The 72,089-nt window shown below is 32.6% G+C and overlaps 1 long non-coding RNA gene across 2 annotated transcripts; it reads right to left on the reverse strand.

Moving 5' to 3' along the window:
• Window positions 1-27,906: 27,906 nt before the first annotated feature.
• Window positions 27,907-52,186, reverse strand: LOC143052742 (uncharacterized). 2 transcript variants are annotated; one of them, XR_012971221.1, is made up of 6 exons: window positions 51,919-52,186; window positions 36,309-36,508; window positions 35,036-35,195; window positions 34,438-34,481; window positions 33,178-33,396; window positions 27,907-28,188 (listed from the first exon to the last, which is right to left on the reverse strand). It is a non-coding gene; the product is annotated as an uncharacterized LOC143052742 (long non-coding RNA). The 2 variants fall into 2 exon arrangements; XR_012971222.1 differs by lacking the exon at window positions 51,919-52,186 and adding an exon at window positions 37,004-37,094.
• Window positions 52,187-72,089: the final 19,903 nt, after the last annotated feature.

Genomic DNA, 72,089 nt, shown 5'->3' on the forward strand with positions numbered 1-72,089 from the left:
CATTACCTATATGTATCTTATTTACAGTAAAAAAAAACTCTTCTCTAAATGCTTATACATATAACACATAGCAATATCAACACAATTAAATTATTAAACAATTAATCATCAACATATAAATTGTTTTCCTTCTGGTCCTGCAGTTGTTTTTCAAAATCTTCTTCTTGGATCAGTTTGAGTAACTGCATTCTTGGTTTGGATGGATGTTACTGTGTCTGTTGTAATTTCGACTCTTCTTGTACATCAAAGACGATCCCGGGATAGTTGATGGCAAGATCTTCTGTACCCTGATTACACAATGTTACGTTATAAGGCACGGTGTTTTCCTGTAGAAATGTATTACCTTCATTATCTGGAATGTCAGCTGCTAGTTTCGCATGGAGTTTATATTTCTTTACATGGGTCTCCAAACGGTTACATTTTAGTAAAAAAATAATTAATATATAGTTACCATTGCTAATGTTTAAATGTCTCCAGACTCGTACGAGGTAATTCTCAAACTCAATTTTGGGGTAGATTGATAAAGATGATCTTATGTTGTACTGTTATACCACTGTCCCAGGTTAGGGGAGGGTTGGGATCCCGCTAACATGTTTAACCCCGCCACATTATTTATGTATGTGCCTAGCCAAAGTCAGGAGCCTGTAAATTCAGTGGTTTTCGTTTGTTTATGTGTTACATATTTGTTTTTCGTTCATTTTTAGCTCACCTGGCCTAAAAGGCCAAGTGAGCTTTTCTCATCACTTGGCGTCCTGCGTCGTCCGTCGTCGTTAACTTTTACAAAAATCTTCTCCTCTGAAACTACTGGGCCAAATTAAACCAAACTTGGCCACAATCATCATTGGGGTATCTAGTTTAAAAAATGTGTCCGGTGACCCGGCCAACCATCCAAGATGGCCGCAATGGCTAAAAATAGAACATAAGGGTAAAATGCAGTTTTTGGCTTATAACTCAAAAACCAAAGCATTTAGAGCAAATCTGACCTGGGTAAAATTGTTTATCAGGTCAACATTTATCTGCTCTGAAAGATTTAGATGAATCGGACAACCCGTTGTTGGGTTGCTGACCCTGAATTGTTAGTTTTAAGGAAATTTTGCTGTTTTTGGTTATAATCTAGAATAATATTATAGAAAGAGATAAACAGTGAACAGCAATAATGTTCAGCAAAGTAAGATTTACAAATAAGTCAACACGACCGATTGGTCAGTTGACCCCTTTAGGAGTTATTGCCCTTTATAGTAAATTTTTTACATTTTTCATAATTTTGCACTGTAATTACTGGGCCAAGTTCATTATAGATAGAGATAATTGTAGCAACAAGAATGTTCGGTAAAGTAAGATCTATAAACACATCACCATCATCAAAACACAATTTTGTTATGAATTTATCTGTGTCCATTGTTTAATATCCACATAGACCAAGGTGAGCGACACAGGCTCTTCAGAGCCTCTAGTTCGTAAATCTTAGTAATCTGTTACAAAAATCTTCTCTTCTGAAACTACTGGGCCAAATTAATCCAAAATTGGCCACAATCATCTTTGGGGTATCTTGTTTAAAAAAATTGTCCGGTGACTTGGCCATCTAACCAAGATGGCCACCATGGCTAAACATAGAAAATAGGGGTAAAATGCAGTTTTTGGCTTATAACTCAAAAACCAAGGCGTTAAGAGCAAATCTGACATGGGGTCAAATTGTTTATCAGGTCGAGATCTATCTGCCCTGAAATTTTCAGATGAATCATACAACCCGTTGTTGGGTTGCTGCACCTGAATTGGTAATTTTAAGGAAATTTTGCTGTTTTTGGTTATTATCTTGAATATTATTATAGATAGAGATAAACTGTCAACAGCAATAATGTTCAGCAAAGTAAGATTCACAAATAAGTCAACATAACCGAAATGGTCAATTGACCCCCTAAGGAGTTATTGTTATTGTTTCACATTCTTGGCAGTTGTTTCTATTGCCTCAACATAACATTACCACTTTATACAAAAAGTAAGAAGATTTCTAAGAAACAAGCGGATAAGGGACTTATGTGGTATGGGTTTTTTCATTATTGAAGGTCATACGATGACCTATAGTTGTTAACATCTATGTCATAATGTTTCTGACGGAGAGTTGTCTGATTATTTTAAGTGCTTTAGATATGGATTATACATGTAAAATTGAAAGACAACAATAATAATTACCTTCACATGCAGATCAACATAAGACGGCATCTCATGTGTTTAACTCTACATGATACACAGGAACCTTATATAAAGAAAAAGTAAATAATTCGATAACGTATATGAAGAAAATAGTTATCAAAGTGCTTTAGATATTGATCATACATGTAAAATAGAAAGAAAACAATAATAATTACCTTCACATGCAGATCAACAGACGACGGCATCTCATGACTTTAACTCTACACGATACACAGGAACCTTAGATGAAGAAAAAGTAAATAATTTGATAACGTACATAAAGTAAATAGTTATCAAAAGTACCAGGATAATTATTTAGTACGCCAGACGCGCGTAAAATTATATAAATGTCAATAAATAGAGAATAACAAATAATTAAAGTGCATATATTAACTTTTTAATTAACATGTGGTTTTTTTTCCATTTGATTATGGCGAACATCTAGAAATTGACACATAGGGTCGGTTGAAAACAAATGTGATATTTTCAGCTTCCCAAATAAAGGCAACAGTAGTATACCGCTGTTCAAAACTCATAAATCCATGGACAAAAAACAAAATCGGGATAACAAACTAAAACCGAGGGAAACGCATTAAATATAAGAGGAGAACAACGACATAACACTAAAATGTAACACATATAGACAAAATCCCACGAGAAAAACAAATATAACATATATATATATATAACATCAAAACCAAATACATGAATATGGGATAGACAAGTACCGTGACACGTCTTATCGCAATGTGAATTTACACTCAAAAATAAGAGAAAACAAACGACACAACGTTATAATGTAATACACACAGAAACGAACTATAATATAACAATGACCATATTCCTGACTTGGTACAGGGCATTTTTAAAGGAAAAAATGGTGGGTTGAACCTGGTTTTGTGGCATGCCAAACCTCGCACTTTTATGGCCATGTGAAATATAACATCAAAATGACAACACAGGACTACAATATAAATAAATTGGAGAACACAATAGACAAAGAATCACACGAACAACAGCCAACAAAAGGCAACAAGTTCAAAATTTTAATACGCCAGAAGTGTATTTTGTCCACACAAGACCTATGTGTGACGCACAGATACAAAAGTTTGAAAGCCGAAACGACCTTTTGATTTTTAAACAGAGTTCCAAAATAGTTATCAAAGGTAACAGGATTATAATTAATACGTCAGACGCGCGTTTCGTCTACATAAAACTCATTATTGACGCCCATATCCAGCTAGTTATAAAGACAAACAAGTACAAAGTTGAAGAGCATTGAGGGTCAAAAACTCCAAAAAGTAGTGCCAAATATGGCTACGGTAATTATTGCCTGGGAAAATAAAATCTTAAAAGTGAAGTTGAAATCATCACTTCGTAAATTTTACGGACGCTATCACGAGTTAACCAACTCGTTATGAAATATCCGTTTAATAGTTGGTTTCGGATATGTTCCATATGTCGTAAGGCAGCAACCATTTGATTTTCGGGGGGGGGGGGGGGGCTATGGTTTTTTTTGGAAAAAAAAGTTTGTTTCCAGTTTTTGGAGAAAAAAATAATTTGTTTTTGATTTTGAGAAAAAAAAATGGTTGTTTCACCCTCAGCTGCCACTATATGTTATGCTAAAATTGAAAGGAAAAAATTGTTTTCGACTTGTCCAGAAAAAAAAACATAGCCTCCCCCCCTCCAGAAAATCAAATGGTTGCTGCTTAACTACAATGCCGTTCCCTTTTCACGAATGTGACCGACCGAATTATCATGATTTTCTTATCAAGAGGGTTGCTGCTCACAAGGAAGACATTAAACCAAGAATTCCAAATGGTGAAGTTGACATCACCCCTGCGTAACATCACAATTTGGTTGACCGGTTTACAAATGATATCGGATATTTTACTTACGTCGTAACTACAATCCCCTTCCCTTTTATGCATATGACCTACTGAATTAGACTATTTAGCGGATTTGTTATAACACGAGCAACACGACGGGGGCCACATGTGGAGCAGGATCTGCTTACCCTTCCGGGGCAGCTGAGATCACCCCTTGTTAATGATGGGGTTCTTCTTGCTTGTTCTTTAGTTTTTAATTTGCCATGTGTTCGAATGTCTGTCTGTTTGTCCTTTTCATTTTTAGCCAGGCGTTGCCAGTTTTTTTTTTTTTCGATTTATGAGTTTGACTGTCCCTTTGATATCTTTCGTCCCTCTTTTATGAATCACATCAACACACCAAAACTACTGATTATCATATTCCTGACTAAGGACAGCTGCAAACAATTGCAGCGAGAATAAACGTTTAAATCTGAAGGGTAATGGCTTACACTGTAGTCACATTTTTAAAATTATTTAAAAAAAAAAAAATGATTTACCTTTTTTCGTTTTGGTAGACAAAAAAGTGAAAATGTGTATCGCAATGTGAACTGGTGTAGGGTGTAATTTACACCCAGGTTATTATGATTTTTCTTGCTTTATTAAAAGTATTGTATTTATTTATTTTTCTGTTATCCGTCAGATAAAATTTGCAAATGCCAAAGTAGGAAAAACCTTCCAGTTAGCACTTTTAATAGTGAGAATACCGTGAGTGGATCTTATATTTGTGTGGCAGATTTGAAAACAACTGTTACGAAAATATGTCCAGACGTGTCCCTATATACAAAAAAAAAAAAGACCAAATGGCAGTTCAGATAAAAGCAACAGCAACAATAAAGGGAGAACAAATATCAGTAGACCTCGATAACAGCAATGTGGAATATGACACGAGAATTTTAATCCTGTCATCTTAAGGTTCCTTTGATAACAATTAAAGAACATTTTAGGTATAGAATTTATATGTATAAAATTTAATTATATGTTTTATACAGGATTATGTTATTATTTAAGAACATTTTTAGGTATAGAATTTATATGTATAAAATTTAATTATATGTTTTATACAGGATTATGTTATTATTTTAACAAACATTTTTTTTGTACCATGTTGTTTTTACAATTACCAAGTGCTGTTTTTCTTTTCTTGGAATATTCGGCTTTGAGCATTCCTAATAAAGGTAAATAACAAAAAGTGCTTTGGACAAATGAAATTTCTATAGTGTTCTTACCATTTTGTGTTTTGAAAATAACTGATTTTGAATCTACAACAACCAAGTCTGATTTCCACTATTTTGCCTGCATTGGTGGATCCATGTAAGGTTAATTTATAGTTAATAACTTTGAAATGCACAGTAATAAGTGTTTTTTTGGTTTTATTTGTTTTTAACTCAAGACTTTTAAAATGCACGAAGTGACCAAAGACATACATGTAAAACTGGCCTACATCAATACAACATTATAACTTACATGTGGGTACATCTGAAATTGTTCAAAAATTTGTGCCACAAAGAGAAGTTAACATTGTTGAAACGAAATGATAATGCTTAATTCTAGAGTGATCATTATCTTGCATCTATATAATCTGCTTCACGATTTTGTTAATTACATATTTAGGTGTGACCAATAACTTATTTTTATGTACAATTTTATTTTGAACATATTTAAAGAATGTCCATATCAAAGTATGTCACTGTTCAATTTTTTGATGCCACTTAAAATACTTAATTACGTATAATGAAATTATAAAAAAACTAAATCAGACTGATTTATATAACAACGGAATATTTGGGAGATTGATTCTCATTATCATTGTATAATATTAAAAAGAAAATGTTGATGGCACTTTATTTTTGTAGGAAAATCTATATACGACTCTATATTGGACTAAAAGCATTGTAGTTGGGAAATTTACATTATGGTTTACAGCATGCTCTGAAACCAACATTCCAGTCATGTTTGACATAAGAGAAGAATGAACATGAATTGCTTTTTTGAGAACTGGATAGTTGTTTTGGTATTAACAATGTATTGGCACTTGCAAGTATCGCTGTCATGGATATTATATAGCCCCACCCTCTCTTCATTGTTCATTGACTTAGAAACTTAAACAAAGTTAACAAGTAAATGGTTGTTTTGGTTTGTTTTAAGGGAACAACTTATATTAGGTCAATGATAATTTGTATGCAGTTGTTTTAGCATTGGCACATCTCATTTACAGGGAGATTGTTTAGCCATGTACTACAGTCATGGTTTATTGGCTTTGTTTTTTTTACCTTACGCATGTTTTATGTAAATGTATTGCTGTTTTAATAACAACATTTATATAATCAAAATTACAAAAAAAGGGAGACATCTCTCTGTGATAAGTTTTTTTTTTTATAAATATTTTAGGACTGTAAATCAGACTCATAAAGTTAAACTACGGAGTCCAGAAAGTTTGTCAACCCAAGATACACAGATGCTGAGAAATATTGAGATGAGGGTTTGTATATTTTACTAATTATTAACAGATGTTCAATTTTAATTCTTCACATTGATGTATTGTTAAGAATTCTAAATGCCTCAAAAGTGTAATTTGATTTCCAATGAACTCATCATAAATACCAAGATTAAAATTTTATATTTACACTAGACGGGCTTTTCGTGTACATACGATTCATCAACTGATATGTAAACTATAGTTAATACATCTGAATTTGAAACATTAAAATCAAGTTTATCAGCAATAAAAATATCGCGTAGGTCCTTAATTTTAATATTTGGTATTTTATTTCAATCTGGTAAATATGCTGTTTTCAACTTAAGCAAAACGAGAGAATTCTATATAAAGTAAAATAAAACAGCAGAAACTTTTATGTACATAGTACAATTCAGAACTGTATTCAACCTATTGGTTACATAAATAGGCTTACGTTTGTCTTTTTTTATGATATTCATTCGATACAGTACAGTTCACTAAAAAAATAATATTGATACGGATAAACACGGAAGTTTATCTTGATTCGATAAGAAATTATATATTAAATCTGAAATACGTTACATATCAGATAAAACTAAAAATGCCTGATACAATATTCCCAGACGTAGACATATATTTGAGCTGATGTGTATTCTAACATGACATTCTTCAACAAATACTCTGAGTACATATCCTCAATAAAAATGTCCGATTTATTTTGAATCAAACTGCAAACGTAATACATCCTACAAATTACGTTGAACCAAATCAAATCTAATAAATGAAGGCGGTGATTATTTTCTTTACCATAACACATGAATATAACCCAAAAGACGTCAAGACATTTGACAAAATCCGATGAGAACTACAAATACAACATCAAAACTAAATAAATGAATTTTGGAGAGAAAAGTACCGTAACACGTCTTATAGCAATGCGAATTCACACTCAACAAAACAAGTCACAATCGGGAACAAGTCACAATTGGTAATTAAAAGATTAGACGACGTAATGACAAACCACAATCTTACACGTGGTAAAAATGTCCTTAGCTAGTTTGGTCTAAGACTCATCGTATGGATCAACCAATTCGTGATGGTGCCCGTAAAATTTACGGAGTGTCTATTTAATTTGTCCTCCTCACAATTTTGTTGGAGCAGTTTTTGCTTAAGGATAAAATTGAGAAAGGAAATGGTGAATATGTCAAAGCGACAACCACCCGACCATAGAGCAAACAACAGCCGAAGGCAACCAATGGGTCTTCAATGTAGCGAGATATATACACGGGTCGTAATCACAGGGTTGACACTACTAAATTCAATCATTGTCACATTGTTCCCGATTGTAGTATTTTAATCATTATGACTTTTTAAGTTGACAATACGAATAATATAATTCTGGACTTAAAATGAGGCGTATAGGTACAGCATGTACAGTTTTCAATTTGTAAGCCGGAATGACGTAAAACAGCGAATCAAAGATTTCAACTTTAATTATAACTCATTAAGAACAATGCTGTTGATTAAAAAATACTCCTTTCCAGGGACTTTTGTTTTCCAAATAAAATTAATAATACTAATAATTGATAAGTTCCAGGTCGACGGGTTCAAACAGAAAGATGTTGAAAGCAGAGAAAACTGTGCATCTTATAATCGGCATGACTTTATCCGATGACAATACCAATACTTAAATAAGGCTTACGCATAGTTATATTCTTTAATTCAGCCACAGACCCGCGATATCACGGGTGTGTTCTAGTAAAACTAAAGACTAATCAACACGAGCCCCACTTACAACTTGGGTGATATCAGGTGCTCTGGAAAGGTAAGCAGATCCTGCTCCACATGTGGAACCAATCAACGCTCATGTTTTTACAAACCCGGTAAAATGTCTATACGTAGGTCATATTCCTGAATAGAAAAAGGGATTGTAGTTACGACATAAGAAGCATATCATCTCTAAAAAGGTTATTCCAACGATCAACCAACTTGTGATGGCGTCTAATAAAAAGTAGGTTCAATCTTCATTTCTCAATTTTAGATTCTCACTGAATACATTTGTAACTTATCATTTGACGTGATCAACAACTGTTCATACATTTATCTATGTAGCATGTAATATCTCAGATAATCATACGAATTTAAACTGAAAGTTATAATATTTAAAACCTATTTTGCACTGTATTTGATTATATTGCATTAAATATACATTTAATAGGAAAGTTAATTTTTTTTATTTGAGGATTTGTGACCAGTTCAGAGAAGGAATGAGGGAGAGTAGAGTGCTAAAAACAAAATGGTTTAGATTATGAATGAACAGGAGAAATGGCTGAGCTAAATCCTTTATCATGACAAAAGGGCTCGGGGGCTTAAATCAAACATTTCCATTAACTTCTAATCATCTAATGGTTATAACTTTCTATGAATTATCTAGTGTTATGGAACGGGATAAATGGCTGAGTAAGGCCAATCTGGAAAATGTAACTGTTTTTTTTTTTTTTATTTGGTTAGGTCCTAAAACCTTTCATGAAAATGCCAATAGGGCTTATTTTATATCACATCATAGCAGGCTAGGCCCCTAGTTAGTAAATGTTCTTCTTATTCCCTAACAGTGTCTTTTTTATTAATTTTTTTCTCACTGTTTTTAGGGTTGGTATAAAAAAAGCATATTTATTATGTTATACTTGATACATTAATTGTCTTGATTGTAAAAATAAAATATTTATTTAATTCAATATTAGGCATTAACGTGTATTTCACAGGAAGAAGAAATTGAAGTTACCGAGAAAAATGTAATATGATGCATGGCCATGGATTTTGCAATAGAAATAGTACAAACCAGCTACTACCATTCATACTCACTAAGACACTAGATCTTGATGGGAGTGACGACGATAAAAAGGTTGGTATGAAAAATAAAAATGAATATATATTATGTCATATTTAAAACATTAATTGTCTTGTTTGTAAAAATAAAATATTTATTTAATTCAATATTAGGCATTAACATATATTTCACAGGAAGAAGAAATTGAAGCTACAGAGAAAAATGTAATATGCTGCATGGCCATGGATTTTGCAATAGAAATAGCACAAACCAGCTACTACCATTCATACTCACTAAGACACTAGATCTTGATGGGAGTGACGACGATAAAAAGGTTGGTATGAAAAATAAAAATGCATCTATATTAAATAAATATTTTATTTTTACAAACAAGACAATTAATGTTTTAAGTATGACATAATATAGATGCATTTTTATTTTTCATACCAACCTTTTTATCGTCGTCACTCCCATCAAGATCTAGTGTCTTAGTGAGTATCATACTTAAAACATTAATTGTCTTGTTTGTAAAAATAAAATATTTATTTAATTCAATATTAGGCATTAACATATATTTCACAGGAAGAAGAAATTGAAGCTACAGGCAACAATGCAAAATGCTGCTATGGATTTGGCTATAAAAATGGTACAAACCAGCTACTACCATACATAGTGTAGTACCTCAGGGTCATCGGTGGTGCTCCACTGATGGGGAGGCAGATCCGGAAGACGAGAGAGCTTCGTTTCGGATCTGCCGGCAGTCGAAACCTAGAAGCAGAAGCCAAAGCCAGCACGCTGATCTAGCCGATTTCAATCCTAATAACCATTGTGTTACTTGCAAGATAGCCACGGTAAGTTTTGAGAAAGCTTACATTGGCGCTGCGAGCATTCGTTTTCGAACAAATTCACTCGGGGAGTCGAATTATACATCGAAATTGCAATTTTCAAGGGGCCAAAACAGCACCTTTCTGCAGTTTTCTGTGACCCGAAGACTTGGCCCCGTGTGCCTTTGAGGCTGGAACCGGGGTGGGTCGGGGCAGTGGGGATCCACCCGAAGAGTGCTGGGCAGTTTGAGGATGCCACTCAGCACCGGTTCCACCAACTGGTGTCCCACCGGAGTGTGTCCGCCCTTGGAGAGGTGGGAGTGGATTTCACTGTGGAGGAAAAACTGCACGCCCGTCAGATATCGACCTTGCGATGGGTACTCCAGTCCTGCCGTTTTGACCAGCCTGTGGTCCTGTACATTCGGGGTGGCAGACTGGATAGGGCCCCGACCCACCCCGGTTCCAGCCTCAAAGGCACACGGGGCCAAGTCTTCGGGTCACAGAAAACTGCAACCCCTCCAGCCAGCTTGGAGTCTGCGCTAAGTATAGATATATCGAGAATTTTATCACGGTGTTGTTTACAAAGCGAAAGAAGCACGTCATATTAGAATTAAGAAATAATTCATGGAAGCCATAATTCTAGCCGATGACAATCCTAATACCCATTGTGTTACTTGCAAGATAGCCACGGTAAGTTTTGAGAAAGCTTACAATACTATGTCATTCCTGCACACCAAGAAAATGAATCTTCATGGGAGTGACGATGATAAAAGGTTCCCCTCCGTTTCAAGAAAAGTTGAACCTTGATTTCAAAAGGAAATGCACTGCAGATTCATTGTCAAAAATTCTTAATTGTTATTTTTAAGTTGTTTAGATAAGAGGGGCCAAAACAGCACCTTTCTGCAGTTTTCTGTGACCCGAAGACTTGGCCCCGTGTGCCTTTGAGGCTGGAACCGGGGTGGGTCGGGGCAGTGGGGATCCACCCGAAGAGTGCTGGGCAGTTTGAGGATGCCACTCAGCACCGGTTCCACCAACTGGTGTCCCACCGGAGTGTGTCCGCCCTTGGAGAAAATGAAATTAGCATCTACCTTTTACGAAAGTATGTATTTTAAATTATACTGGTTTTTTAAAATTTAGAATGATATGCCCTTTCAATAATGGCGACGCCAATAAGGTGAAAGTGACGTCCTAAATACTGGTTAGCAACATCAAAGTGTATAGTAACAAGATATCAACCGGCTCAATAAAATGGGTGCAAAAATAAAAGACTAAACGAACAACTACACTTAAAGAAGGAAACATACTTTGGAAGACAAAAAAGGATTCTGGATGAAAATCATTAAATAAAACACGCCGTATTGATGCAGACTGCTAGTTTGTTAAACATGTTTAAAAGGATTGCTTACAATAATGATGCTTGTGCTTCATGCAAGCTCTTTCTTCCGATTTTCATTCTTCTGATTCTACTAGTCTTTCACGACCAGATAAGTCAATTTATGATGAAGTAATAAACAGAGACTATATGGGCTTACTGTAAACCATCTGAACTCTTGATACTTCCAACAAAGTTGAGACAAAAAAAAAACAAGTGAGCTAGCAAAGAGTACTGATGAAAATCAAATTATTTCGGGTACTAGTGTAAACCACCAAAACCTACAGTGCAAGTTGTTGAGAGAAACCGTATCATTTAAACACTTTTTTGTTCTGTTATGATCGAAATGATTCAAAAGATTGAAGGGACACACCCCTAGACCAGACCAAGTCCTGATGTTTAAACGAAGCCCTTGTCATTCCAGTTATCAAGGTAAAATGTGGAGCAAGTGATATTGTTTTTCTTTCTGTCGTTTGGATATATTACCACCATCTCGGAATATTTTCAATATAAGGTTAGCAAGAGCTGTGAAAAAATGTTTTCATTAGATGAAAAGTCAATGGTTGAAATTCAGCTAAATGTAAAAAATGTCAAAAACATACGCGGTCACGACAAATTTATTGATACTGAAAAGGATATTTCATATACCAATAGGCCACAAGCTGGTACAGGTACAAACTGTCACCTATGATGGAGCGTATTATACAGACGTATTTTGGAGATTGGCTACTTATGTTCGTTCAAGTGTGCGTTTGAATTTAGTCCTGGTATCTATGATGAGTTTATTTGGAAAAGGTGGGAATTAAGAAAAATATTCCTTTTGATGATAATTTTTGCAAAAAAGCGATGGCAGCATAAGAAAATATTGTTTCGTGTTTCAGTGTTGGCCATATAAAGGAGTAGGTCCGGTATGGACCGATTTTGGCCCCAAATTTCCGGTTCATCTGATTAAAAACTTTTGAACAATTTTATAAACACTTAAGTGTCAACTTCAGTCGGTTCAATTTGTTTACGTGAAAGATTTGAACTGACTTAGTCATTAAAGACGCTAAAACTCAAGCTAAAATATGAAAAATCTGTCAAAATATTTCATAAAATGTTACTTTTCAGATATTGTTTTGTCAAATATGAAAGTGGCCGCATCCGTGTTCACTCTCAACTTTTAAAAACGTTATGTATAATCCCAAAATACAACTTACATTTAAAATTAAAGAATGAACAAAAATGCGGCCGCATCCATTGTAAGACGGAAACCGTCGTAAATTCAAGGAGGGACGAAAGATACCAGAGGGACAGTCAAACTCATAAATCGAAAATAAACTGACAACGCCATGGGTAAAAATGAAAAAGACAAACAATAGTACACATGCCACAACATATAAAACTAAAGAATAAATAACACAAACCCCACCAAAAACTAAGGGTGATCTCGTCCCTCTTTTAATTAGTTTAAACATATTTATTTATAGTGGATTAATTCTGGATTGGGAAATAAAGGCAACAGTGTTCAAACTCATAAATCCATAGACAAAACAAAATCGGGGTAACAAACTAAAACTGGGGGAAATGCATAAATATAAGAGGAGAACAACAACACAACACTACAATGTAACTAACACACACAGAAACGGACCAAGCATCAGACAAAATCCCACGAGAATAACAAATATAACATCAAAACCAAATACATGAATTTGGGATAGACAAGTACCGTGACACGTCTTATCGCAATGTCAATTTACACTCAAAAATAGGAGAAAAGAAACGACGCAACGTTAAATTGTAACACACACAGAAACGAACTATAACACAACAATGGACATATTCCTGACTTGGTACAGGACATTTTTAAAGGAAAAAATGGTGGGTTGAACCTGGTTTTGTGGCATGCCAAACCTCGCACTTTAATGGCAATGTTAAATATAACATAGAAATGACAACATAATATTACAGGACTACAATACAAATAAATAGGAAAACGTATTAGACAAAGAAACACATGATTAATGAAGAACAAAAAGCATCAGGTTTAAAATTTAATACGCCAAAAACGCGCCTCCTCCACACAAGACTCACCAGTGACGCCCAGATATAAAAGATCGAAAGCGAAAAAAAGTACAAAGTTGTACAGCACTGAAGATCAAAAGGTTGTGTCAAATACGGCTAAGTTTTTATGCTTGGGATAAGAACATCCTTATTATTTAGAACAATTAATGCTATTGCAAACAGTAAATTTTATCAAATGAATATAACAGATATACATAATGAAACTGAAGTATTAACTCATTACATAAATCAAACACGAATAAATAATGAATTACCAACACAGAATAGACACACCCGACTCAGTCCAGGCCTCAACGCCGTAGAATATAAAAATGACGTCACATACGATGGTGGAAAGGCATTAAAAATTACGTCACATACGATGGTGGAAAGGCATTAAAATTACGTCACATTTGAATATATGAAATTTCTGAAAACAACTTATTGCAACTTATATTAATCACTTTCTACTTTGCTGGGGTTTTTAAATTCAGTAATTATGTGATTTAACTTTCTCCCATTCTAAAGGAAATGTATTATCCTTCTTTTTTTTTTTAATTGTCTCAAAGGTAAAAAAAGTAAATGCCCGGAGTAAATCCCACGTTATTTTAAGTGCATCATCACCCTCAATGGTTAACAGGCGTAAATGACGTCATGGAACGAACAATAGTTTCTTTTGATGACGTAAAGTTTGATTTGTGAAATAGGAAATCTTCGAGAAATGCACCAGTTTCATATAGGTAATGCAAATAAACTGGAAGCTTGAAGTTCGTCAATGTATCAAATTCTCAACAGTAACTGTACATGTAATTATAATATGAAACAACAAACGAAAGTCGCCAAAATCCAAGGAAAATTCAAAACGAAGTCCGTTCATCAAATGGTAACTGCTGGGTTTGCTGTAGTGTTTTATGCATTTCTTTTAGTTCTTTTTCCATCTCTAAGTTTTTCAAGATATTTTTTAAAAGAACAAAAAAACACAAACACGTTTTGATATGTCTGAGCTAGATTCAAAAACAGGAACAAAAAAGATATTATATATTTTCATTAAACCATTCAAAATGTAATGAATGTTCAATAGACTTTTTGTATTACAATGTATAAATATTAAATCTATAAGAATACAATAATAGCATATTATATGATAATAAAAATCGTTACGAATTCATTTTATTTAGAAAACATCTACAATTGCTACTTTCCCTGTTAAAGTATGTACGTAATTGCTTCTTCTTAGTAATCCAATGCAGAAGAAAGGCCTCTAGATCCACCTGCTGCGGGGTAAAATTGACTTTCTATTTAGCCTGCTCACTGCCCCTGTAAATTCCTTGTTCAGGGGCGAACACTCTGTAAAACATCACGCGGTACATTGTTAAACTTTTGTAAATTTTGAATACATTTACAGAATGATTTTCCTGCGTTTTCAATTATGTGTCCTGGTAATTTGTTCTAGTTCAATTATTTCTTCATGTAACGATTTTGAAATATTGCACAATACTCCTTTTCAGAACACAAAGTTTCAAAACCGTTTTGCACATTGTACATTTCACAATTACTTTCCTTCTAGTCGATTGTCTACTTTCTGCAATTTTACAATTAATCTTGTGTTCCCCTTCTTTGTATTAAAATGTATCTCTCATTGGCAATCATTCCTGCAACATAAATATAATATTCTCATAGTTGTCTTTTTTTTTTTTTTTTGTTTGTTTGCTGTCTTATTGAAATATACCACTGACAAGTTATTTTGTTGGTATGCTGTCTTCATTCCATTCTTATGTATTTGTAATATCCATTCGACACAATGTTTGACGTGGTTCGGTACTTATAAATCTCTTTATTGTGCTATGATGGCATTAATTTATGTATTCTTGTCTTTCGTTTTGCTAATGTGATTTTTAATATGCTCTTTTGTTTTTCCTTTATGTCACATTGGTTTATTTTTCGTAATGTGACTGCTGTATCCCTATTTTTGACATTATTACCCTCTTTGTCTGTTTTTTTTTATAACACGAATCGTCAATATAAAGGTATTTGTACGATTGTCATACAAGTGTGAGGTTTAGCTAGCTACTAAACCTAGTTTTACTCCCCATTTTCTACACAACAAACCAAGTCAGAAATATGAAAGTTGTTATCTAATCGTTTGATGTATATGTGCCTTTGATTTTGTCATTTTCTTTGGGACATTCCGTCTACAACTTTTCATTGTTATTTTTTACACTTTAATATTTTAGTGTGCAGATTGATAGTGTTAATTATGTAGACCATTAATAAACAATGTCCACAGCTGTCGTTAAACGATTTCATGTTTGTTGAGTTTTTATTGTACCCGTAAAATGTTCGTCCTATTCTGATTGGATCGTTCTGTATGGAATGATTTTGATTTTGGCTGCATCGTTGTTAATATGTACAGCTGTATTGAGTTAAAATGATTAAGATGTACAAAGAAATAAGTGATAAGCTGTATTGAGTAAAAAATGTTTTAAAATGTACAAAGAAATAAGTGGTAATAGGTAATATCTGCGACAATTTCGAGTGTATATGTTGCTTCATTCAATGGCATACAGAGACCCAGGTCTGGTCTCCAAATTGAGAAACGAAATGAATCATTGACAGTTCTCTTGCACAATAATAGATACAAACTATTGAAAAACAAAGCTTGTTTTTACGGGCATACGATCCAGTAGAGAACTTTTGTTATTTTTCTCTTAAAATTTTGATATATGGTCAATTTCAATGTGTTCTTTTCAAATATGCAAAGAAAAAAGTACCTTCATGATTTACTTTTTGAGATTATTTGGTTCGAAATTTGCATATTTGGAAGAAAATCCCTTAAATTTCATAAATAAGGATTTTTAAAGAAAGTAACAATACTTTTGAACGAAAAGTCATAACTAAAGTGGGTTTTTGTACAATGTTCCCTTGATCCATGGCATCAACATGCTGAAACAAGTTTAAGGTTAAATCAAATAATCAATTTTCTGAATTAGATTGCTATATCCGAAATAGAGAAATTGACCATATTTTAGCGTCTTTCGGAAGTGCAGAAAAAAATTTGATCGTTGATTTTTTCCTGAAATTTTGGCGGAGTGTTCTTGAAACAGTACTTGATTGGTTACAAAAGAAAAAATAATGGGGTCTTTTTGGTTTTTTTCAATAAAAGCCATATACCTTTATTTTTTTACGACTGACAATACGGCGTTAAATTACGTATGTATTAATCGCAAGCACGTCGTGTAATCATTCCCGCCGTACACGATTACGCTGTCAAGTATATGCAGGTGTTTTTCAAAGCGTTGATACTTATCATAAAAATTTATAAGTTGAAAATTGGACAGGAACCTTTCCTTATAATTTTTTTTATATAAAACAAGATTCTAGCAGATTACTTTGTCAGATGTACGACATCATTGTTATATGTTTATTTGTGTGTGTCAGTAAGCCTCAATGTTGACTTGAAAATAAATTTGGTATTGTCCAAACCAGTAGTAAAACCCTTGCTCAAGTGGATCATCAGTTTTGTTATGCGAGACTTACAAGTAAACAGCCACGGCTGGCCATATGAGGAGTGGAAGAAACGGTAGAATCAATATTGCGAGGGTACAGAAGGAGACCTGTTACTATGATTGATTTCTGTACCTCTCCAAAATACCCTCATTTTCAAACAACAGTCTAATTAAGGCGGGTCTGTTTTGCTACTTTTGGCGTAGGGATAATAAATATTATTATGAGGAATTTTAAATTAATATTATTTAAAGATGATGTGTCAATCTCGAATGCTTCACTAAACATAGAAAATGATTTTTTTTAATTGTATCGCTTAAAGACGGAATTATTTCACTTTTCTTAATCTACTTTGATTTTTTTTGACAATGCTAGTCTTGAGACAATGTTATTATTATTTGGTGTTGAAAGAACCCTCCCCACCCCCCTCCCTCTTAAAACATTTTGAATGGTATGGTGAAAAAAGTAACATTACTAAAACACTGAACCCGGAGTAAAATCAAATTGGGAAGTCCCTAAGCAATTGACAAAACACATCAAAAACGAATGGACAACAACTGTCTTATTCCTGACTTTGTACAGACATTTTCAAATGTAAAAAATGGTGGATTTAACCTGGTTTTAAAGCGCAAAACCTCTCACTTTGTATAACAGTCTCATGCAATTCCGTTATATTTACAATGATGCATCATCTATTAAACATAATAAATAAAATGACATAATAAATAAAATAGTCAAAATATGGGTACAGCAGTCATCATATATGTTACAATTATAAAAGGAACAATATAACAACACAAAAGCGTTTATAAAGTTAAAAACACATTAATTGCGTCGCATGTCTGACGCCAAACAAATTAAACGTCACATATTGCTGTCGTTCAATGTTTATACAAACAATTTTAAAATTTCACATGGTCAATGTTAACATACAAGGTTAAATAAATCAAAGGTATGTATTTGGTTTTGATGTTATATTGGCATTCTCATAGGATTTTGTCTAATGCTTTGTCCGTTTCTGCGTGTGTTACATTTTAATGTTGTGTCGTTGTACTCCTCTTATATTTAATGCGTTTCCCTCAGTTTTAGTTTGTTACCCCTATTTTGTTTTTTGTCCATGAATTTGAGTTTTGAACAGCAGTACACTACTGTTGCCTTTATTTAAGAACTAATTTGAGAAATAGCCCGAGATTTAAAATAATCTAAAAGTTCTATAGAATTTATAAGAATCCACAAATGGTTCATTCCACTACTCGATTTATATAATTTTGACGTTTATGGTTCAACGTATTTTCTAATTTCTTATAGAAATATAACATTCTGTCAGGATCTTTTAAAGTACGGACTTATGTTATAAAAACAAAAGTGCATATACAAAACACACAAGCAAAATTGACAGATAATACACATTGACGGGATGTATAAGTACCGAGCCACGTTAAATGGATATCGCAGAAAGCAATCCAACAGTAAAAGTAATATTAATAATAGAACGAAAACAAATGAAAAAACAATTAAACACGTAGTTAAGATGATAAACAACGTCAGTACGCAGAATCTATACACCAACATCATGTATAATTTGTGAAGATGATACGGAATATTTATCAACAAGGTCTTGGTACCTTCCGATGAACTTTTTGAGGAAAATAAAAACACTTCTTTCCAGCAAATAAAATATCTACTTCGTATTGTACTGTATCGATGAATTAAACTATAGTTATTAAAAAACTTTTACAGTATGATTGCTCCTGTGTTTATAATATACCCTTCTGGAATGGTGTTCTTCAACTCTTTCTTCGTGTAACGAAATTAAATTATCGCACAATTTTCTTTTGCAGTCAAAGCTTTTCTTTTATTACACAAAATACCAACCATTGTTCACACTGTACAATTCATTTAGCCTAGAGTTTTTTTCTAGATATTAAAATGTATTACTTTGAATATACCATAGCATTCCTAAAATTATGATATTAACCTTTGTCATTTGTTCGATGTTTTGTTGTAATATTTAACTGACACGTTCTGTCATTGGTATTCTTCTTTCATTCACACTTTTTGGCTAACTATCCATTTGATGTGGCTCGATACTTATAAATCCCGTCATCATGGTCATTGTTATATAGTGCTATGGTAATAATTTTTTGTATTCTTGTCTTTTGATTTTGGTAATGTGCTTTGTCAATACGCCCTTTTGTTTTTCTTTGTAATTGTAAATGTAATAATTTAACGTTATAACACATTGTTGACTATTTTATCAATATTTATCCACGGGGGGGGGGGGGGGGGGGGGATATTTTCTTGTTAGGGGTGTGCCATTTTTGCCTCAAAAAACGTACCCATTGTAATATAACATTCACTGAAATTCAGTACCTATAGTTATATAAATATTTAAGAAAGAATGACCTATACTTATATACAATATTTAAAATCTGAGCCATGCTTATATAAGCACTAACTCACCGGGGTTCATTTGGGAACTTATTTGAAAGCACTTTGTTTGAAAGGTGAACTTTCAAATGAATTGATTTAATTTAATATAATAATTGACCATTAATAATGTATGATTCTCAATAGCATATTTATATATGATATGTAGATCATACCCCGAATCAATATATAGTTATCAAACGTAAATGCATTTTAATATAGGATGTCATTAAAAAGGAGGGTCATTTTTATATAAAATCTCGCAAAATTATGACCCATATTTTTGGCACATCCCCGTATACCCAATAATAGGAAGTTGACCCCCCGTGTATTTATCTATATTTTATGTCGGTTTGTTATGTTCTAACATCGTCCATATAACGATTTATCTTTGATACATATGACGTGACTCCCGTTATTGTTCTATCGTTCTACGGTTAATTGTATTCTTGTCCTTTCCGTATGCTTATACAAAATTGAGAATAGAAATGGGGAATGTGTCAAAGAGACAACAACCCGACCATAGAAAAATATGATTGGTTTATACGCCATTTAGTGCATTAATGTTACAAATTTTATAGTAACGTTGAGATTATATTACATTGTTGACTGATGTACCCCCTTTTTGACAAATTTATTACCTATTATGTTTATAAGCTGTGTTAAAAAATCTTTGTCTATATAATGGAATTTGATGCAACAGTCATATAAGTGAGATGTTTAGCTAGATTTGAAACCAGGTGTAATTCACTATGTTCTACATACGAAATTGCCTGCACATATGACAGCTATTATCCATTCGTTTGAGCTTTGTAGCAATAAAACATCAATGTTCACATCTATCATAAAGCCAGTTTCTGTTTATAGTAAGTTTTATTATACAAGTAAAATGTTCGTATTTGATTCGATCCTACTATTCGTCTTTCTGTTTAACAGTCTTTTTAATTGTGAGCAGTTGCAATATTTCGAGACGAGCTTCTTTTGCCTCTACAATTTTCCGTCTGGAGGAAATGAATTGATGTTTTTTTTCAATATTCATTAGTTTTTTTGCTAGCCAAAACCCATTATTCTCTGAAAACAAATTATAATATGGAAATTTGGGAGGATTGTAAATCTGATTTAAGTAATGATGGCCAGTTGAGGTCGGTGAAAGTGAGATTATCAAATGGAAATATAATTGGTCGTCAACTTAATTTGTTGTATCCATTAGAAATATATGAAGTTTCAAACGATGATCCAAAATCACAAGACTGCAATTATTCCGAAAAATTGAGAAATGCCTAAAAGACCTTTCCGGACGTCGGCAAAAATTGCAAAAAAAAATATTCAAGAGTTAGATATACGATCGATGTATGTGTTGTGTTGATAATATTTGTATATGTATAAAATTGTATTTAGAAACAATTCAAATGAAAAGAGTGAGCCCAAATGCTATGCTGTGTTCACCGTACAATTTAAATTGAGCTGAAATTCAATTGCAGCTTAGTTTTGCACGAGTTTCTCATTCAGTGTCTATGTGGTTGTATAAAAACAAATCTATTTAATATAAATCTGCATTCGCATAGTTACCGTAGCCATGATGAATACTTGCTTAATTTGCTACAAGGAATATGAAAACGAGAATCTCGTATGCCATATCAAAGAACACCATGCTGGCCTAGAGTCTTATGACTGCACAGAAGATAACAGTAGTTCAACATTTATCAGAAGAGTTAACTTGTTAAATTATTTAATTACCATTCATGGCGTAGAACAGGAGTTGGCCAGATATAAATTGTAATCTGCAGAAAGAATGACAAATAGCATCAATAAACAATATTATGATGATGTTAGCGAGAATAATATCAGTCTAGGTCTGATTAACGATTAAGAATTAATAGACAGTTTGGATAATATCAATGAAGATGAAATATATTCCTGTATAGCTATAGATGAGCTTGAAGAAGGTTAAAATCAATTAAAGACGTTAATTCGTGTGGTACGAGTGATGCGGACAGCAACTCAATTGTTATGATAACATTTCCTTTTGCTGCAAGTCGGATGATCAGCCTACTAGTGACATAAACAATAATACAAATGAGATAATTATAGTCAGTGATAACGAATAAAATGATATAAACGATGAGAGATCCCTGATGACCATCGGCAACTCAACTATTCAGCAGGCCTTGATTCTTACTTTCAAATAACTCTTACAGCTATTGATGGACAAAAATATGTCAGACTGCAATATGGAACAGAACATTTATGAACATTTAATTCAGTTCAATTAAAAATTGCACTCCGTTTATTACTTCTTTTGATATAATGTATTTAAAGATACGTTAATAGTTTAACTTAACTTCTCCTTCGTTTAAAACTCTTTCCTTTGTTTAATATGATCCCGTCATTGTCAAAAGCCCTTCTGTCATTGTTTTATATTTGCTATTTAAGGTGGTACCTAACACTTCAGGGAGATAACTCTGTAAAGTCAGCTAAACGTTTTAATTACGTTGTGTTGTAAAGGGAATATTAAGCTTCTCAATGATCAAAATTGGTGTTTGTCAAACTGCTATAAAACCAGTGTGATTTTTCTGACAAAACGGTTGGTTCATAATTTTTGAAATTTTTATATTTTTGTTAGAGGGTCAAAGTAAATACATTGTCAACATTTTATGAAAATTAAACGAACCAAATTAATTTTAGTTTAAGTGTTGGGTACCACCTTAAGAGCTTAATCAAAAGGAATAATGTTATTGTATATGTATCGATGTTACTGATTGAATAAATAAGCAATAAAGTACTGTGAGTTTTTTAAACTACCAAAATGTCCAATTGCTTGAATTGGTGGATCAATTAAACGATCAGCTGATGCAAAAAATGTATGGTGTAAAATTCATGGGAGAACTGAAAAATGCAACGATAAAATTGTATGATTTAATGATCGAAACTGCAGAAGAAGACATTCATATTTTGAAAACATTTTCAAGAACTATAAAACTGTACCAGTTTTTCACATTCGTATAAGAGCTCAAATAAAGAGACATAAGATGTCTCGATGTAGATTGCAAATACAAGTATCACGTAAATGACAACTTTGGGTTTTTTTCACGAGTAAAGAAAACAATGCTGATTACCATGATACAGTTTAAGATTTTCCAGTGATATTCACTCAAGAAAACATTAACAAACTTGACCAAAAAAGAAGCGATCAAGCTGATCAGAAACATCTGCGTAGGAACAGCTCAACATTTGGAGATGTACAATTGGTATTTCCGAAATCTACCAGAGACATTGGTAATAGATGGGCAATCAATAGATCTTTTTCACAATGATATGTTAAATGAAAACAGTTAATATTTTGAAATACGACTTTCTTCAGACGTAAAGCAACATAAGGACAATCAGAATCGAAATGATCAAAGTTTTAAGTTGTATTTGACGATGATGATTTAACGAAAAATATAAACAGTTTTAAAATGATAATATCATAGCTACTCAGATGCAACAATAATGCCTTTAATTGACTTGTATACTGATGATGTACCAATTGAAACAAACTACTTCCCCGTCAGTGTTAATGCAAATGGGGACTGCTTACCAGCATGCGCGAGTATCTCTCTTTATGGGACGGATGTGCAGCCAGAAGAAGTAAGATAGAGAATTGTTAGAGTTCATGCAGCTTAAGATTTACATTTCAATAAGGCATATTAAATAATTTGTCGTGAAAAACCCTGCGAAAACATTTTTAAAAGATATGCGTTTTATTCTGACGAGTATGAAGATGGCATCATTTATTTAAGAAACTTATGAACAGGAAATCAAAATCGTTCTTTTAGCATGTTTGCATTGTAAAGTGTGCTAACAAGATTATCTTTTCTGTATATCCTTATTGGGAAAGCCTTGTTGCTCGCAAGAATCTTCACAGGAGAATGAGTCCGGAAATATAGTATAGATCTAGCATATACTTTTATATTATGTTGAAAACCACTAGAAAAGATATGCACATTGGACCCTAATAGTAATCAAAGGTACCATGATTATAATTTGAATGCAAGACGCTGAAATTCGTAGCGGTTATCGGTAAAAATAATCTAAACTATCAATCGCGTTCGTTCGAGATTTAGTCTGTACATAATCTGTACGATAATTTACGTTTGAAGTTGGATTCATAACAAACTGCACATATATATATTATAGTTAATTGCTATTAATAAGAATTGCAATATGCATTGTGTTTAAATGCAATATCAGTATTTAGTTCTATTTTAATCTTTAATCAATCCTAATTCTATCTTACTTTTGAGATATAGTTTTTAATATGTGACGTAATTTTTCTGCTGTTTCAGAAATTTCATATATTCAAATGTGACGTAATTTTTAATGCCTTTTTCACCATCGTATGTTACGTAATTTTTAATGCCTTTTCACCATCGTATGTGACGTCATTTTCACAATTTACTGCGTTGAGGCCTGGACTGAGTCGGGTGTGTCTATTCTATGTTGGTCATTCATTATGTATTCGTGTTTGTTTTATATAATGAGTTAATACTTCAGTTTCATTATGTATATCTGTTATATTCATTTGATAAAATTTACTGTTTGCAGTAGCATTAATTGTTCTAAATAATAAGGATGTTCTTATCCCAAGCATAAAAACTTAGTCGTATTTGACACAACCTTTTTTCAACTTTTGATCTTCAGTGCTGTACAACTTTGTACTTTTTTTTCGCTTTCGATCTTTTATATCTGGGCGTCACTGGTGAGTCTTGTGTGGACGAGGCGCGTTTTTTGCGTATTAAATTTTAAACCTGATGCTTTTTGTTATTCATTAATCATGTATTTCTTTGTCTAATACGTTTTCCTATTTATTTGTATTGCAGTCCTGTAATATTATGTTGTCATTTCTATGTTATATTTAACATTGCAATTAATAAAATTAACGGTACCAATTTTCTTGCACCAGATGCGCATTTCGACAATACATGTCTCTTCAGTGATGCTCGTGGCCAAAATATTTGAAATCCAAAGCTTATATAAAAGATGAAGAGCTATAATCCAAAAGGTCCAAAAAGTATAGCCAAATCCGTGAAAGGAATCAGAGCTTTGCATGAGGGAGATACATTCCTAAATTTATAATAATTTCTATCATTTTGTAACAGTAAAATTTAATAACACAAAAAATCCGTATTTTCATGCCAGTACCGAGGAACTGGCTACTGGGGTGGTGATACCCTCGGGTTAAAGTGCGAGGTTTGGCATGCCACAAAACCAGGTTCAACCCACCATTTTTTTCCTTTAAAAATGTTCTGTACCAAGTCAGAAATATGGCCATTGTTATATTATAGTTCGTTTCTGTGTGAGTTACAATTTAACGTTGCGTCGTTTGTTTTCTCTTATTTTTGAGTGTAAATTGACATTGCGATAAGACGTGTCACGGTACTTGTCTATCCCAAATTCATGTATTTGCGCAGGGACATTAAGGGCGTTTACAGAAATTTTGCTTATTTTTCACATAAAATATACTTCTAGCCTCCACTGTAAAAATATCCAGTTGTTTAACCAAATGATTGATAAAAGCATGTACGATGGTTAAATTAAATATTCTGGAACACATTCCAGACTTTTATTTATAGAAAATATAAATACTCTCAAGTCACGTGACTTAAAACTGAAAGTAGGGCATTTTTTCAGAAAAACCAAAAGGGCAGGTGCAAGATGAATTCGGATCGACTAAACCTTTGGTGTCTTGTCTTTGGAATAAAATACCGGACTGAAAAAGTGCTGTGCCTAGTTTTTAAATTTAGGCTTTGTACATATAAATTTACGGAATGTGCCACATTTTTGTGGATTTATCATTTTTTTGCACTTCTGCTAGAAACCATTCCCCAGCTGAAGCAGTATACCACTAGGCACAGCACTTTTCTGAAAATTCAAAATATTTTCTTTCTGCCAATACCTAAATCAAGTAATTTGGTTTGGCTCTTGCACCTGCCCTTTTCAAATTATTTAATGCATCTGTACGTTCTCGTTTCAGATTGACATAAATGGTGGAAGGATTAAACGCTCACATGACCCAGCTTTAGCAGGATCGATAAACGGACAAACTACGTAAAATTCCCGTACCATAAAGTGCGGGGAAAACAAATGGAACTTAGCGGGAAAAGTTTCAACAGCGCGAAAATACAAGATCTCTCATACACGATGCTTTGAATTTAAAGTCTAATTAATATTTTTTGTAATAAGAGTGTCAGGATTAATTAAAAATACAACTTTTTGTAACCACATTATAAAAAAATAAAATGTTTTCAATCTATATGGGTTATTCCATTTTCAAGGAGGTGTCGAGTCTATTTTTAGAATAAAATCATTATAAAAATGACTATTATTCTACGTCTTTTTATCATTTTGTGAAGAATATGAACTAAAAAGTCTTAAAAATGGCCATCACCAGGTTTTTCTTTTGTCATGCATACACCAGTTGGAGTAATGAATGGTTAGTAACCCCCCACAGTTTGGTCCATCCCATCATTATTTTGAAGAAGAAATAGGGTGTAGGTTGTTTAAATGTAATCAATGCAAAATGTTAATTTAAAACACCACCAATTATTCCATACAAGTTGGTTGTTCTTGAAATTAATTAATGCTTGCCTAAAGAATATTTGTGTGCACAATTATGCCCCCAAAAAACTGCTTTTATTACATTTAAAACCGTCCTCCAAAAAGTTTTTTTTTTTTTTAACTCATTGTGCATTGTTGATCAACTTACTTGGGTTCTGGCTGCTAATCAATCTTCAGCATCTAGGTTTTCTGACATCGCATTTAGTTCAGAATTTTTCTGAATGCATTATACCTCTCTTTTATAATTTATTGTTGCAGAAAATTTATTTCATGAAGCTCAGTGCAAAGTTTACTTTTTTGTTTCAACCTGGCAGAAATGAATTTTTAAAATCCTTCCTACCAACTCCCAATTGTTTAAAGTCATCCCTGATCATGGGCTGGTCTAGTTTAAATAGTGCCGTGAGATTACTTATTTACTCCTACGTAGTCCAAATAATCAGTCGCCTGAAGATTTCATAATTATAGCGAAAAAATGGGGGAAATAAATCATTTTTAGTAGTATTATCTATTATTCTATATAATACTACTAAAAATATTTTATTTCCCCCATTTTTTCGCTATAATTATGAAATCTTCAGGCGACTGTGAAATAATAAAGTTATTGTATATTTTCTTTGAAGGTGTCCAAGCAAAATTTAAAATAGCCTTCCATGCCGTCATAGTTATTTTGACCAACAAACTCCAGGTTATTTGTATTGTTTTTGTTTTTTTTGTGTCTGCAGTATCTCGACTAAATAAACCCTCTGGTCTAGTTATGTTCTTTTTTTTTGTTACTTTTTCCTGTGACGTCATGTAGGAAGGCGCTACTGAATGAAAAATTGTGTCTCATTTTTAAGCGACATAGTTCAGATATTCCAAGAAATTATTAACTCTTTCTCAATGTGAAACCATTTTAAGGTACTGCTACTGCATATACTAATGGCATAATACTATCAAAAATATTCAATGTCCCCTATTTTTTCGTTACAATTATGAAATTTTCAGGCGACTTTGGTACATTTTATAATTATAAAGAAAAACTAGCGTAAAAGTGATGCCACCCAAATTCAAACTTGATCCAAGATTTGTGGTAATAAGTATCATTATATTACTTTTTTGTAAATAGTTTTATTATAAATTAGGCAGTTTGTTTTCTTAATTTTAGTGTTTCATAATTCTCATATTGGTCTTTTAATCAGCCGATAAACAGAACAAGTTTTCTCATTGTTGAAAGCAGAGTAGTTGCTTTCATTTACTTTAATAGGGCTCTTCACGGTCAGTTCGGCCATATTTTTTAGAAAGAGGTGGAAATAGTATAAAAGTATGGGAAATCCTATGTGTTTCCAGGCAACTTCTCTGCTTGAATGATGTTTTCTCGTATTTCTCACACCATTTTTACCTTCATTATGAAAATCTGCCCCCTAACCAATTTGGCCTAACTAACCGTGTAAAGCCCTATTGAACATAGGTCAGTTGTTGTTTCATTGGCTGTTATTCCACATCTACCTATTTTAGTATATAGAGTTAGAGAATGGAAACCAATATGTGGATGTACTTTCAGACAAGGATAAAATTTAATACCCCCTAAGCTGCAATGGGGACATATCATCTCTAATCTGTATACTAATCTTGCCTTGGCATTAGACAATAGTTTTATTCCATTTAATCTTAGTCATCCCTGCTTTAATAATTTTTTGTTACAAGTAATCTTAAAACTTGTATATATTACATCTTACTGATACAATTGTTGCCTTCTGATGATATGAGCTCAGTTTAAATGGAATAACCCTAAAAATAACAATCACTTTAGGTCTTATAAATTTTCTTTTCATTGCAGTTCAATAAAAAATCATACATTAAACCTTCATGTTCCATCACTATTTTGAACAATACACTATGCATGACTATGAGAATATGGATAATGGAGACATGGAAAATAAATCTCAAATCAAGTCAATTAATATAAACTGTGAAGTCAATCTTCTTTTTGATTGCATTCATGGCATTTCTAAGAAGGCAATGTCCAAATTTTTTGTCCACAAATAAATGCTGAATTTTTACTCAAGAAGATCCACCATTGCCTCAATTGATATCTGAAATAAAAATGCAAAATTGAAATGATTTTTTCTGCAAAATTCATAAAATATTTTTTCCCCAGCTACAATCTAGTCAATGGGCAATTTTCAAATACATGCTTTTACTAAGGGCTTTTCAATTAAAATGTATGTGGGAGGGTTAGAAGGGACTTTTAAAATATCTCTACAACCAAAAGCTAATTTTAGGAAATTTGCAAAATAGTATTAAATAGACACATATAAAAAAATTACCATGACTCACGTTTAATTATAAAGCTTCCCATCAACCCTCCAACATAAATTCTCATGGAATAACCCCAACACTACTAGTGATTATTTTCCATCTCTACCAGTAGCATGATGTATAAAAGAAATTATTGCAACAAAAAGTCAATGGAAAAATACACACATAGCCATATTGTTATCACCATAATCACTATTTCCATTGATTTTGATTTGACCTTTTTATGTCATAATAGTTTTCCCATCGACCAGAGAAAGAACAAAGTGACTTCATTAAAATTGGGCATGAAAATACATGTAGCTAAAAACAAAAATATCTATGGTCTTTCAACTCTATAATGTATCTGTGCTACATCTGACCATGTTATCGCATTACTATGAGATCTTAGCAGAGAAACTCGCTTATTTTCATTTGTGCCATAATAAATGATGCATGGCAATACATAGTCCCCTACCAATTAAAAATTCAAACTTTATCACGTAATGTTTTATTAAAGGTTTAAACTAAAACAAACATTAAATTTGGGTCCAAAAATGCTAACTCTGCACATTATCTTTAAGGAATGACTGTAATATTTTTTCTGTCTATGAAGAAATAACATAAAAAATTTGGTGCACACTGAATAATGCACGTAGCACATTATTTAACAGTGTGCAACACATTTTTTTATGTTATTTCGAATATTACTAAACCCAAATTTGTTCTTGATCTGAGTTTTGTGGTAATAATTATTTTGTATATATATGTCCCATTCTGTTTGGTTGGGACAAACTCAAGTTGCAGAACATAATTGTTTTACAAAGGGACATTACTCATGAATTGTTAAAGTGACCCCACCCAAATTCAACCTTGATCTGTATTTTGTGGTAATAAGCAAATGCGTACAAGTTTCATAACATGTCATTTGGCATGTTCGGTTGAGTCAAACTTTAGTTAGCGAATTGAAAATAAAGTTTTGCAATTTTACATTTATAAAAGAGCATAACTCTAGAAGTCAAAGTGACTCGACCAAATTTGAAAAGATCTGTGTTTTGTAGTGATAAAGATTGTGATAAGTTTCTTATCATTTGGTTGAGGCACATTTAAGTAAGAGAACAAACTAAAACTTTTGCAATTCTTCCATTTATACATGAAAACTACTCTAGAACAGTTTAAGTTTGTCTAGTAACATCACCAAAACTCAAACTGAATCAGTGTTTCGTGGTTATAAGCATTATGCGTAATTTTTTTATATCCTTTAGCTGCGGCAGTTAGAGAACAGAAACTAATATATAAAAAAGAAGATGTGGTATGATAACCAATGAGACAACTATCCACAAAAGACCAAAATGACACAAACATTAACAACTGTAGGTCACCATACGGCCTTCAACAATGAGCAAAGCCCATACCGCATAGTCAGCTATAAAAGGCCCTGATAAGACAATGTAAAACAATTCAACGAGAAAACTAACGGCCTCATCTATGTAAAAAAATTAACGAAAACCAAATATGTAACACATGAACAAACGACAACCACTGAATTACAGGCTCCTGGCTTGGTACAGGCACACAAGTTTTATTTTAATTTTTCAATTCATAAAGGAACATAACAATAGAATTGTTAGAGCAAAGCTACTATCATTTCAAACTTGACCTGTATTTTGTGATAATAAGCAGGATAAGTTTCATAACATTTGATTGAAGCTTACTTCATTTAGATCGGAAATATTTCTTAACTTTTCCATTTATAAAGTCAACTGTTTTCCCCTTACAAACATGACAAAGTGGAACAATTTCCAATTTTTCTGAATTCTTCTCTTCTTTTAGGTTAAATCTTTCCACAATGGATATCTGCAATTATGCAAAAGTTATTTTGACAAGGGCCACAAAGGACATATCCTCATTGCAATGGTGGAAGAAACAAAATTCTGAGAACAATCGCCCTATTCTTACTGACAATTCTCTGAATAACAACACTAATGACAACTCTGATGACAACTCTAATTCCCTTAAGAAATCTTATACATCTAACTTCAGTTTAATGGAAAGGCACCAGAACTATATGATGTTTATGGACGGATATCCAAAAATGCATGTGGAATACTCTTACTTCAAAAAAAGGATAAGTCGACTGCAATCCTACCTGACTGAAAAGAAATATTGGAAAAGCGGAGGAAAATCGGAAGAACGTAATTTATTTCTGGATTATTTTGGACTACAAAATTGGTACAATCTTAAAAAAATGGAAAAACAAAAACATACGCTTGAAAAATGCAATCCATGCAGAACAATCCACATTGATATGTCTTCCTTACATAAATCTCTAGACAAAGACTCCCGTCAAATTTTGGAAACTTGCCAGACAGCTACAGATCATTTTATTCATACTGTGTCACCAACATCAATGACCCAAGAGAAAGGAGTCAAAATTGTTAAGTCTTTCATCAACATCGTCCAACCCATAATAGAAGAGAAAGTCAATATCAAATTCAACTGTAAATTAGCCGACTCACTATCTCCTACAGCAATTACCCCAGCAGAACATCGCCAGGAAATTAAGAAAGCCGTCACCGTTAGTAAAAAGAAATTTGAAGAAGTAATGAAAGATGATGGAAATGATGTCACCAACTTTCTTTCATCTGGAAAATCATTCAACCAATACCATCGGGACAGAATGACTGGATTTTTTTAATCAAAAGTAAGAGCAGAAGAGAGGACAGAGAAGTTAATTCGTCAAGAGTCAGCAGGTAAGAAGAAATCGAAACAGCACCATGGAAATTTTGAAAACTACTCCTTCGACAGAACTGGTTTTCTCAATGAAATGACATCCAAACCATCAGGATCTGATATTAACTGGACTCTAATGGCCAAAACTTACAATTTGCAAATCAACGGTAAGTTTCCTGCCAATGCTGGTCAAGTCATTCTAGAATACGCAAGGAAGCAGGGCATCAACACACAGACTCACAATAAAGAAAAAAGGGTAAGCTCACGAGACTATCTACGAAGGATTAGAAGGGCCAAGAACACAATATATATGAGAAATAAACAGCACAGTCTACCAACACCAAGGACAGGTAAAGCCATAAAAGAGGATGTTAAAAGAAAGTTACGTTCTGGAGAACTCTACATCGGTGTCAAGATAGCAGAGAAGACGAAAATAACAACAGTAATTTCTCCAGAAGGTGAGCTGATACCAAAAACCATCCAACTATTTGCCAGAAAAATGCCATTAACCTACATCCGAGAACAATCCCTTAAAGACCAGTTACATCAAGGTCTATTCAAGTACACAAGTGATGAGGAATATGACAAAATGAATCTTCAATTAGTAAAGGACAAACTGTTTAAACTTGGACTTCAATCACCTGAAACTGCAGACCAGACAAGATCCCTTTTAAAATCTACCGAGAGAACAAGAAAATTGAAAATTTGGCATGACCACAGCGATATTTTGAACCACAGCTACATTTGCTTTACCGTTTCTTTTCTATACGATGAGGCCAACTTCTATACCGACCAAGAGTTTAGACTTAAACATCCTGACAAAAAGCCCATTAACGTCCAAGCATTAGTAGAAAGACCGAAGCTATATATATTTGGACAGTCCGGAAGCTCAGATGAGGAGCAGACATTGTATACCAGGACGCGACTTGAAGATTTACAACAAATACGTTTACCGACTCAAGTGACTCATGATGACCATAACCTTACAGTTTTTGATGATTTGAGAGTTTTCAGTGGGGATGGGCCAGCTCGTCAATTTGAATCAGGTCAGCAAAGGGGGGGGGGGTAATTTTTCCTGTCTTTGTGGAATTCCAGCAGTAGAACATGGCAATTATGTGAGATGTTATTATATGAAACCGCTTAGTCTAGACGAAAGATGCCAACTAGCAACTTCAACAACAAGTATTAGGAAATTAAAGCAAGGCATTTTAAGTCCCTTTCAAAATCTGAAAAAAGCCGATCTAGTAAAAGAATTAAAAGCAAGGAATATAGAGACAACCGATAAAGACCGTAAACAACTACATGAGGACCTTACTCAACTACTTCACGGAATTAGCAGACCACCAGCTTTAATGATACCTGAACCCCATCTTCCAACTGAAAATATCAATATCCCGAGTTACGAAATTTTGTGTACTGAACCGCTGCATGACCTGACTAATGTAATCCAAAATATCATAGCCGAACTTCCCTACCATATCCAGGATAAAGAAGCGCAAAAAGAATTCCAAAATTTCTCACAAACAACAATAGGAGACAAGAATCAAGTTAAAGGCTCCGATGCACGTCTATACCTTGTTAAATTAGCTAAATTTGCAGCAAACCTACATGAACAAAAGAAGATTGATAAAAATACCATCCAGATGATCGAATCCCTCGTTGAAATTACCAACATTTGCTATTCAAAATATGAATGTCGTTCACCAAAACAGATTCTTAGACTTTACAATCAATGTTTCCTATTTGCTGTTACTTGCAGGATAGTTATTGGAATTCCGTCTAACCCTAAAATGTCAAAAAGAAAATTTTTTGGAAGTCACTTTCACAGTGTTACCGTCCATCTACCTGAATGTTTAAGAATTTTCAATTTAAGATCAATTGTAACAGAACAAGAGGAACGCATTTTTGGGGACTTGAGAAGAATTTCGGAAAATACCACAAACAGACAAGCACAATTCATCTGTGACAATGCTATGCTTCGTTTCAACAGTCAGCAAGCTGCTAAAACCGACTACTTCACCATGCAGGAATCTGTAATTCAAAAACAGGCTCACCTTCTTGCTCCACGTCCAAATTCTACAATTCCCGCTCATATTGTCACAAAGCAACCAACACTTCTGCAAGCTCATCTCGAAAGGATTCCAGACTTTTTACTTCCTGGTAACAACATTTGGTGGCATTCTACCAACAACAACTTAATTTTTCATGATGGCCCTGATGAACCATGTTACCGTAATCAGGGTCCCGAGATGTCCCACTTCAGATCATCATCCCTGAAAGATGAAAACACAAAACTTAACGTAATTTGGCAGACTATCATGACCCGATTCCAGGAAAATCAACTAATTCTACCATTACGCAGACTCAAGACATTTGATGTTTATGGAAATCCATCCTTTGTAACTGTCAACACAACTGAAGGTAGGAAAATATCATTCTAACATGTCTAATGCAATTGGTTTTGTAACAATAATTTTCATTGGACGTTGACAAATATTTTAAGGGGTTAGATTCCACATTCTACAAGTCCCAAACTAAGAAAACTACCATTTTGAATTCTGACTTTTTTGGTGTATGTAATTTCTCAAATAAATAAACAAGGTAGTCACATTCAGAGCCTTAAAATCTTCATTTTGTCTATATTGAAACCATTCTGAATCGTACGAAAAGTAAAAATATGTTTAGTTTTCATGTTTGACATCCAGAGTATACGGCACTCACACCACATCTTCCTATATCTATATATGACGTCGCATTGTTAAGATGCTAAAAGACCATGCAATAGTTTCGCAGACTTTTTCATTTATGGCATTTTCAAGCCAAAATCTATATAAAAGAACAAAAAACTCTGCTCCTTGTTGTTTATAGGTAAACTCAATTTGCGACAGTAAAATCTACGTTTTACGAAAGCCTAGCTTAAAATACAATACAGTTATCTTCTAGTTTATTGCTGAGCTCAATAAATTAAACCTTTGTTTTTTCGTTCACTACTCCAATAAAGAAATTACTATTTGATTCATCTGTATATTCAAAAAGTACAAGTGAATCACAGCAGGTGATGCAGTTTTCTTATTCTGAATGTATCTGAGGTCAAATTGTCTGCTTAATAATAACCAGTTTAAAATTTGTTGATCTTAATTTCCTTTATTATTGCATATTCAACAGAAAATGATTTGGAAGACGAAATACAAACCCCTTCATGTGATATAGATACTGTCAGAGCTGATGACGCAATTATAAATGAACCAGAAAATGAAGAGAAAAAAGGTTATTTGTTATTCTATAATTTTAACAACCATAGTATTAAAATATACCTGATGTGTATGTTGCCTTTCAGAAGCTACATATTTCTTCAAATCTGAAAAATAAAAACTCAAAAAGATGAATTTAAAATCTAACTTTTTCATAATGATACACGATCACCTACTAGCAATTAGAATAATTTATATTCTTTAATCAGCAACAACTTGACTGGATATAAAATAACATATGAACAGTGTATGGCATGAGCAAGTAGTAGAATATTGATCTTGAAGAATTTTGTTAATTTTAAAAACATTTTTTTACTTTGCTATATTTCTAAGGGAACTTGCATTCAACTATTAATTTCTTTTATTCCAGATTCTAAGTCTGAGTCAACAGAAGACTATATTCCAGATATTCCTATCTTGCAAGGTAATGTAGATTGTTTGACATGGTTGTTAAATGTGGAAAATTTTTGTCATTGCATTTAATTTATTTTTATTGTATTATATATATTTCCCAAATTTAAAGGCAACTTCATGTTTAAAGTATACATGGGTATCTTCAACCTAGGTGAGTTGGGGTATAAATGAGATTCAAAGTTTATTGATCAAAAGTTTTTAACCAAAATAGACAACAAGTTAATGTATTCAATACTCTTTCACCAACCTTGACTTCCTTGTTTGAAAACTGGTAAATATATTCATTGCAAGACATCTGTACATCTGTAAAGAATCAATCTCATTGGTCAGAATACATGTGCATCATTTTCTTATAATAGACCAACCAGAAGTACCAGCAATAGACCATGACAGGAACCAGAACAACACTGAAACCAAGGAGAAATACAAATCATACATTAAAGGTAAATAATTTTGTTAACCACACATCTGATATCATTTTAGGCAAAACAGTTAATGTTGTACCTCATCTGTTTAGAATGATTCATCTCATTTGTTATCATGTATACATGTAGACTCCAGACGGTAATTAAAGAACTAGATAAATAGTATATATATACACGTCTATATTTGGTGAAGACTCAATATTGCTGTCAAGATTTCACATCCCCTTTTTTTTTATTTCTATTTTGTTTTCAGATAAAAATGCTCACTTTAACATATTTAACTTACTGCCCAATTGCAAACAATGGTATAACATGTATAATGTACATGTATCAATCATATATTATTAAATAATTATAAATTTTAACATTCTTATTTGTTTCTGTTGATTTCTGTCTCATTAACATAAAAAAGAACAACTTCAACTCTGAACAACATCATTCAAAATTTGTATTATCTTGTACTAGAAAGTACATAATTTTGCTACTAACCATAACAAAATATATTTCACAATTTGTAGACCAATTATAAACATCCTAAACATGATAAATCTAATAAACAGGTTTTGATGAGGGCAGGAATGAGAGCTCGAATGACCTATATAGATAAAACTTCTATGTCATTTGATCTCTAGTTGTGAGTCGTCTCAATAGCAATCATACATCTTCTTATTTTTATATTTCTAATTCATTCAGATACAAACAAATGACAAATACATGTATGTTTTAATTTCAGTTTTAAGATGGAGTGTACAACCAAGCAACATTGATGTCCAAGGAAGTCTGCTCATCAAACCAAAACAATTACCAGGTAATTACATTATCTTCATATTCTAATTATAAACATTCGGATATATTGAAGACTATGTTTTTTTATAAGTTGTCATTGTTGTTGATCATTCCATTTTCCAAAATATTTTTTTAAATTCAGATATAATATACATACAGGTTAAACTATGGCTATATATATTGTTTAAAGATGTCAATCATATTCACAAAGCTTGTATAAACAATTATACAAAGCAAGCAAGCCAACCAAAGTTTTACTTTGCAAGCATTAGGAAATCAGCTGTAAATGTTAATATACTAAATACATACTTTTTTATGCTTCAGCATCAAGTAGAAAGAAGACAACATTTGATCTGGTCGTCCAACTTCTTGGTCCATCATCAGATGTGGATGACTGCATTAAGTACAGGAAATTGAAGCAAAAACACCCTGGTCATAAATCCTTCATATCAGCTTTTGATCAATCTTTCTCTAAGCTACAGATTGAGGTCAGCAAGAGGTACTTCGCCCTGAAAGATGAAATAGCAAAAGATGATGGAAAAGAGAACAGAGGGAGTCTGTTAGCTGACAAAGAGATTGCTCAAAAGCTGCTGGATCACTGGGGAGTGTACTACTTTTAATGTCCGGTGCACTAAATAATAATTCTTGAATGTTACATATAAATTAACTTTACCAAATTTCATAACTACTTAAGGAGATGTGGTATGATTGACAATAATATGATTATCTTTATTTAACCAAAATATCATGGATGTAAGCAGCTATCGTTCACTGTACAGCTTAGGAGATTTATAAAATATATATGTACAATGCTCTAAATTTTACAAATTATACAATTTAGTTTCAATTCATATTTCAAGTTCCGATCTTTAAAATTCTTGTTTTAGTCTCATGACAGGTGTTAAATGTCAACTAACAAATATTACATAGATATAGGAAGATGTGGTGTGAGTGCTAATGAGACAACTCATCATCTAAATAACAATTTAAAAAAAAAGTAAAACCATTATAGGTCCTTGTATGGCCTTCAACATTGACCCTTGGCTCACACCGAACAACAAGCTGTAAAGGGCCCCAAAATCATTAGTGTAAAACCATTTAAAGAACAAAAACATGTATAAATTACATAAACAAACGACAAAGTTCTACTGTACATTTTTACATCAGATTCCTGACTTGGGAGAAGACTATATAAGTTTGATTAACTTATGTCTCATCCCTTTTGCACATTGAAGCAAATAAAATATGTTTAAACTTTCTGACTTAGGACAGGTGCAAACATTTGCATAATTAGGATTAGAACATGTTAATCATGTTAGTGATGTATAAATATGAACCCTGCTTTGTATTATTATCAGCAACCGTTACATTAATGTACAAAATGTACATTTAAAAGTGACTAGATTTAATATACAATTGTATAATGAGCACTTTCATATGTTAAATGATGCACTGGACATTTTTATATAAGTGTGCACCCTTAGTGACTTGGATCACAAGGCTATTTTCGTATATATATATATAGGCAAAATTCATAAAAAGGGGAAAGGGGGCAGGTTGTTAAGAGGGGTACCCTGGTAACACTTTTAAATAAGGGATAATTAGAAACAAAAAAGACTGAATATGCCATTAGGTGTGTTGCACTCACCAAAAATAATCCTGATGTACAAGGGCTGGAATATTTGACTAACAGAAATTTAACAGTATAAATCAATGAAATCAAATAATTTGGAGACAAAAATTAAGGAAATGTGATATAATTGCAAATGACACAATTATTCTTCATAGACAAACAGACAAGAATGTATTACATTCCATTCATATAATCATGATTAGAATAAGTAAATGTGATATGATTGCAAATGACACAATTTAAGATCATCATGATCATTGTTTAAAAGGGGGGCTTCAACATTCAACGATGAGCAAAACCAATATCATGAAGTAATTGCAAGATACAATTGAACCTGGCATGAAAAAATTGAGATATGATTGAAATGAGCAAACCTAAAGCCTATTTACGATACGCCAAATTCCAAAAATTCGTCCGACAGCAACCCATGTGACCAACATGCAATTACAAAAAGACAAAATAAATGGCAGATGAGAAATGTGTTAATTGCCACTTTAAATTCACAATTTGATCTTCAACATGAGCATTTAATATAAACTTGTTTATACTTCATTTATTTTCAAAGCCTGCCCCTGTTTTATTAAATAGATCTTGTGGTTAATATGAAAGGATTTATGAAGGGGGCCTCTTCAATAGACAGACATGGCTGATGCTGTATTCATCTTTCGTATCAACTGTTTGAAATACATGTAAATACGGAAATCTAAATACATGTAAATACATTTTGTAATCAAGTCCAGATATTTAAATCTACAGAAATAACTTATCTAGAATTACATGTATATATTGAGACTCATTGGTGAAAAAAAATAGGAACTTTGTAAGTTATTAAATATTCGAAAGAAACCAAAGATATAGATTTAGGAATTCGATATACCAGATAAAAGATAACCCAAATTCATTGAAATCACTCGTAATATTTCCAATGACTCCAGATTACCTTCGTTATACAAATGAAGATAAATTGTAAGACAAACTAAATAATAATCATAATAAAAAACAACAAATAGTAAGTTTGAATTTTTGGCAATTTTTTGTCATGGATTTATTAGGACAGTACAACTATTTATCAACCGGCCTATGAATTTGCATTCATCGACAATGTCTCATTAATGTCCAAGATTAAAACATTGAAGGGCAACCATCATATGTTTTCTTTAAATGGCAACTGGGCTACCAGACGCCAACTGTAATAAATTCAGCCATTCAGTAATCAATATATTCAGTTTATATTCTGTCCAATCCATGACGCTTCTTTAACGATATCTGAAAATATACAACAGAGAGCAGAAAATATTCTCAAGGGTGGGATAGGGTGGGTTTTGTGTTCCTTCAGTTCAAATCACGCAATGAACAAATCACGAAAAGCATGCAATTTTATACCAAATAAAAGCGGGAAAACCGCTTATGAAATTATGTAGGTAAATGAAAGACGCTCAAGTCCTTCAAAATTAAAGAAAAGATAACTCAAGTTTAGCAGACGATAATCTTAATTTATTAAATTGATTTAATGCTTAATGATTAAATCTTATTATTAAATATTCGAAAGAAACCAAAGATATAGATTTAGGAATTCGATATACCAGATAAAAGATAACCCAAATTCATTGAAATCACTCGTAATATTTCCAATGACTCCAGATTACCTTCGTTATACAAATGAAGATAAATTGTAAGACAAACTAAATAATAATCATAATAAAAAACAACAAATAGTAAGTTTGAATTTTTGGCAATTTTTTGTCATGGATTTATTAGGACAGTACAACTATTTATCAACCGGCCTATGAATTTGCATTCATCGACAATGTCTCATTAATGTCCAAGATTAAAACATTGAAGGGCAACCATCATATGTTTTCTTTAAATGGCAACTGGGCTACCAGACGCCAACTGTAATAAATTCAGCCAAATGCTAACAAACTTGTTTGTAAGCATCGCCAACAAAATTTATCAATCCATGACAAAAAATTTAACACACAAAACAAATGAAAAAACCTAGGTTTTGAACAAACATATCAAGTTAAACAGAGTTCAAAAACTAAACATCAGTTCAATGAAGTATATCAACTATACTGTACAACAGTTCAACGAAGTATATCAACTATACTATACAACAGTTCAACGAAGTATATCAACTATACTTACAACAGTTCAACGAAGTATATCAACTATACTATACAACATTTCAACGAAGTATATCAACTATACTATACAACAGTTCAACGAAGTATATCAACTATACTTACAACAGTTCAACGAAGTATATCAACTATACTATACAACATTTCAACGAAGTATATCAACTATACTATACAACAGTTCAACGAAGTATATCAACTATACTTACAACAGTTCAACGAAGTATATCAACTATACTATACAACAGTTCAACGAAGTAATCAACTTTACTGTACAACAGTATAAACAACTTGCACAACAACAAAAAATTATTCACTATGTATTTACAACTAACAACAAAATTGTTGTATCTTCAACAGAGCTTTCAACTTGATACATGCTTTTAACAACTGAATAAATTATTCAAATGACATACAACTTCATGAGTACATGCACGATGGCTTACAACTTAAAACAGTTTAAAGTTCATCTGGATATAAAAATCTGTTTGGATACTTAATGAACAACTCTAATGCTGACTGAATAGCATTAATAAATATGTCATTGCCAATATAAGACAGATGTACGCCATCATCAGCAAAAAGAGTTGGATGGATATCATCAAAATCAGTATGTTTAATAGCCTTGCCCCCAACTTTGTGTAGGTAAGATCTAACACCCCTATTTACACGGGCTCTAGACCGTTCTATTGCCTTTTTATTCATGGCATTCCTCCAAATTCGCCTTGGCAAAATGTATGACCAAATAACAGTTGTGTTTGGTAACGATGACATTAACTGACGTAAAGTGTCCTTAATATTATATAAAAGTTTACCATTTTGAATGTTACATAAATCATTACCACCGCAATGAATAAGAATTATTGAAGGTGGCGGTCTCCAATTCAACAATGCAGTTATAATAGAAGGAACCATGTCCCATAACATTCCTGAATGACCTATCCACACAATACTGTAACCAAGTTTTTCCAGACCCAGATCAATACCAGTTGCTCTTGTTTGAGTGTGTTCAGATGCCTTTTTTACCAAAGATGAACCAATGATCCAAATGTCATTTTTTGCTGAAAGCAAAATTAAATATTAGGAATTCTAATGTAGCGCTGAAATGATGACGACATCCAGCGACCCATGGTTTTAATCTGATTTTCAGTTTTACCAGACATAAAGGCTGACGTCGCTGCTCCTATTCTAAACGAATGCGTATTAAATCTGGATGTGTTTAAACTCAAAAACTTGAGTCCTTTGTTTAAAACAGTCTGAAACTGAAATCTTGTCAATGATTTCCCATTTATATGGCAAAAAAGAGGACCATCATTTCCAGGTCTAATTTGCAAAAAGGCTTTCAAACTTTGTAGAGGACAAATCTCATTTGATTCATTTTTTTCCACAACTAAAGTAGTGGATCTCCCTTTTTGATCAGTTTTTGAAAATTTTATCGTAACAAACAGCTGATTTTTTACATGGTCAATATAAACATCCCGCCTATGTAAAACATGCTCTAGCATAACATTCGTTGTAATGGCAAATTCACTCACACGTAAAAAAGCAGCAAACGCTAAGTTAAATGCTGTTTGAAACAATATTGTTTCATATCTTGAAGAGCACACGTGCCTCAAAGCCACATTTAATCTAATCAAAATATCAATAGTCAAAGGTTCCCGAAGATCTTTAGACTTGTAAAGTCTATCACAACCACCCAAAAGTTTCTGAATGATAAAAGATTTAGTTAAATCTTCATTCCCTTGAATTTTTAATTTGTAACTTATTCCAGATATATATGATCTAATTGTAGATGATGAATAATGATTTAGTGACAAAAAACCAATATAACGAATAATTTGTCTGTTACTTGGTGGCCAACTAAGGGGAATAGAATATTCCACCCTGAACATATTGAACGAATGTAATGCATTTTCATAAACATTTCTGGTACTTTGAGAAATTGAATAATTCAACAATTTTGAAGCTTCTACATCAAAAGATCTAAGAATTCTTGTGGAATTGTCTGTGGCGTCGGGTCGGCGTTGCTCGTTACTTCTCTGAACTTCTTCATCTGTCCACGAGATAAAGCATCAGCAATAAAATTGTCTTTTGAAAAAATATGCAACGCTTTAAATTGAAAATTGAATAATAATGTCCACAAAACTATTTTTCTCAACAAAAACATAACCCTGTCATTTTTTGAAGATTTTGAATTTAAAATTGCAACAACAGCCATATTATCACAATGAAAAATTATCTTCTTATTCGTAAACCTTTCTTTCCATAAATAGATGGCCAAAGCAATAGGTATAATTTCCAAATAAGTAATGTCACTTAATAAAACTTTGCCCCAATTATATGGCCATTGTAAAATTGCCCATGACCCATTTAAATAAGCTGCACAACCCAGTGAATGACCACCTGCACTGTCTGTATACAAATGTAAATCAGCATTTGAAACCCAGTCTAAATCTTGGATATATGTATAGCCATTAAATTCTTTAAGAAAATATTGCCACATTTGCAAATCATCTCGTATTCCTTTGGTCAATCTTATAAAATGATGAGGTTTTTTAACATTTTTAAAAGAGCCATATAAACGCCTCAAAAATGCTCTACCAGAGGGAAGAGCCCTTGCACAAAAAGCCAACGAACCCGTTAAAGACTGCATTTCTTTCAGAGTAATTTTTCTTTTTTCCAATACCCAATTTATCTGATCTTTAAGTTTTTCAATTTTATCATCTGGTATTCTAACCAACATCTCATCTGAATCAATTAACAAACCTAAATACTCTAGTTTTGTGCAAGGACCTTCAGTTTTTTCATTTGCTATAGGAACTTCCAAGCTTGAACAAACATTTGAAAATGCAGTCATAAGAAAAAGACAGTCATCTTTATAAGCTTCTCCAACAAATATAAAATCATCAAGATAATGATCCAAATTTTCAGAATGCGTTTTATTTTTAACTGACCAATGTAAAAAGGTTGAAAATTTTTCAAATGTAGCACAACTAATAGAACATCCCATGGGCATTGTTTTTTGGATATAGTAAAGACCATTTAGTTTGATGCCAAGTAAATCAAAATCACCAGGATAACATTTAAGTAAAGGAAATGCGGATTTAATATCCATTTTTGCCATTAAAGCCGATTTACCCATTCGTTTAACAATTTTGACTGCATTGTCAAATGATGAATAAGTGACCTTGGTAAACTGAGTATCAATAAAATCATTGATACTTTCATTTGGTGGGTAAGACAAATGAGTTATCAATCTAAGTCCACCAGTTTTCTTAGGAACTAAACCAATAGGAGAGCACCGAAGATTTGAAATAGGTTTATGTTTGAATGGGCCTGCCATTCGACCTAATGATATCTCATTATTTAACTTCTTTTGAGCTTCAATAGGGTTTTGCAAAACAGACAACAAATTTCTATATTCACATGAATGTCTAGGACCTTCGTAATGAATTTTAAAACCATATTTAAATCCATTCAAAAGTTCAACAGCGCTTTGCTTATCATGATATAGTTCCAGAAGCTTAGATAGTTCATTTACATTAACCGGAGACTTTCCTAAGGCCCAAATATTAAACTGGTCTGGATGTAGTTCTGAAAAATTGTAAATTATCTCTTGTTAAAACCACCTTTTGGGTTTTGTCTATTATCAGAGTTGTTTACGAAAGGTGTAATGTTATTTTTCTTAAACCTAGATGGACCAGTATTACCTTCATTGTCCACATAGCGACGACATCGTAAAGCAGGATGATTAAAACCACATTTGAGACATGCATGTCTGTATTGGCAATTGCGTTTATTGCAAAAACCTTTAAAATTAAAATCATAACATTTATAACCAACATTAGCCTGCTGTTGTTTTTGAGAATTGTTAGTTAAAATACGCAACCACAAAAAACCGTCTATGGATGACCATTTTTTTGTATGATCCCTTGATACTCTCAAACGAAATTGTTGGTCATAAGAATACCATTTTGCAACAGGGTGATCAGTCGCTGCACCCCTTATTATGGACATATATGAGAAAAGTTCACTTGCTTTTCCAGGATGCCTTTCAATAAGGACCTGGGCATAAGCAATAAAACAATCAGTCCAATTCTCAACAGAAGTAATAGTAAGGTTATTCTTAACTTTGTTTTGTATTACCAGCATACCGTCATTAATGCCAATGGTGTTTTCATTTGTTTGACTGTTGAAATTGTTGCGATGCATAAGGGACAAATCAATATATTCAAAATTCCAAATCTTATCCTTAAGCTTTTGACTTATAAATACATCAACCTCATTAAAACCAGGCATCATTAAAGGTTCATCAAAAACATCAATAACCTCACCTAAGGCAGCTAATTGAGGTTCATTCTCCTGCAATTCTACATCTGGTTGCAAGGCAACTAATTGAGGTTCATCAACCCTCCGTCTTCTTACTACAGGGGCATCTTCATCAACCTCAACTTGGGGGCGCCTTCTCTCATTCCTAACTGGTGGTTGCTGTTGTTCCATAGGAGCCCTTCTAATACGAAGTTCTCGACCTCCTACAACCGGGTCCTGCCGACGACGTCTGCCTCTACCCCTTGGCATTGTTATACACTATTATAATTATAAAAACAGATTAGATACATACATCAAGTATTAAAAGACTTAATCATATTTCAAAATATAATTTCAGGTTCTTAATAATCATTCAATTTAGATAAATTAAATACCACATATAACCCACTACGTTGTCTTCAATAACATTAATACATTTGAATGCATTAAACAACTGAAGTTTGTAAGTAAACACAATTATAACAAGTGCAATGTTCTTTTAACCAAATAAAACGTCGTTATAAACAGCAAGTTAAATTACCAAGCTGATTTAATTATCCGCAAATTAATAACTTATAAAAGATGAACGTGTATCAAATTAAACATTAGCGGACATGTAAATGTTAATACGGCTTACACTACAAACATGTAATTACCTGTTTAAAGAATATCGCTCATAAATTACAATCAAAACAAATATATCACCTGTATCAAAGCATTTTAATTTAAAAGCTATTTAAATGCTATTCAATGATTAATATATGTGTGCACAAATGTAACTATTAAATAATAGTCTACATGTACTTCGTATAAATGCTATCCAAGTACGCGATACATTGAATTAAGAATCAAACTATTGCAATAACAACTTTCAAATAAAATAAAATTATTCTTAACAAAATACAGAAATAAAATCATTCAGAAAATTCAACTGCAATAACTATATCTATTTATCAATAAAACATATGTACTTATCTTATGTCTGAATCAGCCTATCCTTTTGTGTTCCTTCAGTTCAAATCACGCAATGAACAAATCACGAAAAGCATGCAATTTTATACCAAATAAAAGCGGGAAAACCGCTTATGAAATTATGTAGGTAAATGAAAGACGCTCAAGTCCTTCAAAATTAAAGAAAAGATAACTCAAGTTTAGCAGACGATAATCTTAATTTATTAAATTGATTTAATGCTTAATGATTAAATCTTATTAAATAAATGTCAAGATTTTAAAATAGTTTCATGCAATTGCAAGTTTCAGTCATATTCAATGTCAATGGTACCAGTAAATTTCAGTTTAGTTCAATAATAAGCATGGTTAGAGACTTTGTCCTGGACCCCCTTTTTTTTGGGGGGGGGGGGGGAACAGTGATTACAGCATCAGCCTCATTACCTGTACTTAAGTTACTGTCACGAGTACAACCAGAGATTTATACCAAGCTTCCAATAACATCAGGATGATACCACTCCAGGATATAAAAGAAATTTACCTTTTATGACTGAAAAATATACTGGATATGACAATGCTTCAATCGATAATCCCAGGGGTGTTGAAATTTTAAGTTCAACCCATAGGACACGTTCATCCATGCAACGGGACAAGTATTTTTTTAAACAAGTTATAACATCTGAATTCAAGAGTCCTTCCTTCAACTATCTGACTAGTATACCATGAGTCAGTGTGGTTTTTCCGCGCTATACCTTTCATTTATAAAATAATAGGCAGAGTCATTGATAGGGTTCTGAAAGAATTAAGGGTCAGTGTGGGTTTTCTACGCTAAACCCTTGTTGCTATATTCTTTGCTGAGAAAGAAATGTTGGAAGAGAGACAAATATCATGAAATACCAAGTCCAAGCTATACATATACCTAGAATTTATAGGACACGTTTATACAGACTTGCCAGACTAAAGCATAGGCAAAATGGATGCAACTATTGCCTTTTAGTGCAAGACACCCCTGGGATATATGACAACATAATTTACCGGATATGACACAGCAATTTACTGGATTTGACACAGACAACAATTAATGAATATGACTCGACTCAATAATGTCACACTGACTATAAATCATTATAGTAATTATAATTATATCCCCTTTGAAAAGAAAAGTAAAGTTAGTCTTAATTTTAGGTATCCAGGTGATGGTTTAAATATCTGGTCATCTTAAATGTGTATAGGAAACAGTATCATAGTAGGTTGGCCATAGGGTTGGTCATGTGATTTATTATGATCTGTACCGTTTTGAAATAATTATGACAAGTGTTTTAGCTTCTCATCTAGGATTTTATAAATATTTTGCTAAATTTCTAGTTGTTCATAAATAAAAAATGGTAATGTCTACAATCATTGATAATATTTAAACATGTTAAATTTTTGTACACTTTTTGTGTACATTAAACATTCTTCATTCAAAGAGTAAGGTTTAAGAAATAAAGGATAGAAAAATTAATAAAATTATTCAAAGTACAAAATAAATATATATATAAAAGTACATGTAGTTTAAATACCAGAAAATGTAAAAAGGGCTAACATTAAAATCATAATGACAGGCGTTATAACTACAATATCAACAAATTTCCATTTAAATTGCAATTAAAATTTTGTTTTGCTTCAAAGAAGGTGTACTGGTGCCAAGGAAGGTCAAATAAACAGTGGTTTCAAAGAAGATGTAAAATAAACAGTGGTTTCAAAGAAGAAGTAAAATAAACAGTGGTTTCAAAGAAGATGTAAATGGCATTTAAGGGTTTTCTTCTTGTGTAAAATTCTCCCCAGATTCATTTTTTGCCATATTTTGTATTGCATTATTTAATCAGTCCAAAGCCAGCACCTTCAGGAAATTCTAAAATTAAATTAAACTGAAAAAGTGTATGATTTAGAAGCATTTAATATGTGAACAGTTTGGAAAAGCAGTAATAACTCCTTTAAAAAAAATTATAAGCCTTTTTTAATCACTGCAACAGAATGTACAACTGAATTAATAATTAATATTGATCAATATAATCATGTCCATTTTTATTTGGAAAATTTTTGTCATAAATTGAAAAGTTCATTCATATAAAAAATCGGAAAACTCAACTTTAATATTCATAATTTATAAAACTTGTCATTACACAGCAAATTTTTTTCTGTAATTATTAATTTCTCCTATTGGACTGAAATTTTGCAATGCGGTGGTGGGTGGGTAATGCAGCCAAGATTGTTTAACATCTTGCCAGTCACAAGCCTGGAAGGAAGGTCACATACAAATTATTTAAAAACAAAGCTCTTGAGATAATTCATGTACATGATGCATGTGATGTATGTCTAGACATTTTGTTTTTAAAATAACTTCAATCGATCATTAAGTGACCTTCAAAATGCAGAGTGAACCACCACAAAAAGTTATAAACAAGTTTTGACATTGTTTGCATCTCACAACTTTACGAAAGAAATGTCTATTCAGTTGTCGCCAAAATTTGTTAAAGCAAATGTGTATTCAGTTGTTGCCAAAAATTTTTAATTGTCAAGATCAAACAGTAACTCATTGCACAATAAAGTAGTGGTACCATGCGTACCACAAGTATAATGTGTAATGTACATTTTTTAAGTGGCGTAACATTTATATTTTCCTATTTGAGTAGTTCATTGTGGAGTTCACTTTGTGACCTGTGTTAAGACAAGGTTAGATTTTTTTCCAAATATAACAATTATTTAAAAGATTAAAAGAAGAAACGAAAGGCTTTAAGTGCTGAATATTAATTGAAGGATATATACACATAAAAAAGATGTGGTATGATTGCACATGATAAGTCAAAGTACGGCCTTTAACATAGAGCAAAGCATAGACTAGTTAACTATTAAAGGCCCCAAAATTACTATTGTGAAAAAATTTAATTCTCCCCAGCTACGTATATTTCCTATAGCATACTGGTAAAAATTGAAATTTGAAATAACATCATGTGTCTACAAATCTATAACATCATATCCTCAACACAATACATGTATAATGTAAGAATATCAATTCAGATAGCATCATATTCAGAAATATAGCATTACATTACTATATGATGCTTAAAGGTTTGTATTTTCCAACATATACAGTCTACAGAGAACAGTTATCAGGCCCGTAGCAAGGTTTTCAAGAGGGGGTTCGTTGGGACTCAAAAACTTGACTTTAACAGTCACAATTCAAACCAAACATTGACTTTAACAGTGCTTATTTGTTTTCAAGGGGGGGGTTGTCCAAGCCCCCCTGGCTAAGGGTATGGTTATCAATAGGTTTTGGGAGTGCAAGTTTTTGAGAAGCATTTGAAAAGGTATAAAACTTGTTTTTTGTAAACATTTTTAATTCATTCGGAATGCATGGTTAAATATGACTGCCTGAATAAGTATTTTAGTGACGATACTATTTTCTAGAGTTCTAGTAGATTTTATCTAACAGCTAACTGTCTATGAGTCTGGATGGAGGAACATCAATTCTGTATTATTCTAATTTTCTCTTATTTTTAATTCATTTGGAATGCATGGTTAAATATGACTGCCTTAATAAGTATTTTAGTGACGATACTATTTTCTAGAGTTCTAGTAGATTTATCTAACAGCTAACTGTCTATGAGTCTGGATGGAGGAACATCAATCTTCATAATTTGGGGCCCACTGACTGTTTAAGACGGGCCTGTACCTGTCACGCTTCAGGGATTCCCTAAATAAGCCACCAAAAAATTTCCTCAAAAAGGGGGGGGGGGGCTTATTTCGCCAAAGAGGACAGTATTTCTTATGCTTGATATTTTTGCACAGCAGTGGTCCTTCAACATGTTTTAAAGAGGATTTTAATTAACAAAATAGTTTTTGTTTAAACACAAACTGAAAGAGATAAGTCACAACACATTATTTTAAGCAATAGCCTAGTTTTTACATGTAGAAAAAATTAAGCAAATGGAATTATTTTCATAAATTTCGACTGTCAATACTTCATCAAGATGTTCAAGGTTGGTTTCCTTCCTGGTAGTATCCATTAAATATAAATTGATAAAGCAGATCAAAATACTGCATCGAAATCTAATGTTAAGAATGATGTTATCGTGTGCATGCACATTGCAGGTTCTAAAATAAAATCAGACACTGTGAAATTTCGAAACTGAACTACTAGACCAGTAAAATCACTGTTTGAATCTGTTTCCCTATCTGAATTTATAATATTAAATGTGTCTTAAATATGTCTTACTTGTTTAAAAGTTTTAATATTTAAATCTTTAAATTATTATTGACCCTGAGCTGTTGACAGAGATTTTCCAACTCATATGCTCTTTTATTCCAAATTTTCAGTTATAAAATTCCCAATATATATTGTCTGGGACTATTTAACTAATGCATCGTTGGGCGATTTTAATGTCAGATGTATCATAGTTTTTGTTTACATATCTTTTGAATCTTTTTTGAAATTCATGCAGTTATTCCTTCTCATAATCCAGATTTTTGTTTTTAAAATTTAAAATTCTTTCATGGGGCATGTCAAACATCCCTTGTACACTGTACATGCTGTATACTCACTTTTTTAGCTCAAAAATAATGGTCTTTAGCATTTTTTCATCTGACGAGTTTTTCTACCCTTTCCAGTTGACACTAGAAAGTGTTACAATTTAAATTTAGACGCAACACATAAATAGTAATTGGAAAGGTACTGCCATTGCATGTGTTATGCAGAAACAAATTGAATATATTTAAAAAAAAAATAATGTAGGAGTTGAAACTATCCATATTAAGCAAAACGACCAAAGACGAAGATTTGCTTATTTACAGAATGCATATGCCAGGTTCGGTTTTAAAAATAAATGACAGTTTACAAAAAAGTCAAAGTAAACAGTGAGTTATTGATTTGTACCATTGTGAAATTATGAGGTCGTCTGGAAATGAAGTTTCCGATAATCTACTTGTTCCCAAAACCTGAAATAATTCCATCGTCTGCTTTAAAATGCTTTTTAAATGAATGTGACTGTTTTTAGCCTGAAATATATGCCATACTGACCAGTATGTTTATGATAACTACATGTAAATGAAAACTGCTTCTTCCAAACAACTGTTTACTTTCAGTTTATGTTTATAGTGACTTTTGATGTAAAAACTAGAGACATTCCGAAGTCCTGTATTTGTGTCAACTCGGCCAATATAGAATAAGTTGGCCAATACAGAAAAGTCTATATTGGCCGAGTTTACACCTTATATTGCATAGGCAGTTTTCATCATATTAAGTCCAATAACAGTGAAGGAAGTTAAATAATCAATTATATTATTATATGTCTATACCCAGTTGCAAATTGTCAGACATGAAAAGTTAATAAGAAATCAAGAGAAAACCTAGTTGGCAATTCCTTGTAGAGGGGGGATAGGACCTTTATCTGGACTCTGGGATCGACTGTTTTTAAGCTCATGATTTCTGGATTGACCCTTTCATGATCTGATAATTCTTTTTTATAAATTTCGGGATCAGGACCCCTCCTACCCCATCTCATTGTACGAATATGAACCAGACATCACTGAATGAGTAGACTTGGCACAGGCATACATAATGTGGTTACCCTCCTTTAAAATATATACTTTTCTGACACTTTGGACTTAAAACAGAATTGAATATTAATTTATACCTTGCAGTTACAAATTAAATGATGTACATAACATATGAGTGTGTAGTCCAAATACTAAGGACGTCTTGAAAGGCTATAACTTTAAGCTTTCATGTATTAAAACAACTCTTATTGGTGTAAGGCGTCAAAACACAAAAAGTATAATAGCCTTTCATATGAATTAATGGATATGTGAGCATTGGCATTGAATGAGATAAATATGCACCAAAAATGTCACCTTACAGTGGGTCTCATTGGGGTCTAAGCGTGAAGTGGGATTGCAGATTTTTAGTAAGCAGGACACGTGAAAATTTATACAAATTATTGTGCCGTGAAAACGGGAATTGAAGTCTGGCAGGACCCGGGTAATTACAAAAAAAATAATAATTGCTTACGTACATAGTGTAAGTGGGATATGGGAATCAGACAAAATAGTAAGCAGGATCCGGGATCAGAACACCCCAATAAGACCCCTTGTACAGTTTAGATAAACAATCATCAAAACCATTACTGTAAGTACTGCAAATTATAAGCTAGAATATACATATCAGCAAAAAACGTGAGGATCAACTATGTTATTCATGTCAGAATACAATTAACATTCACTAAATTATAGGCTCCAAGCTTTGTTCAGACACATAAAACATGTGGCTGTGCCAGGATTAATCCTCTGTCTGCACACCCAGACTATCAGTACCCTCAGATGTTGAATTTGGACCAAGGAGAAAGTAAAAACTTCAGAAGGAGACCTTGTCCATGTTGTCATAGATGTAAGGAGATGTGGTATGATTGCCAAACCTGTTTTCATGTTAGATGAAAGCTTCCAGATTTATAAATGAGATTATCAATCTTAAAATCGAGAATCAATCCCAACCATGTACAGGATTAGGTCCTCCAGTCACAAGATGCGATATGCGTAGAATGTTCAACAATCAAGAATTTCACGATGAAAAGTTGTGAATTGGGTCTGAACAATGGACAATGTGCGAGAATGACACTCTAGCGCACAAATTTATTTCTTCCGATGGTGCATTTTTAGAAATGGGATTAAATAAATACGATTTCATGTATTTTTCTCCGTGTAGTTTGGTTCTAACCACGTGTGTACAATGTTTTCCAAAGCTTAATTTGTATTTTACTCATTTCTAACCTTTTTTTAGATCCTGAAAAGAATGAAATTGAAAGCAAATAACTTATAGTTCTTTAGACTGACACATTTGTTAGCTGTCACTTACTTATATTCATATATTTCCACACATTAGAGAAAATAATTGCTGGTGCAAGGTGCTTTCATTTCTGCCGACTGCAAGCATCTAAAGATAGCGATCCGGCTTCTGATTGGTTGTCTTTCTAAAATAGGCGGAGTCTATAAGCCGACGATCACGGCAGCAAAAACATCTATTGCAACCGTTTACAATATAATTTAAGCAAAAAAATACCGTATTTGTGATTCAATAATTAAATTGCATCATATCGATATATGTTTTTCATCCGATTGCATGCGAGTAATTTGTATTCATCAAATTGTATCGATAGACGCTGATTACGGAATCCGCCATTGATGAATACATAATGAGGTAATAGCAGAGTTACCTCCTCTTGACAAAAACTCCTCGAAAATGCCTTAACATCGCTGCGTGGTTTTGATGTTATATTTGTTATTCTTGTGGGATTTTGTCTGATGCTTGGTCCGTTTCTCTGGGTGTTAGTTACATTGTAGTGTTGTGTCGTTGTTCTCCTCTTATATTTATGCGTTTCCCTCAGTTTTAGTTTGTTACCCCGATTTTGTTTTTTGTCCATGGATTTATGAGTTAGAACAGCGGAATACTACTGTTGCCTTTAATTTTCACATTCCATTCATAAATCGCAAAAAGAAAAACCACTACTGACCTACCTTTTAAGTGATGGCACTGTAATAATCCTGACCTTCACATTTTCCATTGTAATTCCGCCATCTTCGTTTCTATGAGGATCATTTGTTTACATATGGCATTCGTCACTTACGCAGTTTCCTGAAATGTTCTTTTCATTGATGTGATAAGGTTTCCCACGCTTTATACAAATTTTAGGAAATTTTGTATTGATCCGAGACAAATTTAAGTTTATAATATCATGAAAATTATTACATGGCGTCACAAAGTATATCAGTTTTCAGATAATCTAATCTGTTTTCTATCTAACTTCAAAAATATAGTTTAATTTGTGACTACATATAATAAGTTATAATATATGAATTAATTATATACTACAAATATAGCTTAAATATGGACCGATACAGGGATATATTGACCTGAAAGAAGTACATTTTTATCTCTGATATATGTTATATATATTTTATCTCTCAAAAGAAATCGAAAGATATGAATCGTTTTGGGTAATGGTAGCTGTATTAATGATATAAGAGTTATTGACGTACCATTGCTAGTTTTTCTAAAACACACAAATATTTCTTGGGCAATCCTGCATATTCCATGTTTAAGACTGCTATTTGAAGCTAAAATATATAAAAAAAAAAAGTCATTTCAATTTTTCAAAAACACCTGCAGTATATGCTAAAAAAATGGACAGACCACACAAATGTGGCAGATTTTAATCACTTGCATGCCCTTCCCTGGGAATTTGGTGTTAAAGAAATGCAAACTATCAATATCAAATTCATTCAATCGGTAAAAGGCAAAACAAACATCATTTTATTTCATATTCCAAGACTATGAGAGTGGCACGGTTTTGAAATTTTTCATATGTACAACATATAAAGACTTTTTTTTCAAAAATATTAGTGGCTATGATAAGGGCAGCCTGTGAAAGCTATCCTCGGATGAAGATGGGTTTCAAATACAGGTTTCTTCGTCACTCCAGTCCAAAAACTTTTTACTAACAGTTCATATTAATTCTGAACGAGTTTTCCTATAATCGTGTTTATCCTAAGTCAACTTTGAGTGGCTAGTTTTTTAAGCACATGTACTGGCCTTCAAGGCTGATTTTGAACAATCAATGATTTTAAAATACTCACATAATGTTTGTAATCTTTCCCCTGACGACTGTCAATATATTTGAAAAAGCTTCTATGGATTCTATAACTAAAACCAGACTGATCAATGCTGTCAAGATGTAAATGTAGAAGATTTTTCTGATGCTCACTTGGGGCATCCATGGAAAACTGTTAATAAAGAATAACATTATTTGGTGTGAATGGTGTGATTTTCTGGGTCTCGGAGAATATCTTATACAGAATGTTAATAAAATACAAAATTAAACTGTTTTTACTTATTGGGGTACTTAATATAAAAAAAAATGTGCTGCACAGTTTTCACATCTTTGCTTAGACTTACACAAATTAATCTAGGTAAATATAGACATATTAATAAAACAGTAAAATACTGGAGGGATGATACCCGGGCCGATATCGAAAAGGCAATGTACTAATCTCTGTATCATAAAATTCCGACAATTGTTTTATGTATGAAAAATAAATAAATGAAATGACTAAAATAGTCAAATAAAGGCAACAGTAGTATACCGCTGTTCTAAACTCATAAATCCATTGACAAAAAACAAAATCGGGGTAACAAACTAAAACTGAGGGAAACGCAAACAACGACATAACATTAAAATGTAACACACACAGAAACGGACCGAGCATTAGACAAAATTATATGAGAATAACATATATAACATCACAACCAAATACATGAATTTGGGATAGACAAGTACCGTGACACGTCTTATCGCAATGTCAATTTACACTAAAAAATAAGAGAAAACAAAGGACGCAACGTTTAAATGTAACACACACAGAAACGAACTATTATATAACAATGGCCATATTCCTGACTTGGTACAGGACATTTTTAAAGGAAAAAATGGTGGGTTGAACCTGGTTTTGTGGCATGCCAAATCTCGCACTTTTAAGGCCATGTGAAATATAACATCAAGATGACAACACAACACCACAGGACTACAATATAAAAAAAATTGGAGAACACAACTGACAAAGAATCACACGAACAACAGCCAACAAAATTTCAAAATTTTAATACGCCAGAAGTGCATTTTGTCCACACAAGACCTACTAGTGACGCTGAAACTTAGAAAAATGCACTGCATTTGACCAACATTGAAGAAAGACATTATTGCACCGAATCATGTAGTGTTTCTTTGAGATTTCGGTGGCAAAGAGGAGAAAAGCACCGATGATACACTATCTGCGCCATTGCAGGCTTTATGCAACATTTGTTATGCAACCACTGATCACAGGTGTGACATTGAAACAAATCAATGTGCGTTCCTCGATGTCTCCTGAGAACACGTCCTGGCGGATCAGTGTCGTGACAAATTTTGCACAAAATCACAGCAGTCTGATCGCTGGTATCAGATACATACATAACTGTCAACAATGTCCATGTCAATTTCATCGTCATCGGTACACCACTCATGCCAATATGCAATAGTCGCCTGACTGTCATCCGTATCATCGTCCGTAATGTGAATAATAAGTGCAGAACACCATCGATCTGCAGAGCTTTAATTCATACCCCTCACCAGATGAATCTCAAATTAAGCCCAGCGATCCACACTGCAATTGGACTTGGCCTCATCAAACAGCTTCTTACACTCTTTAATCTTAATAGACAATATGACGTTCTTGCTGCCTTTAATTACTTGACGCAGATAATGATGACGAAGAGCGTAGAAAACCTTAAAAAAAAATTATTATAGCCTTTATACCTTGATTGCTTATATCTACATGTCTGTTAAATGTTTACAGCTTTTTTACATTTGTGTTTGTTTCATTTTGTTGAAACTTGAATATTGAAACAATTTTAAAGTCATTCCGTTTTTTTTTTAATACCTCATTTATTCATTTTTTGTGGTTTCCAGTTTGAGAAACTAGATTGAGAAAGGTCATGTTTCATATATGTTCAGTTGTAGATAAAACCTTTAAGTTCATGGTTTACATTAATCAATGATAAAAAATTCCCGGGAAAGAGGGACCCTACAAATTATGAGGAATCCTCAGTTTTTATTACTTAATGTAAATTTTGATATGTATATTAACCGAAAACCCAGCGACTTCACTTTTCTCACCACTGTTGACAAACATGCATTTATGTCTTTCTCTTTCAGAACTTCATGAAGTCTGGGCATGATGGACATCACCTCTTTTTTCCTATACATGTCATAGATAGTTCTCTTAACCACACGCCTGTTGAAGTCATCCAGCTTCCAAGGCTTTTGACCAGGCTTCTGAATAGAAGACTTATGTACTGCCTTAAGAACATCATGCACTGGATACAGGGCCTCTATATTCCTCTTCAGAGTACTGAGACTTATTTCCTTCCCACTTTTCGGGTGCGAGTGCTGCCTTGTAGCGGCATTATTCCAAGTCTACAAGGGTGTTGTCTTTAATGTGCAAGAGATATGGCTCTCGTATTACTACATCATGTATATAGACAGCATATATAAAATAGGAACAATAATACGCTCTAAACTTTTTTCAATTCCCAAATAAATATATTAGAAGTTAAAAAGTTTTTAGTTCTGAAAAAAAAGACCCATCACAAAGAAAAACTTCCAATTTCTTTAGAATATTACACAATCTTGCTTCGTCCACATTCCACTTGATGAACTTGTCCTGTTTGTTACATAATGAAGTCAATACATCAGACACGAATTATACGTGAGACAGTTCCCTAGTGAACACCTGTAAACAGACGTACAGTTTTGGAGATCGTTAAAGCACAAAAATAAAATATGTATTTTCCGGCATTTGTTTATATATTATTTCGAAAATTAACAACTTGAAACTATCATTCAAACATAAGTCAAAGATCATAATAGTAGTTGAAAAACACCACTTCCCTAATGTCTACTTGATTTAAAATGATATATGCTTAATATATAATGATATCTTACCTATTGTGTCTCCAACTACTTACAAGAAACTGCCTGTAGCTAAAAATCTGAGGGTTACCATGACCTGCTGTTGAACTGTAAGAGCATGATTTCTCTGATTTTCTTGATATACCTTTGCTAACTAGGTTGGAAATGAATGTAATCCCCTTTCTACCAAGTCTATATCGTTCTCTTAATTCCTTATTGGACAAATTCAGAGAAATGTCATCTTTGAGGCTAAACGGCCTTTCTTATCCGTGATGTTGGACAGGTACTTGCATGAAGACGGCTATATTTGATCATATTTAGCGATAACATTAATATTTATTTTACCTCCCTGAAGTTGATAAAGTTCACAACTCTTAACATTAATTTTGTCGTAATTTTTTTTTTATCAACAGTTAACAAGTTTATTAAATTATACGGCATTTTAACAAACGCGGTAGCTTAACGACACTTTTAACAACCGGGCCCATGTACTTACAGAAATAAACATTCCAATTCTTCATCATTCACACGTAAATACTTCATAATATACAACTCCCAATATTAAACCTCATCCACTCAATTCTTCCTTTTTCTACCTGTTATATTAACATACCACGTCTCCTATAAGAAAACTATCATCGGATGATACGGAATATTTCTTTCTGTCAACTTTACAAATAAAACACGATGGTCTTCATGTATAGATACTCTATTCTGATGTTGTATACCATCTTAATTACGTATTATATTGTTCATTTATTCGTTCTTGTTAACTATTACTTCAACATGTTTAACTGTATGTTGTTAAGTTAATATTCATTTGACGTGGCTTGGTATTTATACATCCTGTTATTTTGTGCCATGGTAAATTTTTGTCTCGTCTCTCGGTTTGCTGTATACATACTTTGTCGTTATATGACCGGTTTTTTTTTCTTTGTTTATATAATTATTTGTCTTTACAGTGATTTAAGAATTTAACAAAATGTTGACTGTGGTACCCGTTTTTTTTTACATTTTTAACTAAAACATAGATATATCAGAAGATGCGATATGTGTACAAGTGAGACAACTCTCTATCCAAGTCATAATTAGTAGAAGTAACCCATTGTAGGTTTAAGTACCGAACAGCAAGCTATTGTGTGTGTTTGTTTTGTTCACATACTGTTATCGATGTAGTAAATTTGATGCATCTGTCATATAAGCGAGACGTAATATAGCTAACTGTATGACCAGCTATAATACCTTTATTTTCTACATTAGAATATGCCAGTTGTTATAAATTCGTGTGATGAGTTCATCTCTTTTTGTTAACTTATGTAGTTTATCTCATAATTAATCTACACACACTAAATTCCTAGTTTTCCCTCTGTTAACCCTAAGGATGACCGTGGAATAGTAATGTGCTAACTATTGGTCTTCTTACGACCGACAATAAAATTATTGGCATGGATGGGCGTTCGTTTAAATTTGTGGGATATATAAGTACGCAACCACGTCCGGTTATAAATGAGACGGTAATTCTGTAGCTTCGTGCAGATCATGAGGAACATGCCAAATGTAACACGCTGTCTCTACCTTTTTGGAATACAAAGTTTTCAAGTCACCGATTGTATTTTGTGACGACCTAAAGTAGACCATGTTACCGTCTGCACCAAAAACTTTTGTGGGCATTTCCCCCTTCCCCCCCAAAAAAAAAATTGAAATCTTGGATGCAAAATCCTGCATTTTGAGCATACATGAAAGGGTTTAAGCTGGTTGAAAACTTTTTTTTTTAGCTAAATTTAAAGATTTTACATTTGCTAAAAATGATAAAACAAGGTAAACTTGTGTCACTATTCATTTTAAGTCATGTGTGCTGTCCATAAATGATAATAAAACAATGTCAGAGTTTCCAAGTTATTCATAGTATTTTTATTCCTCATATTCTTTAAATAATTGCTTCAGTTTAACTTAGACGTCCCTATAGCAAAATTGTTGGTTTTGTTATTTTCTTTGCAGTACATGCAAAACATTAAGATGACTTGTCATTGAACTGTAACCACAGACGGTCATTCTTCCAATATGTTTGAAACCCTCTGGTCCTGGTAACCTCGTACTTTTTTGTTTGTTTAGAAACGTCATCATTTCATCTCTTTCGTTTAATAGCTTTGCTGGCTTTGTCCAGTCGGTTTTTAAAACATAATTACGTTTGATGAAACATGGTCTCCGGTCTTTCTAATTATCAAAAAGATCGAAGTGTACCAACACGATGTTGTTAAGATAACCTAAATCTATTTTAATTATCTTTATTGATTATGTGAAGTAAACTAAAACATTTTTATAACGTTAATGATATATAATTAATTGGAAAAAGGGGGGGGTACTCGATAGTTTTTTTTCTTTTTTTAAATTATTGCCGCCATTATTAGAAAATTTAATGTGTCCGTGTTGGTCCACTTTCTACTGGTTATAAGACAGCTTGAAGAACTGAAAATATTGCGACTGGTTTTCGTTTCTGTTTCACTTTCTCGGGATATATGTATAATTATCGATCTCGATAGTTTAACTTCGCAACACATTAATTTGACGATCTTTTCTGCATTACTTGTCAATTTGAACTTCAAATATGTATAAATTTCAAATACCATAGAGAGGACGTTATATTTCTTATTAGTCCAGTCGGACTGTAAATGATCACTTTTGATGTAAGAGTGTGAACTACATGATGGTTGTCATACACGATAGAGTTGTGAATGGAAATGGGGAATGTGTCAAAGAGACAACAACCTGACCATAGAACAGACAACAGCAGGTCACCAATAAGTATGCAATGCAGCGAGAAAATCCCGCACGAGGAGTATCCTTCAGCTGGCCCCATTACAAATATATATACTAGTTCAGATGCCATTCTAAACTCCAAATTATGCACAAGAAACTAAAATTAAAAATAATACAAAGAACAGAGGCTCCTAATTTGGGACAGGCGCAAAAATGCGGCGGGTTTAAACATGTTTATGCGATCTCAACCCTCCCCCTATACCTCTAGCCTATGTGGAAAAGCAACCGCATAACAATACGCACAAATTAAAATTGAGTTCAAGAGAAGTCTGAATCTGATATCAGAAGATGTAACAAAAGAAAATAAACAAAATGACAATAATACATAAACAACAACAGACTACAAGCAGTTAACTGACATGTCAGCTCCAGACTTTAATCAAATTGATTGAAAGAGTATATCTTCAGCATATGAAAATCAGGCACAATCTCTCTCGTAAGGGGTTTAGTATCATACCATCACAACATATATGAGAAAAACATAACCAGTGTCATGCCAACAACTGGTTTTTAAATAAATGTGTTTAGTTCCCATGAAAAGACCCTATAAGCGAATCAATATTAAGCCAAAATATGCAATCTGTAATGCCCTGACAACAGTATCGTTTCTAAATAAGTATATTTAAAGGTGGTGTTTAAAATACAGGACCCCTAAGTAAGCGACCTGGGCTACTTAGGTATTTATATATCAGTAAATGATTGAATAAAATATTTGTTATCGTTAAAAAAAAAGGTGGTGTTGGCTTCTGAGGTGAGTACTGACATGTTTGTGCTTTGTAAAGAATATTACCATAAAAGATTGGATGTGAAATACCTGAACGTATACGAAGTCTGCATGTTGAGATACATTTAGGAATGATATCCTTGTACCGATGATAAAAATTTAATAAATATTTTGACTAGTTTGTGATATCGAAAAGCCTGGTGTAATAATATTTCAGTTATACAAAAAATTCTCTCGTTAAAATCTAAAACGTTGTAATATACACGAGCGAATCGTACAAGTTGAGATATATAAACACCTTAAGGTGGGGACAATGGACGTCACCATGTAAAACAGATAATGAACGATAGGAAAAGTCAGTGGTCGTTGTTAGTATTAGCCTTTTTTTAATATAAACTCAACAGGATAAATTTCTTTAGTGTACATACTTAAGTCGTCATTATTAAGAGCCAATATATCTAAAAGTATTATTAATTTTTTGTATCAGATGTTGTTTTGATGGGTCTTTGCTGATTTTTGGTCATAAATTGTAACTCGTAGCAATACAAAAACAACTACTCAATAAGTGGTGACAAGTTAGTCACCATTGGAATATCGATAACCTGACGATATACGGAATCTCTTTGTATTGTGTCCAGTATTTCTTTAACTTGTGCTTTTGTATGGCCTATGATTTGACTTCATCGTTTCTTGCCATGCCGATAACAATATTTATTTCCTATTGTCCTAGACCATAATCTTCTTCAGAGTAACTCATATCCTTTAATGGAACCTTGAATTTTGAATGGAATATTGTGCATTTCATTAAAGGCTCAATGTTCAATTTTGTATTCTGCTAATGCTCAGAATTCACACGACATTTATCAGAAACAAAGCTCTTAAGTAAAACTGAGTGTATATGTGCGTATTGCTATCCGTTTGTTTATTCTACATCGGCTGGAGGTATAGGGTATGATTGAGATCCCGCTACATGTATGTTTGCGCCTGTCCCTAGTGCCTTTATTAGTCTTGTATGATTTTTTAAAATTGCATTCCATTAACATTTACCGGTAATATAAACTCTAAAACTAACCACTCACTTATCCAAACTATGAAACAGCCTACTGCTTTAAATCGCACATATACTCAGCCGACGTTGTTGGACCGCATATTGACACAGCCTACGGCGTTATATCGCCAATTTTCACAGACAACATTGGTGGGTCAATAGCATGTAGCACAAGATAACAATACGACCACTTGTTAATCCATGTCCTTGCGAAAAACGTTAATTAATTGTGATCAAATACGCCCTTTAAATTTTAAATTACACAGCAAATATTTGACGAATGCCAATGGGTCGGCACTAAATTTTTTGATTAATTCTAACCAAAACCCAACCTAAAATTAAAGAATGACAGCCCAATAACGCGGCTACTTGCTAATCACTAACACTACATATAAGTGTAAAATGGACACATTGATAATCTCTGTAAAATGAGTTTAATTTAATTAAAAAGATCATATCATAATTTTCCTTGTAAAAATTCGGCGAAAGAGTCAGTTTTTTTGTCATATTCCTCCTGTGCTAATGTAGACAAACTGTAAGTTACTCCGTTGATGTGATTCTCAAACATTTTAATAAATACTGTAGCATATTAATCTATTGCAATAAAAAATCATAATATCTAATAAAATTTGTAGATTTAGCTAACAAAGTCCTTATATTTGTATAAAGTAACATTCGTTTATAGTGGAAAATTGTTTTAACGTTGAATAGGCTACAATTAAAAATTGCTTGCTGGTCCCTCTCTGTATTTACCATTATATTACGCTGGTTCATTTCCCAATCAATCTGTCACCAAGGGAAGATAAATAAATCGATTTTCGTTCATAGTCTTTTTCAAAAATGATGAACGGTTCTTTATATTGGTATGTAATCATTTTAAACGTTTCAAATTTATGAAATTTTATTCGTACATCAATGTTTTTGATACACCAATAACATAAACTGAAATATATTGAATTGATACATTTTGTAATTATTCAAAATGATATCAGAAACCTAAACTTAATTATAAAATAATGAACCTGTTAAGGGGAGAGAATACTCGCATAACTTTTTCGAATTGGCACATAATACAACGAAATGTCACTCTTGCATACAAATGGCACATCAATATAATTAATTATCTGCGAAATCGTCCCCCACCTTCAATGATGATTCTAAATTATAAATATAACCAAAAGTTGTTAATCTATAGATAGTTAAGACTAATGAAAGCTAACCCAATGTAAAAATTTCTTTGCAATTTTTTAAAACTTCCTTAGAAAAATACTCGAGCCACTTGACTTTCATAGCTCAAAATTAACGTTTTTACACAATATTTGAATAAAGTAGTTGAAGATTATTCGCTTCTCAAAGTGTAAGACGCAATAAAAATCGTATGCTTGCACCATCCTACCGAAATACGGATTTAATTAAGTCCTGAACATTTCGACATTTCTTCGTATATTTTGAACAAAACCGGTTTTAACCAAATCACAAGTACGTGTTAAGATCCGACTAAATACCTATTTTCCTATATGGTCAGGTAAAGTTGCTAAATACTGGGACAAAATTCTGTAGTTTGGATTCTTGTAATAATTGAAATTTTCCTTTACAATAGAAGTAGGTTAGTGCTGGTCTAGATATAAAAAAAAAATCTATCAATGAATTCATCATATCCAGTGAAGTTGGTCAATACCCAAATAAGGGGTTGTGGCTGTATATAGATACATATTGACATTGATGTCTGTTTGAATCCACGACAACCAGACGAAAGTTGTGTAAAGTCTCCTTTGCCGTTCCACATTTTACAAATAAAAGATCTCTTTTCTTCTCCTTTCATTTGTTTTCTGTTAGTTGAAGACAAAATAATGTGTCCCTCATTCGAGTTAATAAGATTTTAGTGAGTATCCATCAACTATAAAAATAAGAATGCAATGCAGTTCTAAATTTACCAATATATCAAGCATAACCTTTTGCAAAATTATTGACAAATAAACATACATGTTTTCTATTGCAAAACTTAAAAAAAAGAATAGTATCTATAATACTAAAATTACGAGGTCCAATTTGTCAGCCGTCATCACGTAAAAACGACGAATCACAGAATTCAACTTTATATATAACTAATATAGAACAAAGGTGTAGATTAAAAATTACACCACTCCAGGCCCTTTTGTTTTCCACGTAATTAATATTGCCAATAATGAAGAAGTTCCGGGTCGAGTCCGCTACCGATACCAATAGTATATTCACCTGTTACCTATTACCTTATATGTACGTTCCGCATCCGACAGGCGCACCACCAAACGTTGTATTCAGGATTAATATGCTATATACACGGGTCATAACCACAGGGTTGACACTACTAAATTGTAAAATTGTTACCTATTGTAGTATTTTAATCAGTTAGACTTTCTGAGATAACAATACGAATACTAAAAATAAGGCGTATAGGTACAGTTTTCAATTTGTTAGTGGGCATGACGTAAAACAGCGAAGCAAAGAATTCAACTTTACTTATAACTTATATAGGACAATGCTGTTGATTAAAAAATACTCCATTGCAGGACCTTTTGTTTTCCAAATAATTAATATTACCAATAATTGATAAGTTCCAATTCGACGGGTTCAAACAGAAAGACTTGAAAGCAGAGAAAAGCTGCGTATCTTATAATCGGCATGACTTTATCAGATGACAATACTAATACTTGTTTGAGGCGATGGTGACAACGACGGTAAGTTTGACATGTAAATGTTAAATGTTCCTCCATAGATTGGTCCTCCAAATAGACAACTTAGACCCATTGGCGTGCCCGCTAAACCAAAAGAAACTTTTCTGAGACCGCTGTTTTCTGTACATTTTGAAATTCGTTCTGCCCAACCAGGTTTTTGTTAATTGTGACCGTTCTTGTAGTTTGTGACGATTGCATATTTTCATTTTTAACTGCCAAGATTGTCCTCGAAATTTCATGATGTTTCTTTGAATTTAGTTTGGAATAGGTGGAAATAATCTGGATATTTTTGTGTCCAGATATCTGAAAGAAATGAAAAGATAATCATTAAAGGACAACTATTGAAGGTTCTGCACTTGAAAAACTTAGATGTTCAGGTTTGATTTGTGTTTTTTCATATAAAAAGTCATTCAGAAAGTGTTTTAAAACCTCTCGTACAATGTCAACGCCCCACAAAATTATACGTCTGGCGTATCTATGAGTTTTCGTCCTTGTATCTAAGAGTTTTTTTTACTACCACTGGGTCGATGCCACTGCTGGTGGAGATTTATTTTCCCGGGGTTATCACCAGCCCAGTAGTCAGCACTTTTGTTTTCTAACATGAATTATAATTGATATGGTTATATTTATAAATTTACTGTTCACAAAATTTTGAATTTTTGAAATTCTAAGGCTTTTCTACCTCAGGCATAGCTTGCCTTAGCTGTATTTGACAAAACTTTTGGGAATTTTGGTCCTCAATGCTCTTCAACTTCGTACTTTATTTGGCCTTTTTAACTTTTTTGAATTCGAGCGTCACTGATGAGTCTTTTGAGGACGAAACGCGCGTTTGGCGTATATACTAAATTTAGTCCTGGTATCTATGATGAGTTTGTTGTTCTTGGTTTTGTCTATTGATTGCCAATATTTTCAAATAGTGGTGCTTCAGTTATTTAAGAAATAATTCATGGTAGGCAATATTTATATTGTTTTTACCACGGTTAGGCACTCCAAAAAGTGTCTTGGTGTAGACACTGTCATTTGCAATAACATGAACATAATAACATAACACAAATACATTGTGACGTCGCCAATACTACTTTGTCAAATTACATTGTTTTTACCACTTTTGTCAACAAAGAACTTTCAGGACGCCATGTTAGAATGACAATTATTTTTATTAACTGTGTAAATATTTGTATAAAAGGACTAATTCTGACCTTGTAGTTTCAAAGGCTGCTAGTGTTTGAGTTGTAAGTTTGACCAATTTATTCATTTTGTGAAAGGGATTCTCTGATGTCGCTCTCATTTCCTGCCATGGTTGCCAACTTCTGCAGAGCTACCGCCATATGGTTGACATCTCATTTGAAATAACAAATTGAATAACATTATATAATTATGAAAAAAAAACAGTTTAAGAAAGCCTTTTAACTCTGAAACTTAAAACAGAATTCATTATAATGTACTACTTAAAGACATTACCTAAACAATTCTGATAACTAAAAGCTTTGCATAAAAGTGCCATTTGGTAGATATTAAAGAGGCATGAGCTATAAGATTTTAGCAAATGCTAAAAGTCGTTGTAATAACCCTCATTCCATTAAATAAGTAGTACCAATCCCATTTTGCCTTAGCATTTTTTTACCTGGAATTTACAACTAAGGCGAAACGGGAACACACCGATCTGATTTATATAATTGTTTGGGATTTTTTTCATCTCTTTGTTGAATCTGTTCATTAGGAACTCAATTTATGTAATTAATGAATTACTCGTCGTATGAAAAGTTGTAAAGGGACCTTTTATTGCACAATCAGATTATCTACTTTACATAGACACTATTTGATAATTGTTCCATACGCAATCAAACCACAACTTATTGATTTGATATTTCATGAGATAACTTGATGCTTTAGCATGTTTAGCAGTTGCAAAAGGTCTTAAAATGTTAATTTTAACACCACAGTTTAGGTATGAATAACATATATAGTTACTGTACGAACATATACTCATATTTTAATTAATAACTTAGCTATTCTTACCCAAAACTTCCAATCTTTTAATGATACGACAAGTATCAATCCCCGCCAATTTTTCCCACTTATTGGCATTAGCCCCCTGAGTGGTTTCAATATAAAAGTGTTTAAACTTATCCCCAAAATCTGGAATGGTCTGTTTTATTGCAAAGAGCAGGAATGAAGAAAGTCCCCTCTTAAGCAGGAATGAAGAACGTCCCCTCTTATGCAGAAATGAAGAAAGTCCCCTCTTATGCAGAAATATAAAGTTTTATTATGTTAAACATATCACTCATATAATCGCAGCTTTTCCAAATAACAATGATTTAATGAATTTGAAAAAAAAATCAAACCAGTCACCACATTACAGAATTGATTGATTAATGTTGTTTGTCATTTTTTTTTACTTTGACATATTTAATAAGCAAACTTTAGGATTAACAGTGCTGTAGTTGAAGAGTTGCCACAGTCAATTGTCGATTTGATAGTCGCAAATGCAGTTTTACTTGCGACATGTAGATCATATTGGTTTACTTATTAAATTTAAAATACATTATAAATTTATTTAAGTACTAAACAGTTTGATTCTCTCTTGGGAAACATAACTCTCCAAAGCACTGCAGAAACTGCTTAGTATGACATTGGCAAAATCATCTATCTACAGGCTTTTGAGGTCATTATTCCCCTCAGTCAACTCTTCGAAAATCTAAAATTGAATTGTGTAAAGAAAAAAATATATAACACTTATTTGAATTGAAGACTTAATAATTTTTTAAACAATGCACACAAGGCTTTCAACTCTTCAAAATTGATTTGCATCACCTAAGCTGTGTCCTCTACTGCAGATATATACAGTATCTGAAGTTAGGGGGTTATGATTTCAGATTTTTATTTTTATATTTAAAGTTTGTATATAATTTATCACTACAATTTACTGATAAATCAGTATTTTGCTAATTGTCAAAGGCCGACCTATGTTTGTTGTCATTTTGGTCTCTATAGAGAATTGTCGTATTAACAATAAGTTATAGTACATATCTTCTAATTTTTACATTTGACACATGATTTATTTACATAACTTTCTTAATGGCTTTGAACTAGCTGTAAGTTACTGCCTGCGAGTATTATGGTGACTATGTGAACTACAGATGTGTGTCCTATATTTTGTTGATGAATGTATAGATTCCCTGCCACGTCAAGTCGTTATGTTACATGTTTTTCTGCTTTGTATCACCCTGATAAGTTTCAGCCCTTTTTTAACTTATTTTTGTGTTTTGTTCATATATATAACATTACTGACGCAAGTTAGGGTAGGGTGAGTTTAAATGTTTTTTCGAGGTCATGAGTTTTCTCAATTAAATTGATTCATATCTTTCAGGTTGGATGGAGCTTTTTATAGCCATCAATACAGTATGGGTTGTTCTCATTTTTGAAGTCTGTAAATGCAGTTGCCTTTCTGCTCAATTCCAATTTATTTAAAATTTGATTTAAAAGTTGTCTCATTGACAATGAGTCTATACCTCATTGGTGTTTTTTACATATCAAAAACATTATACATTGCCAAATTACTTTGTCGTTGATTTGTAACAGACTTGTATGGGCATGCTGGTAATAATTCTACTTTCTATTGATAGTTTAAAGAGGATATTCAATTCAATTTTTCTTTCTACGTAGCTGATTTCTGAAATCAGCATACTTTTAGCTGGCAAATGACACGGCTTGTTTATAAGCAGAAGTCTCCTTTGCCAACCCATTAGCTCTCAGAATTTTGTTTTCATTCTGTTTAAAAAGAAAATTTTTAAAGGTCTTAGACTGGTTTACATAAGATAAGTTTATAATAAAATTACATTGGAAAGGCTAAAAAAAAATTTCTTTCTAGTATGTGAATCTTTAGTATTTTTAAACTGCAAAAAGAAATCTGATTGAAAATGATAGCTATAATGTGAACAACTTAAATCATAGACACAGCCAATTTTGCATAGGTACTATATCTGTACCAAAAATCGGTAGTACTGGAAATCTACTTTTCATATTCAGCACTATTTTGTTACTCTAAAATTATTGTAATATTTAGGTACCTGTATTTTACAGTACTTGATTTGTACTTGAAAATTTAAGTACTACATATTTTTGGTTACAACGTTACATTTTCAGTATTTTGATAGATGTCTTTTTCAAATCTCTAAAAATTATGATTTTCAAACATGGAATATTGTGATCACTTTTGGTATTATTTCTGTACCAAAATGTTAGGTACAAATCAAGTACTGTAAAATACAGGTACGTAAATAGTTTTAAAGTAAAGAAATAGTACTAAATATCAAAAGTAAATTTTCAGTACTACAGATTTAAAGTAAAAATATATTACCTTTTAGTAGTAAAATTGGCTGTGTATTTACTCAACATTGTCACAGGATAACAACAGGGCTATATGTTTGTATAAAATAAAAGTTACAGCACCAATTTAAGATAATTCCTATATGATATACATATTATTAATTATTGAATTAGAATATTGGTCGTTGACAGTTTTTGCGTTATTTATAATTACACTTTGGTAAACCATATTGCCTAAACCAATTGTATATACTACAGTGTGATCTGTTCATACATGAGATCTAGGAATTCTCAGCAAATTGAAATAAAAAAATATATAGTCTGCAAGGATGTGTGTAAACTGATTCTCTTTAGTACTCACAAATTTAACATACAATCCTTTGTTTATATTTGTTTAAAAAACAATTTAGTAATACTAAAAATTAATTGCCCCTTTTTTCCCTGTAAATTACCTTTTACAATATAAGACGACTAACCTTAAATTCTACATCAGAAGTTGGATCTAGCCATGGATTACAAGTAAATCTATCTTTCAAATAGCTGCAAAGTTTCTTCTACAAAATAATGAATACATTGATTTTAGATGATAAAAGTAAACATTGGAACTTATAATTCTCTTTGTTGGCTTAAATTATAACATAATCATTTTAAGTTTAAATTTCCATATCAAAATTGTACATATACAAAATGTTGTGATATTTCAACTCAACCTCATTTAATAGAAGGTTACAATAAAAGTAAGTTCTTATGTAAGCCAAAGTTTATTCCTGTGAAAAAAAGTTCCAGTGGAACCAATGTTACAGAAAATATTATCTGGGAGAACTTGTTTACAGACAATTTCTGTATAATTTGCATCATCTCTATAAAATAATGTTTATACTTTACTTGGTGAAATAAGTTCTTGATAGTAAGAATTGTTCATTAATATGTTCCAGGTTTGTGAGATATGTTCCTTACCTGGTGAAATAATTTCCTGTCTGTGAAATATGTTCTACTGGTTGAACAAGTTATCTTATGTACTGAGTATTTGTCATCATTGAGTTTAAAGTTATCATTCAAGTACATTATAAAAACATGTATTAATTATATTATTAATGTAAAAAATAGAAAACATAAACATTCAATTTGGATCATGTGGAGTGAACAATTGTTTATATATTTATGTGAAGTCCAACAAAAAAAATACCAAAAATGACACTTATGAGCCAGGAAACAGTAGAAAGAGAATAATTATGCAGAAAAAAGTAAGATGAACATTAGTACTAATTTGAAACATGCAAAGTGAGTGATCAATTATATTAAAAGACATGTTCATACAATAGATACACAGTAACAAATTTTTGTTACACTTGCACTTCTTAAATGTTTTTACTGTTGTCTTCTGCAATTTAATTAAAAAAAATAATAATAATTTAAAGACAATATTATCTTAATCTCAAATTAATTCATCGTAAGATATTTGTTTTGTGATGATCCTTTGTATACACATTACCTTAAATGTACAGGTATCAATACTAAATGCTGCTTTCTGTTCTGCATTTAGTAATTTCCTCTGCATCTCTGTCATATTATCTTCTATCTTGCCCATCCTGTTCTGCAAACTCTTTTAACTCCGCCACTAAGGAAGATATAGATTGTTATTTATAATAAATTTTGCGCTTGCCGGTTATAATATGTATCTTTCATCTCAATTTCACTCTTGAGACATATATCTGCATTTTGCAAGCAACATTAAGTTTTAATGATCATTTGAAGTACTTGAATTTGTGATGTAAATAAAACAAAAATATGTATTTATATATATATTTATATGCTGGTTATTAATCAGTAAAGTGTCATGTAATTATTGCTACTCTCTTGAAAACATCTTTATACTTATTCAAATAATACTATAAAAAGCCTAAACTGAAAATGTCTTGTAACCTTCTTTTTTTTTATTTTTTTTTTAAATTGAATCGCTCAAGTTCTAGTAATATCATGACAGAATTTCCCAATTAACGTCTATTTATTTTATGAACTGCGAATATAAATGCTTACATATTTGCCTTCCAATGTTTTCATGCATAACAACAGAACAACATTTTTTTAAACAAGTTTCTTTATAATGTACTTATAACAATCAGTGGGAAGTACCTCATACATATCGCCATTTGATTTTCATAAACTGTATTTATACATATAATCGTCCAATATTTCAGGAATGTGTGATGGTAGAACTCCATTCATTTTTAAATCTTTAATTTAACAATGCCTTCCATGGCACCCTGTTCTTAATTTGAAATCTTTGCTATGGTTTACTGTATCATGTGTATAATAAAGGCAACAGTAGTATACCGCTGTTTAAAACTCATAAAACCATGGACAAAAAACAAAATCAGGGTAACAAACTAAAACTGAGGGAAACGCATTAAATATAAGAGGAGAACAACGACACAACACTAAAATGTATCACACACAGAAACGGACCAAGCATCAGACAAAATCCCACGAGAATAACAAATATAACATCAAAATACATGAATCTGGGATCGCAATCTGAATTTACACTCTAAAATAAGAGAAAACAAACGACGCAACGTTAAAATGTAACCCACACAGAAACGAACTATAATATAACAATGGTCATATTCCTGACTTGGTACAGGACATTTTTTAAGGAAAAAATGGTGGGTTGAACCTGGTTTTGTGGCATGCCAAACCTCCCTCTTTTATGGCCATGTGAAATATAACATCAAAATGACAACACAACACCACAGGACTACAATATAAATAAATTGTAGAACACAATTGACAAAGAAACACACGAACAACAGCCAACAAAAGGCAACAAGTTCAAAATTTTAATACGGCAGAAGTGCATTTTGTCCACACAAGACCTACTAGTGAAGCCCAGATACAAAAGTTTGAAAGCCGAAACAAGTACAAAGTTCAACAGCATCGAGGACCAAAAGATCAAAAAAGTTGTGCCAAAAACGGCCAGGGTTTTCTGTTAGTTACCAGAACATCCCTATTATTTAGAATAATTTATACTTTTGCAAACAGTAAATTTAAAAAAATGACTATACAGAAGATGTACATGATAAAACTGAAGTATTAACTAATTACAAGAAACAACTGAAAAACATTACATAACCAGACATTTGCAACACAAAAAGTAGACACATCCGAATAAGTTTAAACCTCAACGCCAAGTGACGTCATATTTGAAAGTGTAAAAAATGACGTCATTTGAATTGGTAAAACACCTCATAGAAAATGAAAAATGACGTCACATTTGAATGAATAAAGATTGATTTAAGATTATCTTTGAACTAAATACTGTTATTGCATTTAATAAAAATGCACATTTCAATACTTATTAATAGCAAACTAAGGTAGCAATTAACTATATTGTAAAGTTATGTCCGATTTGTTCTGAATCTAACTTCAAACGTAAAATATCGTACTGATTACGTTGAACAAAATCAAATCTAATAAATGAAGGCGGTGATTAATTTTCTTTACCATAACACATAAATATAATAGAAAAGACGTCAACACATTTGACAAAATTCCAATGAGAATTACAAATATAACATTACACATTTAAACCAAATACATGAATTTGGGATAGACAAGTACCGTAACACGTCTTATAGTAATGCGAATTCACACTCAGCAAAACAGTCACAATCGGGAATAAGTCACGTTTGGTTATTAAAAGATTAGACGACATAATGACAAACCACAATTTACCATGTGGTAAAAATGTCCTTAGCTAGTTTGGTCAAAGACACATCGTATGTATCCACCAATTCGTGATGGTGTCCATAAAATTTATGGAGTGTCAATTTTAATCTGTCCTTCTCATAACTTTGTTGGAGCAGTTTCTGCGTAAGGAGCACACTCCTG

This window comes from Mytilus galloprovincialis, chromosome 11 (genome assembly GCF_965363235.1).
Source record: "Mytilus galloprovincialis chromosome 11, xbMytGall1.hap1.1, whole genome shotgun sequence".
In the NCBI taxonomy this organism is placed as follows: Eukaryota; Metazoa; Mollusca; class Bivalvia; order Mytilida; family Mytilidae; genus Mytilus; species Mytilus galloprovincialis.